Source organism: Salvelinus namaycush, chromosome 2 (assembly GCF_016432855.1).
Source record: "Salvelinus namaycush isolate Seneca chromosome 2, SaNama_1.0, whole genome shotgun sequence".
Classification (NCBI taxonomy): Eukaryota; Metazoa; Chordata; class Actinopteri; order Salmoniformes; family Salmonidae; genus Salvelinus; species Salvelinus namaycush.
In genome coordinates, this window is record NC_052308.1 from 60,775,021 (window position 1) to 60,847,109 (window position 72,089).

General features: G+C 43.0%; 1 protein-coding gene across 1 annotated transcript; it reads left to right on the forward strand.

Moving 5' to 3' along the window:
- Positions 1-12,407: 12,407 nt before the first annotated feature.
- LOC120065294 (interferon regulatory factor 2-binding protein 2-B-like) lies at positions 12,408-15,322 on the forward strand. Its single transcript, XM_039016180.1, has 2 exons — positions 12,408-13,783; positions 14,135-15,322. The coding sequence occupies exons 1-2, from the start codon at positions 12,997-12,999 to the stop codon at positions 14,872-14,874; spliced, it is 1,527 nt and encodes a 508-aa protein (XP_038872108.1). The 5' UTR covers positions 12,408-12,996; the 3' UTR covers positions 14,875-15,322.
- Positions 15,323-72,089: the final 56,767 nt, after the last annotated feature.

Consider the following 72,089-nt stretch of genomic DNA (forward strand, 5'->3'; position numbering starts at 1 on the left):
TAAGAAGGCAGAGCAGCACTTTATTATGGACAGACTTCTCCCCATCTTAGCTACTGTTGAATCAATATGTTTTGACCATGACAGTTTACACTCCAGGGTTACTTCAAGCAGTTTAGCCACCTCAACGTGCTCAATTTCCACATTATTCATTATGAGATGTAGTTGAGGTTTAGGGTTGAGTGAATGAATGAATGATTTGTCCCAAATAAAAATATTTTAGTTTTGGAAATATTTAGGACTAACTTATTCCTTGCTACCCATTCTGAAACCAACTGCAGCTCTTTGTTAAGTGTTGCAGTCATTTCAGTTGCTGTAGTAGCTGGCGTGTATAGTGTTGAGTCATCCGCATACATAGACACACTGGCCTTACTCAAAGCCAGCGGCATGTCGTTAGTAAAGATTGAAAAAAGCAAGGGGCCTAAACAACTACCCTGGGGAATTCCTGCTTTTACCTGAATTATGTTTGCGAGGCTTCCATTAAAGAACACCCTCTGTGTTCTGTTAGACAAGAAACTCTTTATCCCCATTATAGCAGGGTTTAAAAATATATATTTGAACCTTCATTCAATTAGGCAAGTCAGTCAAGAACAAATTCTTATTTACAATGACAGCCTACACCAGCCAAACCCGGACGACACTGGGCAAATTGTGCACCACCCTATGGGACTCCCAATCACGGCCGTATGTGATACAGCCTGGATTCAAACCCTTGACTGTAGTGACACCTCTTGCACTGAGATGCAGTGCCTTAGACTGCTGTGCCACTCAAATAGCCGACCAATCAGCCTGTTACCAACCCTTAGTAAACTTCTGGAAAAAACTGTGTTTGACCAGATACAATGCTATTTCCCAGTAAACAAATTGACAACAGACTTTCAGCACGCATGTAGGGAAGGACACTCAACAAGCACGGCACTTACACAAATGACTGATGATTGGCTGAGAGAAATTTATGAAAAAATTATTGTGGGGGCTGTCTTGTTAGACTTCAGTGCAGCTTTTGACATGATCTATCATAATCTACTGCTGGAAAACGTACGTGTTATGGCTTTACACCCAAGTGGTGCAGTGGTCTGAGACACTGCATCTCAGTGCAAGAGGCATTACTGTAGTACCTGGTTCCATTCCAAGCTGCATCACATCCGGCTGTGATTGGGAGTCCCATAGGGCGGCGCACAATTGGCCCAGCATCGTCCGGGTTTGGCCGGGGTAGGCTGTCATTGTAATTAAGAATTTGTTCTTAACTGACTTGCCTCGTTAAAAAAAGGGAGCTTAACTATTCTCGGGTAGTGGAATTACTTTAGCTTCCCTCCAGGCCTGAGGGCACACACTTTCTAGTAGGCTTAAATTGATGTGACAATATCGTCTGCTATTATCCTCAGTAATTTTCTATCCAGATTGTCAGCCCCCAGTGGCTTGTCATTGTTGATAGACAACAATAATTTTGTCACCTCTTCCACACTGACTTTACGGAATTCAAAAGTCTTTCATAATCTGGTCAGATATGCTTGGATGTGTAGTGTCAGCGTTTGTTGCTGGCATGTCATCCCTAAGTTTTTTTTTATCTTGCCAATGAAAAAGTAATTAATAAATCCTCTTAAGGATCGGACCCTTTTTTTTCAATTTTCACCTTAAATGACATACCCAAATCTAACTGCCTGTATCTCAGGACCTGAAGCAAGCATGTATGCATATTCTTAATACCATTTGAAAGGAAACACTTTGAAGTTTGTGGAAATTTGAAATTAATGTAGGAGAATATAACACATTAGATCTGGTTAAAGATCATTTAAAAAAAAATGTGTTTAAAAAATATATATTTGAATCATGTTTGAAATGCAAGAGAAAGGCCACAATGTATTATTCCAGTTTAGGGACAATTTAGATTTTGTCCACTAGATGGCAGCAGTGTATGTGCAAAGTTTTATACTGATCCAATGAACCATCGCATTTCTGTTCAAAATGTTGTATCAAGTCTGCCCAAATGTGCCGAATTGGTTTATTAATAAATGTTCAAGTTAATAACTGTGCATTCTCCTCAAACAATAGCATGGTATTATTTCACTGTAATAGCTACAGTAAATTGGACAGTGCAGTTAGATTAACAAGAATGTAAGCTTTCTGCCCATATCAGATATGTCTATATTGAAGATCCTGATTAGTTGATTATTGGAGTCAGGTGTGTTAGCTGGGGCTGGGGCAAAAGTGTGACACCAATCAGGCCCCTTAGGACTGGAGTTGCCCAGGCCTGGTGTAGAGGTTAAAGTAGTTGGCAATATCAGTGGGTTTTGTGATAAATGAGCCATCTGATTCAATGAATGATGGAGCTGAGTTGGCTTGTTCCCCCAAAATGTAATTTAAGGTGCTCCAAAGCTTTTTACGATAATTCTTTATATCATTTATCTTTGTTTCATAGTATAGTTTCTTTTTATTTAGCTTATTCACATGATTTCTTAATTTGCAGCACGTTTGCTAATCAGTTGGGCTGCCAGACTTATTTGCCATACTCATCCTCTCAACCATACAATTTTTCAATTCCTCATCAATCCAAGGAGATTTAACAGTTTTTACAGTAATTTTCTTAATGGGTGCGTGCTTATTAGTAACTGGAATAAGCAATTTCATAGCTCAGATAAATAGCTTCTCCGCTGCCGTTGGCGGTTTGAAGGGGATTGATAGTTTTAGTGCGGCAGTGACCGCATGGCGAGGCCTCTCGAGGAATATAGCGGCTGAGGCCGGATGACAAAAACAGAGGGGAAGTTGGAAAATGTCTGAAAATGTTGCGCAGATGACGGTTTGATTCATGTGCTAGATGTCGTAAAACCGTTTCCTTGACACAAGGACTAGCGAGACGGGCTTTTTTTTTTTTTTTTTTACGAGTCTCTCATCCAGACCAGGCAGAAATAGATTGACGTGCACATATGGGCTCTGCTAGCAATGAATCTATTACCGGTTAGGATATATAAGTAGCGGAGGTTGTGTGTTAGCTCCCAGAGTAAGCTTAGTGACCTAACACAGTCTAGCAGAGAATCTATTACCATTTAGGATAAATATGTAGCAGATATGGTTCTCTGAAGTACACTTGCATGATGGGTAAAGACTTAAGTGTTACCTCCCCGAGCAAGGATTTAGCTTAGTGGGCTAACACTGTCTTCTGTTGGGTAGACAACCTGTTTTTTAAACCTGCTAGTATACTCTAGGATACTGGACCCTCTTGCTGCTCAACTCTCAACTTGCTAGGTGGTTAAAAAGGTAACCGGGACACAGTTGGTCACATGATCAACATGTTGCATCACATGGTCCGACCATTCCTTAATCATCATGTTGTGTCATTTCTGAGTGGGTGGGCAAAATGTACCTTTGGAAGGGGCAATGGCCAGCCCAGCACCATCCCCTAGAATCTGCCTTGTTCCTCTGTGAGACACTGAAAAAAGCTTGAGTGTCAGGAAAAAATACATCTTCATCTCCTGTCATCCACTTCAACCTGACACTTCAGACTCTTAAAGTTTTGCCCTATTATCTTTTAAAGTCAGAAACTCCCCTTTAATGGGCTTGCTGCCTTGTAGTGGCCTGAAAACACTGTCTGTCTGGACATTACGTAAGCTGTCATTATTTGTAGTTTCTTGCTTCAGGGCTTAGTTACATCATGGTGAACTTTGCTGTGCGACGCTGATGTTATTTCTGGCAGCCCTGTGTTACGTACCTGAATGGAGAATAGCTGGCTTAGCACCCTGGCGAACTAACTGGCGAAGAGGAAAAACAGGGAAAACAGGAACAAAAATGTTTTCTCCCGTAACGGCCCAGACCGTAAAATAATCCATGAAATTTAAGCAGCACTTTGTTGATGAGTTTCCCATTCTCTCCCCGAAGATGCATGTGGATATCGGAAAGAGTGAATCGAGGGGAAACTTGCAGAGCGTGGCAGAAAATACCCCAAGACACAGAGTTGCATCAGAGTAGGGATAGCCTACGTGCAATAAGTATGTTGCAGATGCTGCTACTCAAAGATAAGCAAAACTCTATGGTATTTTGCACCAATGCACAACATGGTCTGTTTTGGGTTTTGCTCGCCTTTCTTCATCAGGAGAAATGTGTAATGGCCTAATATTGATTTGTTTTGGTTGAGGTACTGTCGAGTTGAGGAACGTTGGCTAGCATGATCTTTGGATCTTCTTTTTCACATAAATGAAAGCCTTATTTTGCTGGTGTCCACTAGTGTAGCTTCTCAGTTTGCATATCATATGATTTCACTCTTCTATCCTCTTAGGAATGTGTGTCCTCAACTGCTTTGCGATTTTGCTCTTCATATTTTCCCACACTAGAGAAATTGCGGGGGAGATTCCAGCAATTTCCCCACATGCTTGTGAAGAGCATGCGATCATATGCTCGGTTGTTTGCTATTTTTCAAAATGTTCCCTTACAGTATATTAGTGAATGCAGACTATTATTTGATTAAATGCCCCACGTGCCCCGTTCCTTCTCTCACCCATCCTGCTTAACTGCTAGTCCTCTCCGCCCATCCTCCCCAAACTCCCTCCCCCTTAGTGTGGTGGCTTTGCAGATGTGGCACATCTGGCTCCAGGAGTGACTCATTATTATTCGTTCTGATGTTCCACTCCTCTCCCTCTCTCTCTCCTGCTGCCATGGCAACTGATGAATGTTTGGCAGGAAGCCCTAGTCGAGGGATCCAGGGATGAATAAGAGCCTAGCGATGGGTGTTTGTGTGTGTGTGTATGTGTGTGATAGAGAGAGTGGGAGGAATGGAAAAAGAGAGAGAGAGTGATGGTATAGAGAAAAAAGGGAGGGAGGGAGAAGGGAGTAAGCTCTCAGTAGTTTGGCTTCGATCCAGGGCAACCATAATGCCTGGCTGAAATGAGGCCCTTGGCAGAACACCAGGGCTCAGAGAACAAAGATGTGTGCTTCTAACGCCGGCGACAGGACCCCGCTTGGCAGCCTCTGCGTTTTCCCAGCAGCCTTTGCCTTGGCAGCCCGCCACCTTTTCCCTCCAGGCCTGCAAAGAGGATTAGGGTGGAGTGAGGGAGGGAGCGAGGGAGAGAGAGCGAGCGAGCAAGAGATGGGAAAAAGAAAGCCTTGTTTTTCTCTTGTCTCCTCACTTTGCCCCTGTGACATCACCGCCTCTCCTCCGTTTCCAGATGCACACCGTCCAAAAGTGTTTTTCCCCTCTCTCTCCAAACGCGCCATTTTATTTGAGTTGGCCTTCCATTTTATAAACAGTGTCGTCAGTCGCTATATTGAGGGTAAGCCTGAGCGCCCAAAATGGCATCTTTCTCTGTAGTCTGACTAACTGCACTTGTAAGGACTAGAGGACTAGATCTGCACCAAATGCCTATGCAGTTTCCAAGCGTTGACTTGAATGCAAACCCTGCTTTGTGAAAGTGATGCTTAAACATCACACCCCTTCCTAAACAATAAAGTGCTCGTGCTGTGACATTGTCAGGATATTGCATCACTCCATACTGCAACACTGCATCAAAGATCAAAGCACTGAAGTCAATGCCGCTTCTCGAGACTGTCGCCGCTTTAAGAACGCTGCAAAGTCAATGCTGCAGCGCCCAATGTATTGTTCTTTTTTCAATCAGCATTTGTTACCTCTGCTTATTGATCTGCCAGAGAAGCATTGTGGACAATCAATAGGGTAGTACATTTTCCTTCTGCCCCGTCCAAGAAGCTATCTCTTTAAGTGGCATATGCCTCAGCCGTTCGAACCATAACAGGCTGTCAGGGTCAGAGAGTGGATTCATTGCAGCAAAGCAGGAAGTGATTTGGCGATTTAGTGCATGCACACTCAGCGAGCTGTGGGCAGTTGTCTGAAGCGTAGACCACACTATTTATTCACGTCCGTGTGCACACTGTAACCTAGCTTTAAGTGCTATTTCGGGGAGCAGTGAAGAGGGCTTTAAATGTGGGATATGTTTTCTATGTAAGGCAAGGGCTTAGATTGTGTCAAGCTCGGATGATTAAGACGAGAGAGAAAAAAACACGTCTGTAAACAGGAAATGGTTCATTACTTAGAATATCCTGATAGGAGTGATCTCCATAGTAACCCTTTCCTTCCTGCACTGACAATAAAAACATGGAAGTATTATGATGAGGATTTGTTTTTTCTTCCATTGCCCCACATTTAAAGTCAAATGTTGATGACGATAAACTAAAGTGTGATTTCAGGGAATCGGGAATAAGTCATCTTTTGTACATCTTTTTTTTAATAATGTTTTTCGGATGAGTTTACACAGCATGTTGCTTTTGTGTCTGTCAGAACCAACTGTGACTAAGCAAAATAGCCAATAGTGCTAGGTCAGTGCTCCAAGCTTAGTAACAACACAATGTCATCGACCCCACTCTAAAATAAGTCCATTAGGTCTATAACTAGCTAATGGTTTTCAGTTAATAACGTAGGAATAGGGCCATGTTGCAACAACCTCAGCCCACAAGATGAATTCCCCTAAATGGGAGGTTAGGCGCCACTGTAAGCCTACACTTTCTTGGCAACTACCAAAGACGTCCTCTGACAAAAATACTACGAATTTAATTTAGAATGCATGTCAATTAAATGCACACATTAAATCAAATACCTCGGAAAGGAAATTCCCTTTGGTACTATAAAGCTGATCATTTATAAGCATTGGGAGCCAAACAGCTATTTATCTGGAACTCTGTCAGTTGCTTCCCAACAGAGGCAAAAGTAAAAGGCCATTTGTTTTCTTTTTGCTCTCGAAAGCTACATGCAGCAGCATGCGCTCATAACTTCAAAGTACGTGTGCTGTGTACAGTAATGCTTAATTCACGAAAAGTACTGTTTAAAAATTGAAAGGCTTAAACACATCAAAGAGAAGCCACTACAAAGGCATTTGTTCAATTATTAAACGACTTCCATGCTGTTAATTTGCCTCAGTCACATACTGGAAGGCTTGCGCATACAACCACCTAGTTACTGAGTCTGTCTACTGACAGATTACAGAGGAACAAAAGTCCATTGACTGAGTCATAAGGGGGGTTTGCCGAACCGTAAACATTCCTGGTCAAGGGCAAATTGATAAGATTCATTATTTTTTTAATCAAACATATCCTCCCTCCCTAACTTTGGCAAGCAAATGCATGGAGTCATGTGGTTCAGTTATCGTCTTTATTTGTTTTTGCCATCATTGGATACTTTTGCGAATGGCCAGGAGTCCATCTGAAAAAAGCTGGACACAGTGCTACAGTGTGACCTCAATGTCACCTTCTCCAGTCTGCTTTTCCTGGGTTTCTTTCCCATCGAGCAGACTTCCTCCCATGTGAAACGGCTAAGCTGAATAAACTGACTCCTTGACCCTCTTCCTCGCCATGAGGCCATGTCTGCAAATATCACATCTGACTAACTCCAACCAACTGGGAAACTTTTCAAGGGCCCGAGAGTTATGCAGGCAAGGAATGGCTGACTTGAAAGAACTGACACTTGACTTTAAGCCAACAGGTATAATGCATTTATAACGTGGTTATAATGCACGGTAGGACTTGTCATATGACACTCTTATTCATGTGTTGCACGTTTCATCACAATATTGATTTGAACGTTAGTTTTAGGATTGATGCCCAGCTGAGTATTCTACTCAATGCAGTCTCATTGAATGCTGATGAAGATTTCATCTAAAGTACAACACTGTGGCTTGGAAACCCCATGACATTTCAAAAGGAGGCAAAGACTTCGTAGGACAAGCTTTTGTCGTCATTGTGACGTTGGCAGATTTACTTTAGATACCGTATAACTTTGGCTTACTGAGACAGAGGAGAGCACCGACATTTTAGCCAGCTAATGTTAGCATTGCTATCTATTTCTAACGAACAAGTCAACTTGACGACATCATAATGATGGCAAAGTTGTTTTCTACTAATTATTTGTCTACTTTGGCAATGTCATCGTATTTCCAAGCCACTATAGTGTAACATTGACGAAACAGTCATTAGCCCCCATTCAGAAAGACATCACTAACCATTAGTCAGACATTAATATGCTGCGGCATCTGTAAAACGTTGATAAGAATGGCAACGATGCAAGTGACGGATGTGCAACCGATGAATAATGTCTTAGTATCATACGTCATAATGATCCTGAGATGTTGCCAAAAACAACACATAAAAAATACATAAGGTAAGATATTAGTTAATAATCAAATATTATAAGGGTAGCTTTAAGTTACCCTAATTTCTCTTTAACCACTCTTGCCACTCTCTTCCTCGAACCATTAAGAAGAAAGATTAAAAGTAACAATAGCAGGCTCATGTCAAGACACTGTGGCAACCTCTGATTGCGTGACATGTAGTCATCTGTGTTTGTGTGTGAGCCGCTGTTCAAGCTGCCACCAAGTCGGAGCACCTGGGGACGCTGAGCGATACCAGCGTGCCACATAAGCCACCAGAGTGCCCTGACCCCCCTCCTTCATCCCTCCCTCCCTCCCCATCCCATCAGCAGATCAGCAGGTCTTAAGGTCTTCCAACCTTCGTGACAAGCCACAATTGATGCTCAAGTGGATTGTTATGCATGTGTGTGTGTGTGTGCATGCGTCTGTTACGTTGTGTTTGTGTCTGTGATTGACTTTGTGTATGTGTGTGTAAACTGTAATCGCACCGCATAAGGGGGATTGTTTTTTCTTCACGCCGGCCCAGCTCAAGACAAGGACACCAGCGTAAGAGATGTTCCAACTCTAATTAACCAGCTTACTAAAGAGTCTTAATTGAAACGTGGGTTACCTTGCTGCTCTGTAGATGTCTTGGCATGGTAGTGGGGAAATGTCTAAGCTGAATGGCAGCCATGATGACGAAACACAATATTGTGTTAGCTTGAGTATGTATTTTGTTAGAGTCTAGATACACACACACACACACACACGTGCGCATGTGCACACTCGCATTGTGTGTGTGTGTGCTCCATTATTAAATACATACTCAAACGTACAAATCACAATGCAAACTTCACCACATCCAACCTATCTGACCTCCAAGTACATTCTTATTTTGGGTCAAAACTTTTCCTTTCTATTTTAATAACTACAGTATCTCTCCCAGCCATCGCTTGGGATTTGCTTATACACCGTTCACATGGGCACATTGTCCTGGATGCAAATAGCCCACACTGCTATTACTGCTCAGTGCTCATTTGCCTCTTCTGCCTCAGGCTGCAGAGAAATAGGACACATTGTTCACTGGTGCACCTACAGTAGCCTACGTGTCCCCCTCGTGTCTCTCTCTCTCTTTCTCTCTCTCTCCACACAGCTGACTGGGCGAGCGAGACAGGGCATGTCACAGTGTTGCAGCCAAGAGAGAAGGACGAGACAAGATGGGCCACGGCTACATCAAGTCAGCTGTCTGGTCGATGCAGATCCACACTGACGTGATACAGTCATACAAACCATTGAGTAAGAGATGACTGTGTTGCTACTGTTAATGCTGAGTCATTGTCAGTGGTTCACTGCTCTCCTGTTGGCCGGTCATCATTCCACAACTAGTTTGTTTACATTCAGGGGCATCATGCACCCCAAAAATCTGAGATGGCATAAAGTACATGAGGATGGCTAGGGTATGGTCCGGAGAAGGGCTATCCGTAAATTTGATAATTTAGCATTTTTCAAACACCTGAAACAGCTTTCCCCTGCAATCTATAGCCATAATCATTATGCTTAATTTGATGTCCAAATGTGTCTATTTTTCTGCATATCGAAGCATACCTCTTGAGCTGTTAGTATCCTTCTTTTTTAAAGAAACTAAATATTCGTCTCTGCATCTCTGCTAAAATCTGGGTAAAACATTTTAAGGAATGTGAGTATTATTCAACATTTAGTTATTGCTTGCTTAACAAACATGCAAGCAGTTATGCCAGCTAAGACAGTTAGACAAGATAGCTACTGTTAAATTGATTGATAGCCTGGGGATTGGGAACCTAGTTGGGATAGCTCAGTGGTGTAAAGTACTTAAGTAAAAATACTTTAAAGTAATACTTAAGTCGTTTTTGGCGGTATCTGTACTTTACTATTTATATTTTTGACAACTTTTACTTCTACTTCACTACATTCCTGAATAAAATAATGTACTTTTTACTCTTTTACTCCATTCATATTCCCTGACATTCAAAAGAACACATTACATTTTGAATGCTTAAAATGGTCCAATTCACACACTTATCAAGAGAACATCCCTGGTCATCTCTACTGCCTCTGATCTACTTCATTTGTAAATTATGTCTGAGTGTTGGAGTGTGCCCCTGGCTTTCCATACATTTTAAAAACAAGAAATTGGTGCCGTCTCATTTGCTTTATATAAGGAATTTGAAATGATTTATACTTTTACTTTTGATACTTAAGTATATTTTAGCAATAACATTTACTTTTGATACTTAAGTATATTTAAAAACAAATACTTTTAAACTTTTACCCAAGTAATATTTTACTGGATGACTTCCACTTTTACTTGAGTCATTTTCTATTAAAGTATCTTTACTTTTACTCAAGTATGACAATTGGGTACTTTTTCCACCACTGGGATAGCTAAAGCCAACTTCATAAAATTGCTAAGTGGCTAGTAGTATTACAGAGTAGAGGTGGCAGCACAGGTCCCGGAGTCCCCAAAATTCTGGGGTCTGTAGTTTTTCCTGATCTGGTAACCCACCTAACCAGCTAAAATTCTGGACCTTATATGGTATGATTAATCTGTTGTAAAATTATTTAATATGGGCTATGATGGGACCAGAGTTTTTCTAATCAGGTGACATGTTTTAGTTTTTTATCCTGGGAAAAATGTCTGGCCTTGTTCATATTAATTATATTTTCAAGGGAAGGGAAAGGGTATATTTAGTCAGTTGCACAGTGGGGTTTCCTATACACAGAGAAAGTAACATGATTGGACAATAAAACTCACAGGGCTGAGCTTACTTTATGCAGGTATGCATCATGTAGTTCTGTCATATGCAACTGTAGGCCTAATTAAAATGTACTCACAGTCTCTGTCAGCTTTTGTGTTTATTGATTAATTCCAGTTAATCATTTTGGATTGAAAAAGTCGAGGTAGCTTAGACCGCTGCACCACTCAGGAGCCCACTATACAATGAATAGCTGCCATTTTCCATGTCTAGCCTATTAGAAACAAATAGGTGTAGGCAAAAATGAAACTATTCATCACATTTAGTCGACTGTCTATTTAACAAAGGGCATGCTTTCTTTCAGAAACCATTTCCTTTGGTATTTGGCTTTAGCTTGCTGTGACTCGCTCGTCCTACCCCGCATGTCTGTGATCTTTGGCAGCGAGCCAGGATGGGTAGTTTGTTTTTCCACGGATGGGCGAGTTAAGAAGCGAGTACGTGACTAAAAACCACTTCCTGTTTGGAACGTCATCATAAAGTAGGCTACATGCTTGAAAACAAAAAACTGCTTTGTATCCGCAGGTCTCATATGCGGTATTGCCTCACACTCTACAATTTTGTGGCTAACCCTAACAAAGAGAGAAAGTACATTACGGAAAACTCCTCGGTCGGTTGGCAATAAAGACATCGTTTTTTGCCAAATCTTACAGTGAGCTATATAGGCTACAAACACAGTTCATGCAATAGCAACACGTTTTTGAGTAGGCCTAAGGCTATTTTGTTGACCTTCCTCGCAGTCTAACAAGACCAGACCGGAGTGACATTTAGGCTATGTGGAATTATTATCAAAGTAAATGAACTATCCACACGAATAGCCTCTAGACTTAAGAATTGAAGGAGCTGTAATTGAAAAAAGTGCAAACGATGTCTCGGTTTGTGACTTTGATCTGGGGGTTTCCGTGTTCGCCAGTCAGACAGGCTGTGAGTTGTCGAGTTTACTGAATCACGAGGCGTTGATTGGTGTGAGTTAGTCATGCTGAACTTCATCAAATATTTGGACGATGAGGAAATGAAGAACATCGCTATCACACGGTGGTTAGGCGCTATATTCTCAAATGTCGAATCGCCACGTCATAGTATGACTGCAACAAGGTATCAATTACCTCGTTATGTGATACATTGTTGCTTAGAATAAGGGGCGTGTGTAGCAAGCGATTGACAAAGTAGCCCAAACACAGTTAATCACGGATATTTCTAAAATGATAAACATTTCGACGTTAGTTTTCATCATGCAACTATTATAATCTATTTGTATGTCTAAACAAGTCGAGAGTGCAAAGCTGAACTCGTAAACTATGGATTGGAAAGAGGCTATCCCATTTTAAAAGGACGAAGGAAGGGGGGTAAAATCTGCCATAGTAACACAGCGTCGAATTGTATGGTTGGGTGAAAGCTATCTGTCTCGTGACGTTGTGCTGGCAGTGTGACTGGAATGAGGATTTACTAAATAGGGCTCTAGTGCCAGCCCCGGAGAGCATGCATAGGCTAACTAAAGGCGCAAGATAGGTGACGCCACTTGTTGAGTTGCATGCAAAGGCATTATATATTCGTGAGACAATTTAGGAGCCGCAATAATTGTTGCTTTGAAATCTTTGGATGTTGATTCTCAGTAATCAGAAGCCTATCATCAACATCTGATACAATTTACGTTGACGTTAAATAACTACTTTTAGCAGCAGGGCTCAACTGCATCTAACCAGTTTCTCTTTAGGGCTTGCTGGCAGTTTAACTCCTTGCACAAGTGGTAGGGCCTACGGATAGAGAAAAAAAAAAGGGTGAGCATGCGCTGGAGGGGCTGTCGAAGAATCAAGTAAATAGAATTGGAGCTGCTGGAGGCACTAGTGTTGTGTCGTCGGTGACGTCACCGCCCTACATTGAGTTCGAGCTGTGAGTTGTAGTGCGAGATAGATAGAGGCGCGCCGTAGTAAAGTACACAACTGCAATGAACTTCTCAGTGTAACTTGGCTGTTTTAAGGCTGCTTGGCTAGAGGGAAAATACAAAATTATTCGCGATTCCTTTTTTTCTACAGAATAAAACGAATCCCAGGGAGATTTGGAGAATTTGGTATCCACTTTTCACGAAAACTATGTCGTCCGCGGCTGTAGCTGCTTCGAGGAGGCAGTCATGTTATTTGTGTGACTTGCCCCGCATGCCATGGGCGATGATCTGGGATTTTACCGAACCCGTTTGCAGGGGATGTGTCAACTACGAGGGAGCCGACCGGATTGAGTTTGTAATTGAGACTGCCCGACAGCTGAAGAGGGCTCATGGATTCCAGGACGGGAGATCTCCGGGGCCAGGCAAACCTCAGCACTCAGGGAAGGAAATTCAGTCCCACAACCATTCGGCTGGAGACCCCGGCTCGCGTCCGCCTCAGCCTCTGGATCGCTATCCCCTCTCTGACCGACCGCCAAGGTTGGGACCGGAGTACCAACCGGGGAGGCAAGTTAACGGCATCCCTGTGCCAAATGGATTTCCAAAACCTGACGACCCACCGGAGCTGAACCGCCAGAGCCCCAACCCTCGCAGGACTAGCACGGTTCCTCCCAATCTGGTGCCTTTAGTAAACGGAAACATGGGTCCAGTACACACACTCAATGGTCGGCCCGCTCAAATGGGTATGCCGGGCGCGTTGAATGTTCCTGGTCAAGGCGACCACGGCAAGCGCGGGGAGGATATGAAAGACAAGCATAGACCGGATAGCATGTCGGACATGTCTGAGAGCCACAAGCGGGCAGAGGAGTGGATGGGCAAGGGCAAAACAGTGAGGGATTTGATGGCTCTCCACACATTCGACAGCAGGTTCAAGAAAGACCATGCGGCGATGCAGCGCGTCATGGGATATGAGACAAGTGCAACTTCTTCAAAACCAGGTAGGATTGTATTTTTTTTTCACACAGGAATGCGTTCATTTGGAAGACTAAAACAGGAACTGGCAGTGTTCTTAGTCAGCTACTTTGCCACTGTGTTGACGTGGGTTTTCTGTTGAATGGTTGTTTATGCATGTTTACATTTCCTCTAGTAAGATCCCCAGCAGGCTACCGACTAGACAACTTGTTTTTCCTCTGCACGTTTTGTTTTACATATGAAATAACATAAAACTTTGAGAGAAATGTTTCATTTAATTTACAGTGCATGCACATTTGCTGCTGCTGTGGTGGTTGGAATGTTTGTTAACCCTTAACTCCTCTCTCTACCCCCCACCCCTCCTTCTTCTCCAACAGACCGAGGGAAGCACCCGCGGAGCATGAAGAGGAAAGCCTCCCCCGAGCCCGACGGCGAGGGCTCCGCCCCCAAGATGAATGGCGGCGAGGGCCAGCCTTGGTTGCCGTCGCCCTCAGAGGTCCTCAAGATGCCGCCGGCATCCCTGCCAGGCTTCTCTGCCGCTCCACCCTCCACCATCTCCCCCCACAGTCGCACCACCCCACCGGAGGCGGCCACGGCACAGAACGGCCAGTCGCCCATGGCAGCACTCATCCTCGCCGCTGACAATGCCGGCAACACTGGCTCGCCCAAGGACGCCAACCAGGTGCACTCCACCACGGCAGCGGGCCGGCGCAACAGCGGGAGCCCACTGTCCCCGTCCTCTGCAGGCCAGCGGCGGCTGACCCAGAGGGAGGTGGTGGCCACGGCCCACTCGCAGGGCATGGACCCTCACGGGGCACCGCCGCAGAGCATTCCAGACTCGTCGGTGCCGGGCAGCGTGCCACTGTGCTGCACCCTGTGCCACGAGAGACTGGAGGACACACACTTTGTCCAGTGCCCGTCAGTGCCCTCGCACAAGTTCTGCTTCCCCTGCTCCCGGGAGAGTATCAAACAGCAGGGGGCCACGGGAGAGGTGTACTGCCCCAGCGGGGAGAAATGCCCACTGGTGGGCTCCAACGTACCATGGGCCTTCATGCAGGGCGAAATAGCCACCATCTTGGCAGGGGACGTGAAAGTAAAAAAGGAGAGAGACCCTTGATTTTACCAGCGTTTTTTTTTTAAACTACCACAACAACAAACAAAAACCAACATGTACACCATTACAACTGAATATAAATCCTCGTACCATGCATACCATCCAAAAGAAACTGATGGACGTGTACATATTGGACACAAGGGAAGTTGTATGCTTCGTAAACATGGCTGTATAATTTTTTTTTGATTATTTTGTTTTTGTTTTTCAATACATTGTGTTTCTATATATTTTTTGAAGATAAAGGTATGTACTCATCATAACAGACTACTTTCCTCCTCCCCCTTTTTTTCGATGTACTTTTAGTTCTGGTGGCAGTCCCTGTTAAACATAGAATGTGACTAACTAATATGACTCTACGAGCACTTGGCAAACTGAATTGCTTCTAGCTGTACTTGTATGCACTTGTTTAAAAAAAACTTGCCAAATACAATTTCTGACCTTGTAATAATAACTAGTGTCTGGTTTGCTTATTTCCCTGCAATTAGTAATGAGTGAAGCCATAGGGAGAGAGAGTCATGTCCCGATTATGAATCACTCATGGGCAGTGATGCAATACCTTTGACAAGAACAAAATGGGACCCAGGGAGGATTGGGGGGGGGGGGGGGGGGAGAGCAAAGCGAGGGAGTAGGGAGGGAGGAAAAGAAGTGAGGAGATTTTCTATACAGCAGTAAACATACAGTTGAATATATGCCAGCATAAAAAATTCCTCATAGTTTTAATACTTGTGATTTACTTTGCTTACAGCAGTTATGAGGCTATTGTACATTTTAATGACCACTAAGTTAGTTAAATCTACCGCGTGTCTCCTATGCTGGTAAAAACAAAAGTATTCTTAGTATGTCATACTAGAAGTACAGGTACAGTTAACCCAAAAGGACTTAAATGTTAATTTAATCAGTTCACTAAGCTAATTCCACACCACTGTTTATTGGGGATGTTAATTTTCGAGTGATTCTGCACAATTGAAACAGCCGTGCATTATCTCTGGTTAAGTCAGCCTAAATGGAGGGAGTTGTTTCGTTTCATGTTCATAGGTAGTTAGGCTAGCGATGGAGCTAGAATGTACGGAAGTCATGTTGATCAATAAGATCTACACAATATTCAGTTAAATCTCTTTCAGATCTATTCTCTTGTCACTTCGCCCCCAGGGCCATTGCCTTTGACACATTGCATCCACGCCCTAATACAAAACAAAACATAGTAAGGATGTGAAGTCACAAATGATTACGTCATGTGACTACTTGTGAGCTCAGTACATGTGAGCTTTGATTGGAGGTATTGGCTTTTTCCCACAACTCAACGCTGCATGCTTGTCAAGAAGTATGCATGTGATCCAGAGTAATAGTTTGACTACATTCGTTGAGGCTACTGTAGAAGCAAACATGTAGTGTGCACTGTGTGTGAGAGGGATTCTTCCATTCGAAACGGGTTAACCAGCTTTGGAGATAATCTCTTATTCATCTGCAAGCCACAGCCAATGTTGACTGCATACATATTTCATTCGGTGATAACCTAGATATCTCCCTAGTAACCCAACAGCATAAACAACAAACAATGCATTATTTTGTAGATGATGATTTTTGTTCATTTCCCCTCTGGATCAATTGTTTATTGGCAACTATCTGAAAATGAATATATAATCATCCCCTCTATAGGCTACAGTGCACACATGAACAAAACACACATGGGCGTTTTACATGGTTCGCCATCAGAACCCCATTGAGTCAATGGCTGCATTGTAGTCCTCAAGAATATCATCCTCCACAAAAGAGGGCATAAAAGAGGTGCTTGGTCATGTGCACGCCTCAGTGGAATTCCTGAGTCACCGTCCCGTCCCCCCCTGTCCCCCTCTCGTCTCTGCTGCTGCCTGCTCGGGACCTCCGGTGCAATAACACGCCTTCCACTGTTCAAGGTTGATCACACGGTGACGAGATGAATGGAAGGCTTGTGTTTTTCTGCGGCCTCGCCTCGCATTCACCCACCATTCAGGGGAGCGGCCAAATCCAGATTTAACCCTTTACTGACCCAGTTTGACGACAACACGGTCCAAGGTTGGTATAGAGAGCAATGGTAATGCCGTCCTTTTATAGGCACTAGCTCCGCCATGGTTTGTTGGACACATTCAATAGGAAAATGAATGGAGTTTTTGTAGGGTTTTTGGATAAACTCCAAAAATAAGGTCTGTTGTAAACACAGGTTTAGGAGATTTTTATACTTTTTGTTCTATGAGATAATCTTCATCAGTTAATGTCCCTTTTTGTGAATTTTGAAGCATTTATGTTATACATTCTTTTCATAAAGGTCAAGTTAAATCACTGATATTATCTCATAGAACAAAACGTATAAGATATTTGAAGCCTGCGATAACCTCAGACCTTTATTTTCTGCGTTTATCCCAAAACCATATTCTTTCCCCATAGGGATGGCTGAATTAACCACAGGTAAACTCATTTCTAGGTTTTATAGACTACAAGCTAGCAAGCTCTATTTTGGAAGGAAATAGGCCTAGATATAGCCCTACATGGCACACGTTGTATAAGAGACTTAGCAAATTCAACATAAATCAAACATTAGCCCACTGTTGTTTTTGTAGAATTACATTTTATTGGTCAGTAAATGGAAACCACTCACTGATAATGAGTAGGCTAGGCCTACATTGCAAAAAAATATTTGCACTTATTTTGTATGTTCTCTCTTTCCCCCCAATGTTGTGGCGAGCACTTTAGGCTCATGTAATAAAATGACTGATGCAGTGATTCACCCAATGTGCACTGTAGCTATTTCACAGTAGACCTACACAGACTTGGCCGCAGCCGATTTGTCAGGTTCCATTTTGTGCGGATCGATGTTGATTCGTTTGATGTCTAGGGAGGGAGGGAGGGGAGCAGACGGTTCGTACCTGACCCGGGCTTTCTGTTACGTTGGTGCCAGCTCATCTGCAACGCTGGCTGGCGCTCAGCTCTCTGCTTCGAATTCCAGCCGTGCCAGCTCATTCCTTTTCATCTGTCACCGAAACTCAACACCCTGAGGGCGAAAAAGGAGCCAGTCGTCCGTAATAGGTTTGCTCAAATTACGGGGCACACTCAGAAAGAATTTAAGGCTTTTCCCCCCTCTCTCGCTCCCTTTGTTTGCTCAGCTGCCCCCCCCCCAATCAGCCTTCTCTACTCTTCCTGACTCCAAAATACATGATGGTTCCTGTGAAGGAAACAGTAGATGAAGTTGGAAGGCCGTATGACAATAAACACACAAGGAGTGTGCGCACAAGGTCGGCCATGTGGAATTTGCAACAGTGAACTTTCCAATACAGGTTTGTTGAACGAATGTTACCTACCTCCGTCTTAAAATAGCCTCAGAAGCCTAAACGTTTTGATTTATACCACACAGCTTTCAACATAGATCCTGAGGGAGTTATCAAATAACAACATCAATAAAAAGCACATGGCCTACATTCAATTGAATGAAACCTAGGGAATGGTGGTTGTTTTGGAGAAATATAACGACATGTATTTTACATCCGCGATTTGGTTTTGAATGACACAAATGTAATATCAAACTAAAAGCCATAGCTATTCCACAAAACAATTTCTAAATAACTTTGAGGGTGTTCGCCAGTCCATGTAGCCTACAGTATTAGGCCTAGTTAATCTGGAGCAATCCAAATAGAGCAGCATACTGTATCCTCCCTTTGAACACTTTTATAGTAACTCATTTTTAACCATTGCCATGTCAATGTTTGTCTCTGGAGGTTATATGAGCCTCTACTGCTTATAACTCTCCCACAAATTCCCTTAAAACATTCCCCCCTGTATTTTTAGACCTGAAATGTCAGGGCTTGTCTGAAAGGACGGACGCGTCGGATGGCCAACGTTCTTTCAGTTCAACCTTAGCGGCCTTACTGTGCTGCTTCTACCATCTCCTCGTGGCTACGCAACGAATCGCTAGCAACAAGTGCCACTAACATTTCCATGTTTGTTTGTAAGGCCCCGAGGTTGTTTAAGGTTGTGTTTGCCGTGTGCATTTTAAAAGTGATAGCTGTGTCCCAACGACCTGCCTAGGCTAACTAGGATAGCATAGTCTCATCTGGAGGTTGTCCAAATCCAAACTCTGTTCAAAAGGTCACCCAACAGCCCCGCATGACAAATGGCCGCCGGTCGTGGCTACACATGCACAATGGTCTGGGCCCTGGCCTGCCGCAACAGCGATTTAAAAGATCTCGCCTTGGGGATTTTGGAAATCATGTGGGGGCCACTGTGCTTTGCCGGGTGTGTTATACGGCTGGCTTGAAGCAAGCTAGTGATGTGGGTGGGGTGGTGGGGGGGGGGATACCCATGCTAACATTCCAGGGTCCTTTGCTGTCCCAGGAAAAAAAAAAAGGGGGATTGTGATAGGTGTGTGGGGGAACGCTGGGGAGTGAGGGAGGTGAGAGGGAAAGAAGGAAGGGTCAAATCCAGCAGCTGCTCTCACTATAATTAGACAGAAAACAGGCAAGCTTCTGCTGCCATTAATCACCCAGCAGCCAACACCAAGGAAGGAACGCGTGTTCTGTTGACTCTCCCAAAGCCTTTATCTGGAAAATAGGTTTTATGGACGGCCCAAATATAGTGATCGACACACAGAGAGTGAACCTTGTGTGTATCGTGAAAGTGGGCCCCGCTGCCTAGTTACCGCTCTCTGGCGAAAAGTAAACACCAGGCAATGTGGATGTGCCACGTCAATCTGCATGCGGAGGAAATAGCTACCTGCTAAGTGGGGCCCATATTGGGCGTTTATGACCTAACTGCTGCAGGAAAATGTTGAATTGCTTACTGGGCGAGTGTTCACAATGGTTAGGAGGAAAGGTAAATTGAAGCAAGTACACAAAATTGGCCTTCTACAGTTCTAGACCTTGTTTTATTGAAGGCAAAGTTGTTGTTTTTTGTCCAAGTACCAGATTGATTCTGCTATAGCTCATATGTCATTGACTTGTTGTCAAGACAATGATATCGGAGAAGCAGACTGGTCTGGAACAGCCTTTTATTGTCCATTGGAAATGTTTTATTGAAGTGACTATCAACAGTTGGATGCCTCGTATCTGATGTTACCAATTTAAGTGAGATTTGGCCTCGCAAAATAAATTAAACAAAAACCTAAATAAGCATTTGAAACCACTTTTTACAGTTTCGATTGAAATATATTTTATGCAGGACAATTTAATCAGATTGCGAGACGATTTTCCCATCAGACAATTTTCTGTATTATGTTTTAAATATAACTTTTCTCTATCCCATATTTCAGAGCCAAGTTTTTTTCCTCAACTTCTATCAATTCCTAATTTGTGGATGCTTGAATGTTGGCCTTGAAGTTCTGCTTTTCAAATAACCACTTTGATGAGGCGTCTTCTAAAAGGGACGACGAGGGCCGTCTTGTCTTGTACTGCTTCAAGAAAGAGGGTGCTCGGATTTGGAGTGGGAAGTCTCGTCCAAGAGCATTGTTTTCATCTTCTGCTCTCTGGCAACGTTGAAATGGAGATCCCAGCCCCCCAGCCCCCCAGCCCCAAGGGGTGTAATCTCTGAGATTCTCACTCTTTAATGTAGATATTTCACATCCTTCCTGTTCCTCTGTGTTGTGTTCGGCTTTGAAAAAGCGTTAAATACAGAGCGGCTTTGACGCCACATGGGTTTTGCTCCTGATAGGGGGGCATGTGTTATCTCCCTCAGATCTGTGAAATGGACTGCTTTGTAATTAAATATCCCTACACAGCAAGGCACACGGATGGTTCGTCCCCTTTAAGAAAGGAGAGCCCACTTCCACCCCCGAACCTCCTTTGGTAAATGTGTTACAGCCTTGTTGGCGTTTGACGAGCGTTGCACAACCTTTTGTTGTGAAACCAAAGTAGGCCCTTGAAATCCACCCCGCCTCTTTTCAGTTTGAGCCAATGATCCAGTGATTTTGGTTGTGTGTGAGTTTGTGAGTATTACATTTCTTTTGGGGGGGGGGGGGGGGGGGCCTATTTCGGTTTTTCTGTTGTCTAAATCTTCCACATTATTGTAGGGGCAGAGAAAGCTCTCTGGCCATTGGACTTATTTCTCTTCTGGATCATTTTTATTGCAAACTATTAACCTTTGTCCATGCAAGTCGGCAAAGTAAAAGAATACAAATCTTATCTATGAAATGCCGACATTCAACGTCGGGCAATGTACACTGGGGATGATGAGTGTGAGTGGAATGGATCGTTGCAGAGACAAAGTCTGTTCTCATTTGTTTATGTCAGTACATTGTAGAACACACACACACACACACACACACACACACACACACACACACACACACACACACACACACACACACACACACACACACACACACACACACACACACACACACACACACACACACACACACACACACACACACACACACACACATTCAGTTAATCTCCTCAGTACTTAGAGAGTAGAGACAGTTCCATTCTGTGTGTGGTTCAGTATTCAGTGAAGCGCATTTTGTCAATCGTCCAACTGTTTATGCCACGTGATTCATCCGTTCTTACATGATGTACTCAGACAAAGGAATGTGACTGCAAATGAGTAGGTGGCATATGGTCGGAGCAGCATTATGCACCGGCTACAATCCAGCATTGTTGTGTAAGACCTATAGTAACAAGTGGTTTAGCCAGAAAGAGGGGCGGACAACACAACAAATCCAAATGACCTATGACCTATGTATCCCATCCATGGCGGGATGGCGTGGAAGAGATTCCCTCATCCCTGTCCATCTGATCCAGAGTCAGCTGATAAGAGCGCTGGGATAATGGTCACCACTGCCAGACTAGCTGGGCGAAATCAGGTCACCACTGTTTGGAAAACAAGAACACAGTTTCTCTTGTTTTTTTCTCTCCACTTTAAAACATAATGGAAAACAGGGATTTATAGATTGGGCTATTTTCATTGGAGTCATGCAGTTCCTGTCAGTGGTGTGGTTATTCTTACTCTGATTCCAGCAGTGTGTCACCTATTAGGTTCCAGGGGACAAAGACGGACATCACAGAAGTGCTTTGAGGACCTTGAATTGTAACAACCAGAATGAGAAGTCCTCTGTTTTCAATCTTGTAATAGTATAAGCAATGTGACATTGTAGGGTTCAGTAAACACATTTTTAGTGATTGGTTGAGAAACAGAGTCGGGCAAAGTGCACGGCCACCTATCTCTTCATGACCTCGTCTCGAGGGTCATCAAGATAGTTTCGTATCAGCCCCAGACGGTATCACAGCTTTCCTGTTTCTCTTATCAAATGGGATAACGTGATACTCTAAACACATAGCTCTCGCCAACACGAGAAGTGAGAGGAAGCCATTTTGCGCCACCATCAGTGCCAAGAAGCGTCCATCTCTTGACGATTGGATCGTTTAATACGTGGCTTCCAACTTAGTCAATTGCTTTTTAAATCCCCCTGTCATCCAACCCCTCTGTTATTTTCTCCTCTCTTCTTCTCTGGTGCTGGAGGTACCTAATTAAGATGGAAGCGGGAGCTGGGAGGGCTCATTCCTCCACTACCTCTGTTTCTTCTTCTACTGCATGATTAATGTCCTGCAGCGCTGCCACGGCGACGTCTATTTTTAGACAGTGATGTCAAGGGGTGCCAGGATCCTTTGTTGGCCACGATTCACATGATGGATGAAATAATTTCAAAATCCTCTCCCTCTCTCCCCCTCTCTCTCTCTTTCTCAGACTCTATTTTGCTCCCTCTCTCGCTCGCTGATATTGCAGTGAATCGAGGCTGTGAAATTCTCATTTTTTTCTCCCCCACGTGAAAAACGACACTGCCTCCACGCCTCAGAATGTTTTTCTCTCAGATGTTGGAGCGCCATCCAATCACAAAACTGGAGCAAGTTGTGAGAGCAGAGATGAAGGGAGCGAGAGAGAGAGAGAGATAAAAGAGAGCAAGAGACGAGGGAGGAAAAATGAAGGTGACAGCTAAAACAGATTTAAACAAGAGAAAGGGAGAAGAAAGCGGAGAAAAAGCAAACCCCGGCTGACAGGAGGGCCTTTTGTTGTGCAATAGACATTACTCAGGATTTGCAGCCAGATTGGAATCAGCTGATAAAGTGTGTCAACAAGGTAAAAGCTAGAAGCTTCAGTGTCCCCTGTAAGCCAGACAAAAGCAAAGCAAAGGGGCATGGGGCTTTTTCGCCTGGAGCAGTTTCCACGTACATGCTGATCTTGGGTCAGTGTTGTATTTCCCCCTCTAATGGTTAAGGATAGGGTTGGGGAGTGGAAGCTGATCCTCGACCTGCATCTAGGGGAAACTTCAACCAGGAGAGCACATGACAGGAAGTTGAGCAGAAGCAGCTGCTGACTGCAGTGTGATCCTGGCGTCATTCCAGGACATCGATGTGTCATTGATTGTGTCACCACTCTCTCTCTCAACAGCCATGCATCAGGGCGTCTGCAGCTCACTGTGCAGTCTTTGGTGCAGCAGCTAGCTATAGCCCCGGAATGCCTGACTCTACAGTTTACTCACACCTCCAAATTAGCCCTGATTTACCACTCCTTACTTAGACACACAGACAGACATACACACACATATAGACACATAGACACAAAGAGGACACACACACGCATGCAGAGTAGTAGGACATGCACGCACACAAACACAGTCTACAGGAACACACATACTCCAGATATCAAATTTTATTTGTCACATACACATGGTTAGCAGATGTTAATGCGAGTGTAGCGAAATGCTTGTGCTTCTAGTTCCGACCATGCAGTAATATCTAACAAGTAATCTAACCTAGCAATTTCACAACAACTACCTTACACACATGCGTAAAGGAATGAATAAGAATATGTACATAACAATATATGAATGAGTGATGGCCGAATGGCATACACAAGATGCAGTAGATGGTATAGAGTACAGTATATACATATGAGATGAGTAATGTAGGGTATGTAAACATTATATAAAGTGCCATTGTTTAAAGTGGCACACATTCAGAGAAGGATACAGGCAATCACACGCAACCACAAGCACACAAACACACACACAGACACCAGACAGATCAGCTTTGCCTGCCGGGCCGCCATAATAGTTGTCTAAGCTGCAGCTCCCTGCCTCGGGTGTCCATTATAACACATGCCATGTGGCACCAAGACCCTGTATCAAATCCACGTTAATTTTCAACACACACTTTTTACTTGTCACGCAGGACGGCTCGCAAATGAAAGTGAAACGGACATGTGTTTCAAGAGGGAGACTCGTTTGAAAAATAAAATGAAAACAGACATGTTCCTAAATCCAACAGCAGGTTAAGAGGTGCAATCGTTTGGCTTCACTTTGCTCATTTCAAAAGGATCGACAGCAGTAAACACACATCGCAAAATGAAGCAAATGTTGAAATGTTTGCCCTCCAGCTCTCTTTTCTTCTTGCTGTTTTGGCCTCTCCTTGTTTTGTCTGGGTTGTGTCAAAGGAAGTTAAAAAAGGGTCCAAGGACTGTGTCCCAAATGGCACCCTGCTCCCTATATAGTGGACTACTTTTTTATCAGGGCCCATAGGGCTCTGGTCCAAAGTAGTGCACTACATAGGGAATAGGGTGCCATTTGGGAAGCAGACCGGATTCAAACGAATCCAGGCATTAAGGCAACATGCTGTTGCAACAACTGCTGTCTTCAGGAAAAACCTTCTTACCTCCTCCTATATTGTTCTCAAGCCAACTGACTGGGTTTTTCCACCGGTGACCTTTGACCTTGCATTTCCCGCCCGGCGACAGCTATGACCTATTACAGCCAGCCTAGACTCTTCGATCTCCTTTTATGGAAACACACTTATTTTAGACCGTCCAGGCCAAGATATTTGAATATTCGGGTTTTTTCTAAGCTTTTTTATTCACCAATGGCTGAAACTAAGTTAAAGTATTGCCTTGAACAGTTAATAGCATAGACAGATCTGAATATAAATATTTTATTTCCTGCGAAAACAGTGGATTGCTTTGCTGAGAGAGAGAGAGACAGAGAGAGAGAGAGAGAGAGAGAGGGATAACAGAGAGAGAGAGACAGGCATGCACTCATTGTTCACTCACCGCTCCTTGCAGTTACGTAACCCTGACTGTGAATAATGCTGCTGATTTCTAACATCCCAGCAGATCAAAGAGCCTTCCCTTTCTTTCAAGGCGTCTGCTGCTCTGCCTGTTAGAAATCCGACTTAATTTTTCTGTGTTCCTGGCAGCTAGTGTGTATACAATTGCCAGCACTTACTGTAATTGATTTATACCCCCACAAAAATTAAGTTCATATGTTGCAATACAGGCCCACACAAAATGCCCACCAGAAGAACAAAGAAAAAATTCCCCCCGGGTATGGATGTGACACCAGGAAATGAAGGAAGAGAGTAGAGACACATAACCACAGTACATTTGTATTGCTTGCCCTCAAATAGAACACTTACAAGCACACATATGCAGACATATACATAACACACACTCAACCACACGCACCCACTGATGCACTGATGCACTCACGCACACAAACACTCACTCCCTACACCGGATCTCTTTGATCCCTGGCTATTCATTCCAGGGGTGGGGCAGGCAGGCTGGATCTCAACCCCAAATCACAGCACCCTCTCTCCCTTCATTCCCAAGCCAGGGATTTTTTTTAATGATAGCTTTTGCATGGTAGCTAAAAACACAGGGAACATGGGAGCGTTCTCTTTCTCCTCTCTATTATTGTTAATGGAGCATATCTGGTACACTCTTTCAAAAAAGGTGCTATCTAGAATCTGAAAGGGTTCTTCAGCTGTCCCCGCAGGATAACCCTTTGAAGAACTCCGTTCGGTTCCAGGTAGAACCCTTTTGAGTTCTATGTAGAACCCTTTACACAGAGGGTTCTACATGGAGCACGAAATACTTCTACCTGAAACCAAAAACGGTTCTACCTGGAACCGAAAAAAGGTCAACCTATGGGGACAGCCGAAGAACTCTTTTGGAAAACCTTCTTTCTACGAGTGTACACAGTCATGATTCAAGTAGGAAAGAGAAGGTCTCCTCTCTTTGTCTCTCCCCTCTTCCTCCCTCCATCTTGTCTGTACCATTCCACTGGCAGCCAGGCAGGGCTGGGGTTTGTGGGAAGAGAAAAGTATCCAAAGTCACCCGAAGCCACATGGAAAGTTGTCCACTGGGCCAAGCAGGATATGTTTAGATGGGAGAGTGGAGGGAGGAGGGAGGACGAGGGGGAGAGGGGATGTTTGAGTCTGCCGGGCTAGCTGCCAAGTGGGAGGATGAGGGAGGATGAGATTGAGCGCGTTGGTTATTGTTCTGAATGTGGACTGGCAGTATTTCAGCTCAGCCAGCATGCAGGCAGCAGCCAGCAGGAACCAGCAGCACCTGTTTCTGGAAACTTCTGCTCTTTGGCCCACTTATAGACATCAGGCATGGCTTGAATGTCAAGTATTACCGAACTGTCAATGTCTGAGTGCTTTTCAAGAGAGGTGTCCAAAAAGGTGTGTGTGTGTGTGTGTGTGTGTGTGTGTGTGTGTGTGTGTGTGTGTGTGTGTGTGTGTGTGTGTGTGTGTGTGTGTGTGTGTGTGTGTGTGTGTGTGTGTGTGTAATTGACAGGATATATCTATAGAGACACAAGCTTTGATGTCAATGTGGTATAAAGGGAAGCTACATGACAAGAAACACCAAGCATCATCAAAAGTTCAATAGAGCATTTCCGAGGTTAATTTCCCCCAGACATGCGGTTAATTTACCCCAGACATGCGGTTAATTTCCCCCAGACATGCGGTAAAACCTCACCAAGAAAGAAGTAACACAACCAAAACAGTTAAGTCGTTTCCAAACTGAACTCTGATCCTGATGACATGCAGGCTATTTACGGGTTGAAAGACGTGTACACAGAGAAGTGGCGAGTTAATGACAGAGATTGAGAGACTGAGAGAGAGAGAGACAGACGGAGAGAGTGAACGGCTTCCTTCATTGATCTCCATCAATGTTCTCTCGTCCACTTAAGTCACTAGAGCATCAAAATCAATCTCTGATAGGTGTATTGCTGACCTGGACACTCATGGAAATGACAGGGATACGGAAATCTTTTTAATATGGAATTTTTGGAAAAGAAAATTGACGAAATTCATATGTATTAGAGAGTTTGTGGGAACACTACATTAAAGTACCTTTAATAATAAGGTACCTTAATATAAAGTGTTAACAAATTAGAAATATTTGTAGTATTAGTAGTATTTGTGGTTCAAATACAGTAAAGACTTGAACATTTTAGAATACTTAGATAATCAAGTAAGAAAAAGTTTGTGACCCTTTGGAATTACCTGGATTTTTGCATAAATTGATCATCAAATTTGATCTGATCTTCATCTAAGTCACAGCAATAGACAAACATAGTGTGCTTAAACGAATAACACACAAATGACAAATTATTGTATTTTTCTTGTCTATATTGAATACATCATGCATTCACAGTGGAGGTTGGAAAATGTATGTGAACCCCTAGGCTAATGACTTCTCCAAAAGCTAATTGGAGTCAGGGGTCAACTAACCTGGAGTCCAATCAATGAGATGAGATTAGAGATGTTGGTTAGAGCTGCCTTGCCCTATAAAAAAACACTAACAAAATTTGAGTTTGCTATTCACAAGAAGCATTGCCTGATGTGAATCATGCCTCGAACAAAAGAGATCTCAGAAGCACTAAGATTAAGAATTGTTGACTTGCATAAAGCTGGGAAGGGTTACAAAAGTATCTCTAAAAACCATGATGTTCATTAGTCCACGGTAAGACAAATTGCCTATAAATGGAGAAAGTTCAGCACTGTTGCTACTCTCCCTAGGAGTGGCCGTCCTGCCAAGATGACTGCAAGAGCACATTGCAGAATGCTCAATGAGGTTAAGAAGAATCCTAGAGTGTCAGCTAAAGACTTACCGAAATCTCTGGAACATGCTAACATCTCTGTTGACGAGTCTACGATACGTAAAACACTAAACAATGATGGTGTTTATTGGAGGACAGATTGCTGCACATCTGAAGTTCGCAAAAGTGCACTTGGATGTTCCACAGCGCTACTGGCAAAATATTCTGTGGACAGATGAAACTATAGTTGAGTTGTTTGGAAGGAACACACAACACTATGTGTGGAGAAAAAAAGGCACAGCACACCAACATCAAAACCTCATCCCAACTGTAAAGTATGGTGGAGGGAGCGTCATGGTTTGGGGCTGCTTTGGTGCCTCAGGGCCTGAACAGCTTGCTATCATCGACGGAAAAATGAATTCCCAAGTTTATCAAGACATTTTGCAGGAGAATGTAAGGCTATCTGTCCGCCAATTGAAGCTCAACAGAAGTTGGGTGATGCAACAGAACAACGACCCAAAACACAGGAGTAAATCAACAACAGAAGAAAATACGCCTTCTGGAGTGGCCCAGTCTGAGTCCTGACTTCAACCCGATTGAGATGCTGTGGCATGACCTCGAGAGCAGTTCACAGCAGACATCCCGAGAGTATTGCTGAACTGAAACAGTTTTGTAAAGAGGAATGGTCCAGAATTCCTCCTGACCATTGTGCAGGTCTGATACGCAACTACAGAAAATGTTTGGTTGAGGTGATTACTGCCAAAGGAGGGTCAACCAGTTTATGAATCCAAGTGTTCACATACTTTTTCCACCCTGTACTGGGAATGTTTACACGGTGTGTTCAATAAAGACATGAAAACGTATCATTGTTTGTGTGTTATTAGTTTAAGCAGACTGTGTTTGTCTATTGTTGTGACTTAGATGAAGATCAGATCAAATTTTATGACCAATTTATGCAGAAATTGTATTTCCAAAGGGTTCACATACTTTTTCTTGCCACTGTATGTATTTAAAGGGTGCTTCTTGGCACTAGGGCCATCTAAATTCCAGATAAATCACAGACTATTCCAGAACTGTCTTTGACCCTCTCAGCCTTAACCCGATCTTCATTAACGTGATATTCATCGACATAAAAAGTCCCCCTTATCTGGACTGTGGGACAGGTGCTCCGGGTTGCTATGGTAAGCGAGGGAGAAGGACGGACAGCCTGTTTATTGGGCCGGACGCCAGTTTGACAATGTGCTGACTGGCCCCTCCAGAATTCAAAGCTGGACCGATGTGTGGCCTGTTAGTTGTGTATGACCCCCTCAAATTCGCTCACTATTTGCTCCCTTGCCCACCTGGGAGGGCAGGTGGGTGTTGGGAGGTGGGCAGGGGGCAGAGGGTGTTATGTTCTTACAAAAGGCATGGCAGGTTGTATAAATAGACCTGGAGACCATTCGGACTCCAACACGCACCGCCACTGGCCCGCGACACCTAACATTTTCAAAGTCGACCCCTTCTGAGAGACAGAAGAGGGGGGATTGGGGGGGGGGGGGGCATTTTTGGCAAGTGGGGTGAGGTCCTTTTTTTGGAATGCGTGGCACTTTATATTTAAACTAGGCTCTGAGAACCCCCCTACAGCCCCCCCCCACCCCCAATAACACTCTGTAACTCCGACCACCCCTCTGCTAATTCAATACCAACAAACCCCCACATTGTTTATTTGTATTATTAAACAGGACACCCTGGTTTGTAAATGCTATTTTCGGGGGGGGGGGGGGGCTGTCCACATGAATATTGCATGGCATGGCATCCTTCATGTATTTTTCAGTTTTTTGGGGATAAACACAAGGCCACATTTTTCACCCAAACACTGGAGTTAAGCCTGATAGTGAAAATACACTATATAAAAAATAAATAAAGTATCTCGATAAAGTACTCTCATTAATATCACGTTTGAAAAGTGAATTCAAGAGATTTTCCCCATTTTGATTCATGCTGTCTGTGCCAGAGTGCGGGATATTTGTGCTGGGAAAGTTTCAGATGATGTATGTATCTATCACTCTTCGCCAAGTAAACGACATGTTTATACTTGTTTTTCTCCCTGGGAACACGTGTGTAAAATTGCAATGAGTAAGAAGATAGATTTGGCAAACCATGCAGAAAGATGGGGAAATATTGAGAGGATCAACGATGCTATTGCATGCAAAGGTTGAAGGAGGGGGTCTATCAGTTCAAACATTTATCCATACAAAAGTATCTGAAAAGACACGTTTATTTAATCAGCAACATAAAGTATCAAGATACACATTTCAGTAGTTATTCATTGTTATAATGCACTTATAAACGATTAAATAAACATGAATTACCTTTATAAACGTTACCTAAATGTAAAGTGTTACGCACATTTCTTCTATAGCATGCCACACGCACTGTTTACTGCATGCAGTAACAAAAAAAATGGAGAAGGTTGCACCAGTTCACATGGAAATGTACAGTGAAACTGGATGTGACTGATCGTATGTAATGAAGTGAAGAAATAGGACGAGAATGGAGGGTGTCAGTTGCATGCCCTGACATGGAGTAAACCACCCTTGGCCTTTAGGCCAGCTGCCTCTGCCAAGTGTGTGTGTGTGTGTGTGTGTGTGTGTGTGTGTGTGTGTGTGTGTGTGTGTGTGTGTGTGTGTGTGTGTGTGTGTGTGTGTGTGTGTGTGTGTGTGTGTGTGTGTGTGTGTGTGTGTGTGTGTGTGTGTTACGTGACTGAGACCCAAATAGAGGACCCAGCTGTTATTTTAAGGCCTTTTAGAGGTGAGTCACCTTGGAGTGGGGGGGGCATTCTATTGGCAAACTATTGTGCAAACACCGCACTGCACTTGACTTTAAAGGCAGTTTCCCTGACGTTCAGAGGTAAACTCTGCAGATGTCGGCTCAAAGATAAACTACCTTTAAAAGTCAAGTACTGCGATGTCTACAAATTGTGTGTTGTTGTTTCCAGAAATATTTGTTTGCAACAAGGCATGAAAGTAAAACTGGCAAAGAAATTCACTTTTTGTCCTGAAATGTTTGGGGAAAATCCCACACAACACATCACTGAGTACCACTCTTCATATTTTCAAGCATGGTGTTGGCTGCATTGTGTTATGGGTATGCTTGTCATTGGCAAGGACAAGTGAGTTTTTTATGGTTGAAAAGAAACAGAATAAAGCTGAACACAAGCAAAATCGTAAAGGAAAACCTGGTTCAGTCAGCTTTCCAACAGACACTGGGAGACACATTCACCTTTCAGCAGGACAATAACCTAAAACACAAGGCCAGATATACACTGGAGTTGCTTACCAAGACGACATTGAATATTCCTGAGTGGCCTAGTTACAGTTTTGACTTAAATCCGCTTGAAAATCTATGGCAAGACTTGAAAATGACTGTTTAGCAATGATCAACAACCACCTTGACAGACCTTGAAGAATTGTAAAAATAGTGTGCAAATATTGTACAATCCAGGTGTGCAAAGTTCTTAGAGACTTTCACAGCTGTAATTGCTGCCAAAGGTGAATCTAACATGTTTTGACTCAGGGGGGGTTGAATACTTATCTAATCAAAAATATGTATATACATATATATTCATTTTTTGGGAGGGGAGGTGAATACTTTCTGAAGTCACTGTATGTGTATTCGTCCATAGCCGTAACCTTATCTACACGTGGTTTCCAGCATGTCCATGGGTTCGGTCTCTGTGTATTTGCGTAAAGCGAGAAGGCCCCAGTGCTCATGTAAGACAGTGAAAGCCAACCCCAGCTACCGTGAATCAGTTATATTTAGACACGCCGCAACAGTAACCCCAGCTGAGCACAACGTTCGTACAGCATTGTATTGTCTTACACGGGGTAGGGGTTTAGCATTCGCGCTTCACACCCCTCAAGTACACTCTTCGACTGTCCCCATAAGAGAACCCTTTGAAGAGTCCCTTTTGGTTCCAGGAAGAACCCTTTTGGTTCCAGGTAGAACCATTTTGGGTATCATGTAGAACCCGTTAGCGGTTAGAGCATTGGGACAGTATCCAAAAGGTTGCTTGTTCGAATCCCCGAGCCAGCAAGGTGGAGCAACGCAGTTAACCCCCACAACAACTTCCCCCCCGGGTGCCGATGAGGCAGCCTCCTGCAGTTCTCTAATTAAGAGAGGTTGGGTTAAATGCGGAAGACTGAATGCATTCAGTTGTGCAACTGACTAAATATACCCTTTCCCTTCCCAAAAAGGGTTCTCCTATGGGGACAGCCGCAGAACCCTTTTGGAACCCATTTTCCTAAGAATGTAGATGATGATTTGTGGCGAGTGCTCAGAGTAGCGATCGGATGTCACACTGTGTCTGTTGAACCAATCAAGGACAACCTCCTCTCCCGTCTGACACTCTCTCTCCCCTAGACCTAAAAAGAGGGGAGGAGGAAAACCAATCGGCATGGATGGAGGCATTGGAACAAAGCCAACACCTTGACTAAGCAGAGAGAGGGAAAGCTGCCCTAGGTGATGGATATCGTTGGCCTGACACCCTATCCTACCTCTGTAGTGTACATGCGGTGTGCACACACACACACACACACACACACACACACACACACACACACACACACACACACACACACACACACACACACACACACACACACACACACACACACACACACACACACACACACACACACACACACACACACACACACACACACACACACACACACACACACACACACACACACACACACACATGGCACATGAACACATGATCAAAGCCACTTGACCAACACAGCTGTTACCAACACAGCCTATACACACACACACTGGCACACGCAGCCACACTTCGACAGATAAGACACCCATCATCAATCAGTTCCAAACAGACACACTATGATACATGCTGTCACTTGTAATTTCAAACACCCACCTCTCTCTCTCTCTCTCTCTCTCTCTCTCTCTCTCCCTCTCTCTCTCTCTCTCTCTCTCTCTCGATACAGGAGGTTGTTCTATAGTAGCTACTCTCAATCTGTCCATCTCTTTTCTTCCCATTGCTACTAGCCTGGTTGCCAGATCCATTACGGCTCCAGCCAACAGTCAAACCTGACTACAACAACAACCACCTGTGTTTGCTAGAGCAGAAACAGAACTGGCAACTCAGCTACCCTGCTCCCATCTCAAAGGGAACATCGTATCTTACCACTCAGAGATATGGCAGCACATTTCACCTTCCTCAACTGTGTCTACACTGGCTCTCACAGTGACACTGTTCAGGGGCCAATGGAAAGGGTGGATAGAAGTGTGCGTGTACGTGTGTGTGTGTGTGTGTGTGTGTGTGTGTGTGTGTGTGTGTGTGTGTGTGTGTGTGTGTGTGTGTGTGTGTGTGTGTGTGTGTGTGTGTGTGTGTGTGTGTGTGTGTGTGTGTGTGTGTGCGTGCGTGCGTGCGTGCGTGTGTGTGTGTGTGTGTGTGTGTGTGTGTGTGTGTGTGTGTGTGTGTGTGTGTGTGTGTGTGTGTGTGTGTGTGTGTGTGTGTGTGTGTGTGAGTGAGTTTCCTGGAAAACTCCCGCCATGTGCTCTAACAGGAACTCTGTCTGACTGTCAGCTCAGCAGATCTCTGTGCCATGAGCAGGGAGCAGGGGGGCTATAGAGTCTAAACCAGCTACTGTACGTAGTCTGTCCAGCACCCTCTTAGCACTAGAGGCCAGACTGACTGACGGACAAACAGGAGGGCAAGGAAACAAGTTAACAATAGAACATGTTCCAATTAGTTTGCACTAAAGGTTAAAAAAGACCGCATACTGCCATGTGCTTTAATGACAAGGTATCAACCCGTAGGTCTTCATCAGGTTTCTCCAATTGGTTTGCAAACATTCGCCAAGTTGAACGCACCTCTGATGTAATGTAACATAGCGATAATGTCTTTGAGACATGGCGTAAAAACAGGGTGGGACGTTGAAAGAACCTGAGAGTTGACAGCTTTAAGAGTAAACAGTCCATTCTTGATTAATAAAAGGGAAATCCGTGGCATTGGATGCGACTCAGGTTGTGTGTGTGTTTTCTACCCAGAAGGTCCCTGATTCTGATAACAAGTTGAAAATCCACAGACACAACTTCCTACCATACATTCCCTTTCATCTCCCTGGTGACAATGTGCTGCAATCAGTCCTGGTGATCTACAGAACCAATCAATGGTTTGGCTCAAGGGTTATCCAACAGAGTTTGTTTACGTCCCAAATAGCACCCTATTCCCTATATAGTGCAACACTTTTTTCCCCAGAGACTTACGGGAGAGCCCTATGGGCCCTGATCAAAAGTAGTGCACTATAAAAGGAGAAAGGTGCCATTTGGGAAGCAGTCTTTTCCTTTGCTTCTCGCTAATGAAAAACAGGAGTGAACTGGACCGCCATTGATCTCTGTGTCGGCTAAAGTGCAAGTCATCAGTGTTTGATTAGTGTGGCTGTACACTCTCTTACCCTCGCACTGTGTCTTCTTCTCCGATCTGTTCTTGCAAAGGCTAGTGATGCGGTGCCTAGCAAAGGCTACCTCTTAGCTTGGTGTGATATGCAGGCAGAGTGTACTAAATCGCACACTAGCATGTCGGGGACACACACAGCTCTAAACCTTTAGCTGAGTGTGACTTTCCTTTAATCTCCTAAATGAGAAAGCGGCATCATGGCGATGACATTGATGTCATCCCGAAAGAAACAAAAGAGTCTTACACCTCTCTGGATTGCCTCTGCCATTACTTTAATTAAAATGGTGCGGAGACAAAGAAATAGAGAGAAAGAGAAAGAAAGAGAGGGAGGGAGAAAGAGAGAGAGAAAGGGCCCGTTCCCTCTATGTAGGGAGAACAAAACAAAGAGGATTAATGTTGAAATGCTGAACCTTTTCCTGATTAAACCCACAAGGGGAGATCACAGCGAGGTCCAGAGCGAAGCAGCAGGATTGCTGCCTTCTCTGTGTTGTTGTCAGTGGCGGCTATTGTTGCAGGCTGCAGTGAAAAATGTGTAAATGGTGGTCGAATCCTGAAAAGACAACACAACTGCAGCCACAGTTGTATATGAGATAAACTTAACGTGAATGAAATTGAAGAGAAAAGGAGAGAGATGAACCAGAAACGTCACAAAATAGAGGGATATTGTAGCCTACTTGTTAGCATTGTCACTGTTTTGTAATGGTATTTTTAGCACTGTTAGCATTGTCTTCATCCAATGTTTATATGACGTCAGCCATAATGGTTTTTGGGAGGAGGTTAGCAAGTCCTGTCCCAAGCTTTCAAACAATACAAAGTGAGAATACCGTATGTCATGCATTCTACCAGGTACTTTTTGTTGGGTAGCCTCGGTGAGCTAGTGACGTGTGCCGTTGCTAGCAACATGGCCCATCACCATGACTGCTCCCTTTGTTTTCTCCATAGTGTTTCCCTGGGACTCTGGCGTTAACAGGTTTTCCTTGAACGGCCATGAATCGCTCACTTTGTTTAAGCTTCATGTCAGGAACAGTGCATTCGTGCCAGAGTTGAAATGTCGAGGAGGGACACTTTGTAGCATTTGTTGGGGGACAATGATAGATGACCAAGGCCAAATACCTGGACCACTGCCCCCATCTGGATGAGATGGTTGCCTGGGAGAGATCAGCTGGAGGGAGCCTGGATACAAGCTGCCGTGGCTGGGATGCTTTAAGGGGGTTAAGGGGGAAAGGGGGTTGCTGGGGGGGGGGTGATGACTGGTTAGGCGTCTTTCCCCTAAAATAGCCTGCGTCGTCGCTACGGGAGGGGGCGGATACACAACCTTGGTAACGGGGACTTGTTTACGCACAAACACCTCCCTGTGCCTGACGATGACCTTTAAGTCCCCTCTTGATGAGTGCACCGAAATAGTTTTGGACGCGCTCCCATTCGCACGCATTCTCACGTACACACACGCGCACACACACGCGCACACACACGCGCACACACACACACACACACACACACACACACACACACACACACACACACACACACACACACACACACACACACACACACACACACACACACACACACACACACACACACACACACACAGCAGCAGCAGCACAGACATACATGTATTCAAAAGAAAGCTACCCATTCACATGTCCGCTTCCAAATATGTAAACATAAACACTTTCCCACGTGTAACTTGAAGCTGTCTTATACACAGACCCATTCAAGTAAACAAAAAAATCTCACACTCGCCAACGCAGTCGGAAAAGATGACTACACACACTGAAGACCAAACACGACACTCAATATTCACAAACAAACCGCTCTCTTATCCCCTTGTAGGACCGCTCCGTATCTGACACCTCCTCAGAATAAGATCTTCAGCAGAAGCTCCTCTAGGGGAGAGTGTGTCGGTTGGCCCTCTGCGACACAGCAATCACCCACCACCACCATAGCAGGAGTGTGACAATTGCCCAAGAGGTGTCATAACAGCTGCTTCGGTTGCGGCGACATAAATAACCATGGCCACCCGATGAACTGTCTCCCCAACAATGCACGCTTCCCCCAGCTGCCTCATGGCCCAATGGAAGTCTGCCTGGCTGCCCCTGCTGTGTGGAAGCCCCTCAACACGAAGAAGGAAGAGATCGTACTGTCAGACAGTCGACCCAAGACAGGCGATAACACTGTACTTGAACCAACCGCGCAACAAAGCATACTTTACACGGACATTAGCAAGGTATTACAGAGCTCGTAGGTTGTCACCATAGCTGGCGTCGGTAGGCTATATGTAAAATAATGGGACTACCATCTTTTTGCATGTACTTAACCATGGCTAGCTCATCTGCTAGCATCCTAAATTGCAGCAAATGTCAACTTTAGCTTAGGACAATTGATGTCATGCTATATTTTGGACGAGGTAAACTGAGCTTCATGGTGAGATTTTGGAAATGAGGTGACAGGTCAGAGGTCAGCTCAAGCCATATAACTCCCATACCGGTCAGCACCCCTCTTTTGATGATCCTGGGATGGGCTCTGGCCTCTGACCTCTGGTGAGACCACTGAAGGAACCGGTCAATCAATCAAACCTCTGTTATAAAATGAGCGGAGAAGTGTGCTTGAACTGATAAGCTGAGGCCAGAGAAAGACAACAAAATATACTTTATTTTTCCATAATTAAATTACAGAACATGTTCAAAACTTATTTTTCCCACATCTCTGCTATCTGGCTTATATTGGACAAAAAACGGAGCAAGATTTTTGCTCGTCATGTCATTCAATTGAATAAGACTCGAAGGTTTCATTATAAAAGCACTTTTTCTCAAGTCATTTTTATAACTAGGCCAGATCCTAAGCCTGTCCTGAAGCAAGCATAGGCTGGCACAGCAAGGCCATAAGAAAATCCCTCGGGTAACTAGAGACGAAGATGGGAACCTTGAGTCGTTCCAAACCCCTGAGTTTGAGATGGAAACCTGGATTTGGCTTATGAAGAGGTCTTAATGTCCCCCAGGGGACTGCTAGCTTGAGCATTAAGCCAGCCCTCTCCTCCACTAACCCTCCCTCGTCCCCCCTCCTCTCCCTTGCTCCTGTCATCCTGGGCTCTCCATCCGACTACTCCTTATCTCCTCCCCGCATCGTAGACGTTCAGACAGTGCTGCTTGTCTTCCTGGTGGTTCAGATAAGATAATTTGTGATCCTTAATGGCACCAATGTTCCCTATATAGTGCAATACTTTTGACCAGAGCTCTATGGGCCCTTGTCAAAAATAGTGCATCATATAGGGAATAGGGTGCCGTTTGGGACGCAGTGAGAATCTATTCTCGGTTAGAGCTGCCAAGAGCCGCAGCCAGCTCCTCTCAAAACAACAGCCCTCGTGTAATCGTCCCGTCTTACCCATGCTCTTTATCGCCACCATCCAATCTCCCCACGTCAGATACTAGTCAGACGGCTTCATGTGCGACTGACATTTGTTTAGACATAAGTGGACCGCGACGGTGCTTCCAAAAACAATGACAGTTGTCGCAGCCAATCGACGTGTATTGAAGTGGCGGCTGGTGGTGTTATCTCGGACGAAAATAACGTCTTGAGCTATTCAGCTCCAGTCATTTATGCTCGCGCCAGCCCAAAAAAGTTGGGTTTAGGGTGGAGGGGGTGTTTGATGCGTTGAGATGGACAGCCAAATCAGTTGACAGTCTCAGATGAAACAGTTCCCCAATCTGGTTAAGCATGAAGATAGAAAGAGCGATATCATTTAGAACTTGCAAACTCCCTCCTCAATCTTTTCTCCATCTATCCGTTCGCTGAAACACGTGCTGGAGAAGTGGACTTGTGCAGTGTTTTCAGTAAATGTTTTCTCTCTCTCTCTCGCTCTCTCTTAAAACTTTGTGGCCTACTTTCGGGGGGCCTTTGAAAAATTGTGTTTGGCGCATGGTGGATGAATGTTAGCGGGGAGGAGGGGAGCGAAGCAGCAAGGGAGAGCTGGGCAGAGGAAGCTTGTGAAGGCTTGCCCCTTTATCTTCCAGCCCAGACCCGCCATGTCTGACTTTAGTCTCCTCTCTTCTCTCTCTCTCTCTCTTTGTTCTCTTTAAATACGGCTTCTCAGTGCTAGCTTGTCGTCTGAAGCACTAAAACAAGCTGTTATTTTATGAACAGCTCTCAAAAATGTAAACACTTGACAGGACAGGGTGCAGTGTTGTTGTCGCAGTATTGCCGTCTGATGCAGTTAAGTTGAAGCTGCTCTCTGAAATGTAGAAATAGGCTAATTGTCGGTGTTGTCGACCAGCTGTCACCAAAGGGTTAAATCACAGTGAATTTCTTGAAATTAATCTCATTGGTGGAAATTTCTCAAAACAGTTTGGAGCATTGTCTGATTTAAAGGTACATAACAAGTCCAGCCTTCTATAGACCAAGCTGTTTAACACTTTAGGCCACAGATTAACTGTTGTTGAGGCTAAGAAGCTAATGCTAAACCCTGAAATAGGCTAATCTAAACATAGATGGTCACAAACACAAGACAAGATACCGGAAAACACAGAAAGTTTATTAAAAACAACAGAATAGGGAATCCATATGAAAGGGCAGAAATGTCAGTCCTTCTACCCGGGGGAATAACCGAAAGGTCGCTGGTTTGAATCCCTGAGCCAACAAGGTGACAAATCTGTTGATGTGCCCTTGAGCAAGTTGCTTCTGTAAGCTGCTCTGGATAAGAGTATCTGTGCCCCATCGCCCCAAAACTTTAACTGAGGGATTGCACCTCAGCCTGTTCCCATAACAGAGTGACCCGAAGCTACTAAGGTGATAAATGTGGCTCGTATCTGTTTTTAGCAGCGGCGGAGTACAAATCTCTCCGCATCACTTTTCTATGTGACAGGCCCGGGTCTCTGTGAATCCACGTGCTGCCTCGTTTATTTTCAGGCTCAGCCTTGTTGAGCGGCGCTCAGTGACAGGAAGGGGGAGGGAGTAGGGGAGAGGGGGGGGGGGGGGGGGGAGATCTGCCCCTATGTCTTGTGAGACGCTGTCTCATCAAGCGGGTGAGAGAGGGAGAAGGGAGGGGGGAGGTTGATGTTAGGGCGGATTACCCAATCACTACAGCCATGTGTTGGACTGTGTGTGTGTGCTCATGCCTGTATCCTCTACAGGCCATTTGAAGGGATGAAGGGTTGCTGCGACAGAAGGGTGTCAAAGGTGATGAGGGGTTTAAAGGCTAGAGAAGAGAGGAGGGTTGGCCATGGCACTCACTCACTGTTATATCCCAAATGACACCCTATTCCCTATATAGTACACTACTAAATACTGGATATCCCTATATAGCACACTAGTAGTGCACTATGTAGGGAATAGGGTGCCATTTGGGATGCAGAACTCACTCACTCACTCACTCACTCACTCACTCTGGCCTGGGTCTGGACGGGTGAGGTTGAGGGGGAGGGAGGATCTGACTGGTGGGCAGATAAGCCGCCAGTGATTAGGCCGTGACCGCGTCCTAAATAGCTCGGCCCATCACTTTCTGTCGAGCTGTGCATTTCAGCGGGAGTGGGTGAACCCGTGTCTCATGCGATCAGCCGCTGGCTTTACTCACTAAGTCCTCTCTCATAGAATGGGGGGAGAGGGAGGAAAGGAAAGAGGAAAAACAGGCGCAGCAGTTTAACCCGTTGACCGGAGTGTCACCAGAATGTTTGTAATGGGTTTATGAGTCACGCACTAAGTCCCCTAAGACAGGGGCATGTAAACATTACCTCACCACACCGTCCACCTCCCAGGGACTAGCTTGGGTTGAGTGTGTGTCTGTGTGTGAGTATTTACTCTCTGTGTGTGTGTGTGTGTGTGTGTGTGTGTGTGTGTGTGTGTGTGTGTGTGTGTGTGTGTGTGTGTGTGTGTGTGTGTGTGTGTGTGTGTGTGTGTGTGTGTGTGTGTTTGTGTGTGTGTATCTCTGTGTCTGTTTCTGTGTGAGTGTGTGTGCATCCGCTTAACCAGTCAGTACATGCAAAGGGCCAAAGTGAGCGATCAGCTCCTTTGGCCTCCCGTGACACTCCACTCTTGCCCCTCTGTTCTTAAAGAAGGTCACTTCTCACTTTGGCTAAACATTGTTTTTAAGTAAATCTTTTGTCCCAACCAATCACCTGGTTGGGTTTTTAACTTTAACTTAAGTCGTACAGGAAGATACTACGTGAAAGTCTAAGTGAGATTATGGAATCTTTGAAGGAACTGAGAAGCCTTGATGGTAAATCAAGGTACAGATATTCCTCTGTAGCCAGTCAGATCAGCATTCAAAACTGGGGTGTCACGTGTGCTCCCTCTCCGGCCTCTAGGTCACCAGGCTGCTCGTTATGGTGCACACCTGTCACAATCGTTACGCGCACCTGCGTGTCGTCAGACTCACCTGGACTCCATCACCTCCCTGATTACCTTCCCTACATTATGTCACTCCCTTTGGTTCCTTCCCCAGGCGTCATTGTTTCTGTTTCTGTGTCATGTCTGTGCGTTGTTCGTGTTTGCTTGTTTTATGTTATATTACGTTTTATTTATTAAAACACTCACTCCCTGAACTTGCTTCCCGACTCTCAGTGCACATCGTTACATGGGGCTACATATACTGCCACTATTATGCTTTACTATTGTCACGCCCTGACCATAGAGAGCTTTTTATTCTCTATGTTGGTTAGGTCGGGGTGTGACTAGGGTGGGTTATCTAGGTGATTAATATCTATGTTGGCCTGGTATGGTTCCCAATCAGAGGCAGCTGTTTATCATTGTCTCTGATTGGGGATCATATTTAGGCAGCCATTTCCCCTTTGTGCTTTGTGGGATCTTGTCTATGTTTAGTTGCCTGTGAGCACTACATGAGCTTCACGTTTCGTTTTTTGCGCTTTATTGTTTTCTTTGTGTTTCACTACCTAATAAAGAGGATGGAACCATACCACGCTGCATCTTGGTCCACTCATTATAACGAGCGTGACAACTGTAGCCAACTGTTTGGTACAAGCATAAGAGGGTTTCTGACATTGAATATAACAATCAAATAAATAATATCCATGCTTTTCATTAAATACATTTTTCTATTCAGAAAATGCTTATGTTGGATGTCTTAACATTCTGTAAGTACAGCAGTACTCGGATCTGCTTGTACTTGCCATCACGACTGTCAGTGTCTCACCCATAGGATACTAGTGTGTCCTCCTACTCTTTCCACTGTCCCTCTGTGTGTGGGCTCTTATCACACAGACAAAACCCAAGAGACACCTGTCCCCAATTCCAACCCTCTCTCTCTCTCTTTCTTTTCTATTTTCTCTCTCTATCCTGGTATTTTTGGACGGAGGCCTATCTCAAACCCACTGCAGGTGGGCAAAGGCATCATGGAGAGAGGAGAGGGAAAAAAAGAGGAGAGGAAGTTTGTTTTGGGTCGAGGAGTGCTTGAGCATGTAGAGAGAGAGTGGGATGAGGCAGATGGGTAAGGGGTGCGCTAGTAGGAAGTTGGTTACAGACACTGATCTAAGGTAAGTTTTGTGTTTTCCCCTCTTAGTCCTAAATGTTAGGCTTCAGGGAGAAGAAGCTGCTCGTAGATCTGTGCCTAAGGGCAACCTCTACCCGGAGATAAGAGGTTGAGGTTGAGGCACAAAGGGAAAAGGATGACATCACTGTCTAGGGTTGCCAGCTGTGGGTTAAACTGGAAAAACACTGAGGGAAAAAAAGGCTAGACCCAAGGACATCCAGACAGTAAATTGTGTCCAAATGGCACCCTATTCCCTATATAGTGCAATGCTTGGACCCTGGTCAAAAAAAGTACACTATATAGGGAATAGGGTGCCATTTGGGATGCAGACAGTGTCATAGACAGTGTGGGAGATGGCAAGATGAATACAGACTTTCCTCAACCACCACCTTTCAATATACTGTAAATAGGAAAGAATAGTCAGCCATTACAATTTTAAGACCATGTGTGTCACCTTCAAAATCTTGGCCTGATAGTGTATTTCTTTGACTAACCTTCAAGTACATTCCTAACTACCGGTACTAACATTCTCTTTTCACAATGGCTATTTTCCATACAGGGCCTATTGTCAGGGAAACTGTGTGTCTTCTCGTGCTCTTACAAACAGAAACCAAATGCCGGCTGCAGTGTTGTGCTCTTGTGCTCTATACCCCCGTGACCTCCAGCCAGAGTCAATTTCAAATGAACGTCAGAAGAAATGTTGAAAAAAATGCGGGAGGCTGTGCAACATCACACATTGCAAAAAACAAACAACCGCCACTTCCTCCTCAGACAAAATGTGTGTGTGTGTGTGTGTGTGTGTGTGTGTGTGTGTGTGAGGGTGGGAGGGAGGGAGGGGGGAGGGTGTATGTTTGTTTGAGGTGAGCTCAGCTTTTGTCATGCTGGCGGTTTGAAAAACCGACTCTTTTCTCACTTCCTGCAGTAAGAGCACATGTATAACCGTCATGTGGCCCGAAGAAAGATTTGAAAAACAGTATGCAAAGAGGCAGCTTTATATGTGCAGTATAGTATGACACAGCATGTTGATGGTGCTGCTTGTCACCTTGCATGTTACTGATATACTGTAGCTAGCAGTTTACATGAAGTTCCTTCCAAACCCGTGTGGTTATTCTGAAATGACTTTAGTCAAAAAACAATATGATGTAAATTGTGACTGAAATATCACATCGAACAAAACCACGGTGACAACAATATGTTGCTATCAATCTCTTCCCTTTTAAGTAATCTTACAGTTTTCATCCACACCATAAATTTAGTTTATAGGTAATTGGCTGATTGGTTGATTTATTGGTCAGTGCGTCATTTGGTTGGTTGGTTGATTGATTGGTTGATTTGAGGTCCTAGCGTTAGCATGCATGCATGTGTACTCTAGGGCTCTGTCCCAAATGGCACCCTATTTCTTATATAGTGTACTACCTTTGACCAAGACCCATAAAGCTCTAGTCAAAAGTAGTGCACTATGTAGGAATAGGGTGCCATTTGGGATTCAATCTATCACAATGTGGTTGTGATGAAGGGCATGGATGTGGTCCACATCACTAGTGTCCATCCAGGGAGCACGGGATTAACGAAACGAAGTGACTGTGACGACCCTCCCACTCTGTCTACCGTTTTCTCTCTCTTTGCTCTTGTTTCCTTATTAGGATGCCGGTGGGCGGAGTTGGGAGGGTCGTCAGCTACATGGGAAACACCTGGGCCCACTCTCCCAGGATAAATACACCACTTCCCCATTCATGGAGGAGACTCTCTCCAGGCAGACACCTTGACAGATTTGTTTGTGTTTCGGTTATGTTTCATGGTGCTTTTTGGTTGTTTGTGTTAGCATCTTTCAACACCCTGCATTATCACATTCATGCATGCAAAACACTCACTTACACTACTGATTACTGATTACACACCCCATTGTATATTATACCTAGTTTCGTTATTTAAATAAATATATTTTGTTACTCCTTATCTCCACGTGGTCTCCCTTTTGTTACGGGCTCTGAGCCGGTTCGTGACAAGTGGGGGCTCATCCGGGATCTATTGAACGTATTTGTTTGGGAGAACGTGGAGGTACGGGGTTGGTTTAAATATTTTTGTTTGAGTTGTTAGGCCCAGTATTGGTTGCCTTAGTTCGTTGGTTGGTGTGCTGCGTTGGAGAGAGTACATTGGTTAGTTTCCAGGCCCTGCCCAGCCTGGAAACTCTTGTTCTACTTTCTGTTGGGAGATCGGTCTGAGGTGAGTAATCGGCTGTGTACCTCAGTGGGAGATTTGGATAGGGTAGTACTATTTACTACCCGGAGCTATAGCCTTTTACCCCTGATAGGTTTAGCGACGTGTTTCATTTTTGGAATATGTTGGGCATGGTTAATGTTTGTTATTTTTGTGTGGTGTCTGTGGACTGAGCAGTTGTCTCGGGGGCACATCCGTGGCTTGGTGGAATCTGCCAGCGTGCTGGGGGGTTTATTTCCTTGCCAGCGGGCTACAGTGCGTAAATACCCACCGCAAATCCGCATGAAGACTAGGGTTGAGTTAATGTAGGTTTGGGGAAGCTCCGTATCTCATCTCTCTTCTGTGGTGCTCAGGGTGATTGTCATTTCTTGAGTTGTGGTCTGGTGTGCTCAGCAGAGGGGACGAGTGAGATTTTTTTTTGTAACTATGGCGTCTTTTGTAGATGAGTTCATTCGCTTTCCATCAGAGGAATTGTTAGAATTAGGTACTAAAGAACAGCTGTTGAAAATCGCCGAATACTACAATGTTGAAATGAGTGATAAACGTCTAAAGAATTCTATTAGGTTGATATTGAAGGCCAATCTGATGGAGAGTGGTATTCTTGAAGTTACCACTGGGCCAGTCTCTGCTGAGGGGTCATCTCCCCGTAACGTTACAATGGCCATTCCATCGGTTAGTCCTAGTAGTCTTCTTTTTGAACAGCAGAAAGAACTGCTTTTGTTACAGCTGCAGCATGATCGTGTAAAGTATGAAAAGGAATTAGATATGGAGCATGATCGTGAGAAGCTAGAGCATGATCGTGTAAAGTATGAAAAGGAATTAGCATTTAAACAAGATATGGAGATGGCTAAAATCAAGTTGCAACAAGAACGGATAGAGTTGATTAGGGAAGGAAAGATTTCAGGGGAGAGTTTGTTCTGGGAAGGTGACCCAGATTTACCTAGGGGTCGTTCCACTTTTGGTCGTGCCCCGGACACATTTGATATTGTTGGGAACTTACGGTTATTGCCTCAGTTTAATGAAAAGGACCCTGAGACATTCTTTTCGTTGTTTGAGCGTGTTGCTGACGCTAGGAGTTGGCCTGATTCTGACCGCACCTTAATGTTGCAGTGTGTGCTGACTGGTAAAGCGCAGGAAGCATATTCAGCTCTTAGTGTACACGACAGTGTCAGTTATGATAAGGTTAAAACGGCTGTGTTACAGATTTATGAATTGGTCCCTGAGGCTTACCGCCAACGATTTAGAACTTTAAAAAGGGATGATAAACAGACCCATGTTGAGTTTGCGCGACAATTATCTATACAGTTTAATCGCTGGTGTTCTGCCTCTGCAGTTGTGACTTTCCAAGGGCTGTGTGACCTGATTATGTTAGAGCAATTTAAGGACACAATCCCTGATCGTATTGCCACGTATATTAACGAACAAAAAGTAAAGAATATCGCTGAAGCTGCGGTTGTGGCGGATGAGTATGTGTTGACTCACAAAAGAGTCTTTGCAGAGCCTCGTATTCGGAATGAGTGGGGGCGTTCGGATAGATTTGGGCTTCGCTCACCGAGAGATTTTGGTTCACGGGCAGAGTTCAATTCAACTCGGGTTGAGCCTGACTCCCGTGGTAAAGCTGACTTTGGGCAAGAGTGTCACTACTGTCAAGGTTCAGGTCATTGGAAAAACGAATGTCCACTTCTCAGATCAAAGGGTGCTTACGTTAAACCTAAGCCTACCGCGTTAGCTGCGCCGGTTCTACATCCGTTCATTCATGACTCATTGCCTCAGGTCCAGGAGCATGTGAAAGTACATATTGATCCAGACTATTTACCTTGCATTACGGAAGGTTTTGTGTCTATGATAGGAAGTAAGGAATTAGTGCCAGTGAAGATCTTGAGAGACACAGGTGCCTCTGAATCGTTTGTGTTGGAGTCTGTGTTACCCTTTTCAGCTGAGACTGATTTGGGGAATAGTGTTCTAATTAGGGGAATAGGTTTGAACACTCTTTCAGTTCCATTGCATAAACTGATGTTAGATTGTGGACTGGTGAAAGGTGAGGTTATTGTGGGGGTGCGTCCTTCGTTGCCTATTGAGGGTATCGACGTTATTCTTGGGAATAACTTGGCAGGTGAGCGGGTGTGGCCTGTCGCGTTTCCATCTCTAGTGGTTTCCACAAAGCCGTCAGTTGTTGAGATTCCTGATGAGAGTGTACAGAGCTTCCCAGAGGTGTTCAGTGCGTGTGCAGTGACGCGTTCTATGAGCCGTGGCGAACTGGTCACTGTGCCGACTAATGAGAAGTATGCCACTGCTTTCCCTGTTATTCCATTATCTGTTAACCGCTCAGATCTAATCAATGCGCAACGGACTGACTCCACATTAGAAGAGTTGCGTGACAAAATTGTGCCTGTGGAACAGTTGGGAGATGTCGCCCATGGTTATTTTCTCCTGGATGAGGTCCTGATGCGAAAGTGGGTGTCTCATGGTAGTTGTTTTCTAGGGGAGGCGATTAGTCAGGTTGTGGTACCAGTAAAACTTCGTGAGTTGGTGTTGACAACTTCTCACAATGATGTTGCTGGACATATGGGTGTAGGGAAAACATACCATCGCATATTAAGACATTTCTTTTGGCCTAGATTAAAGAGGGATGTTTCTGATTTCATCAACTTGCCACACCTGTCAATTAACTGGGAAACCTAATCAAGCTATTAAGCCGGTACCACTGTTTCCTATTCCTGTACTCAGCCAACCTTTTGAGTATCTGATTATTGACTGTGTGGGTCCTTTGCCTCGTTCTAAAAAAGGTAGTAGTTACCTGTTCACTGTGATGTGTCAGACCACAAGGTTTCCAGCAGCCTATCCTCTCCGGTCTATCACGACTAAGTCTGTGTTAAAAGCTTTGACTCAGTTTCTGTCACTGTTTGGAATACCTAAGGTCATTCAGAGTGATCAAGGGTCTAATTTCACCTCTAATCTGTTTGGTCAGGTTCTCCAACAGCTCCATATTAAGCACCATCTGGCTAGCGCCTATCACGCGCAAAGTCAAGGAGCACTAGAACGTTTCCATCAAACACTTAAGTCTTTGTTGAGAAGTTATTGTACTGAGATGGATAAGGATTGGGAGGAGGGGTTGCCTTGGTTATTGTTAGCCGCTAGGGAGGTTTCACAGGAGAGCACCGGTTTTAGTCCAAATGACCTTGTGTTTGGACATAGGGTGCGTGGACTTCTATCTGTTCTTCAGGATGACTGGAAGTCTCCCGAGCCTCCTCAGTCTTTGTTATCGTATGTGTGTGATTTCCGGCGCCGCTTGTATGTCGCTGGCGAAATGGCTAAAGAAAAGCTATCATCTTCACAGGAGAGGATGAAAGGCATATTTGATCGCCGAGCTGAGCCACGTCACTTTAGTCCAGGTGACCAGGTTCTTGCTCTGCTGCCAATTGTTGGTTCTCCTTTTGAAGCCAAGTTTCAAGGTCCATATACAGTGGTGCACAAGTACACTGAGCAAAATTATCTAGTTGCCACTCCAGAACGGAGGAAAGCACACCAGCTGTGCCATGTAAATTTGTTAAAACCCTATTATGCACGTTCCTCAGAGACTGAACAGTGGGAATCTATAGAGGACGGTAAACCTATTCTTTTGGCTGAAACCGTTATTCCCTTGGATTCTTCTCAGGATAGGTCTACGAATGAGGAGGAAGATGTTCCTGGTCCCGACGATTGCATACTGCAGGGTAGATTGAAAAATTCAGAGACACTGGATATGTTGGGCAGCATTCTCACTCATCTACCCGTTGATAGGCGGGAAGAGATGGTTGGTCTGATTCGGAGATTTCCAGGGTTGTTTTCTGATACACCTACACGTACAAACTTGATAGAACATGATATTGACGTTGGAGATGCTGACCCCATTCGTCAGCGGTTCTATAGAGTTTCTTTAGAGAAACTGCATTGTCTGGAGGCTGAGGTCAGATACATGCTGGAGAGTAAGATAGCAGAGCCTTCTTTCTCCAGTTGGGCTTCTCCCTGTATCTTGGTCAGAAAACCAGATGGATCAAACAGATTTTGTACAGACTACCGTAAGGTCAACAGTGTCACTAAGCCAGATTCATTTCCTCTTCCTCGGATGGAGGACTGCGTTGATCAAGTCGGGGCAGCTAGATTTGTGAGTAAATTTGACCTGTTAAAGGGCTATTGGCAGGTGCCACTGACGAGTAGGGCACGTGAAATCTCTGCCTTTATTACACCCTCTGGTCTGTACTCATATTTGGTTATGAGTTTCGGACTGCGTAATGCACCTGCCACTTTTCAGCGACTTATGAACAGGGTTATCGCCGGTTTGACAGGGTGTGCTGTTTATCTGGACGATGTAGTGATATATGCAGATACATGGGAGGAACATCTGTTCCGTATTCAAGCCTTATTCGAACGCCTGGCTGAGGGTCACCTCACGATCAATCTGGCTAAATGTGAGTTTGCTCAGGCGACTGTTACATACCTTGGAAAGGTGGTTGGGCAGGGGGAAGTGCGTCCTGTTCGAGCTAAAGTGGTAGCTATTGATGCGTTTCCTCCACCAACTACTAAAAAGGAACTGATGCGTTTCTTGGGCATGATTGGTTATTACCGGGGTTTTTGTAATAACTTCTCTACTGTGGTCGCTCCATTGACAGATATGCTGAAAGCAAAGGCTGTTTACATTTGGTCTTCTCGTTGTCAACACGCTTTTGAAGAGGCAAAGAGGTTGCTTACCTCAACTCCGGTGCTGGCTGCTCCTCGCTTGGAATTGTCATTTACCTTGCAGGTGGATGCTAGTCATGTGGGGGCAGGGGCAGTTTTGCTGCAGGCAGATGTGTCTGGGGTTGAGAGACCTGTCAGTTTCTTTTCGAAAAAGTTTAACCATTATCAGTTAAACTACTCGGTCATTGAAAAAGAAGCGTTAGCACTCATCTGGGCGCTGCAACACTTTGAGGTCTATGTCGGGTCGGGGGTAGTACCTATTACGGTCTACACTGACCATAACCCTCTCACCTTTTTGAGGTCCATGATGTGTCCTAATCAGAGGATAATGAGATGGTGTTTATTTTTACAATCATTCCATCTCGATGTGCAGCACATTCGTGGAACGGATAACGTGATTGCTGATGCGCTCTCTCGTGCGCCCTCTTCCTGAATGTTTGTATGGTCAGGTTCTGTCTTTCCTGTCTATTCCGTCCTGGTCTGGGGAGTCTTCTTTCCTCTTAAAAGTTGCTTCCTATGCACTAATGTTGCTGAGGTCTGGGGAGTCTTCTTCCCTCTTAAATGTTGCTTCCCGTGCACCAAGGTTGCTGAGGTCTGGAGAAGAGGTTGGCTGGGGAAAATTTGGAAGTGGGAACACGTACCCCTCATCAATTTGGGACGCAAGTGCTGTGTCAGTTTAGGACATACCAGAGGGTGGTATGTTCCGGGGTCCTTGTTGGTCCCCGGTTTTATGGGGGGGTATGTGACGACCCTCCCACTCTGTCTACCGTTTTCTCTCTCTTTGCTCTTGTTTCCTTATTAGGATGCCGGTGGGCGGAGTTGGGAGGGTCGTCAGCTACATGGGAAACACCTGGGCCCACTCTCCCAGGATAAATACACCACTTCCCCATTCATGGAGGAGACTCTCTCCAGGCAGACACCTTGACAGATTTGTTTGTGTTTCGGTTATGTTTCATGGTGCTTTTTGGTTGTTTGTGTTAGCATCTTTCAACACCCTGCATTATCACATTCATGCATGCAAAACACTCACTTACACTACTGATTACTGATTACACACCCCATTGTATATTATACCTAGTTTCGTTATTTAAATAAATATATTTTGTTACTCCTTATCTCCACGTGGTCTCCCTTTTGTTACGGGCTCTGAGCCGGTTCGTGACATGACTGTTTAGTGTTAACGTGCAGATAGTTGTGCAACAGTGACGCATGCTGTTGACCATTGATTGATCACTTTGTTGACCCCTCTTTCTCGCTCTCTGTCTCTCACCCATGCATATGCACACACACACACACACACATACGCACACACATGCGCGCACACACATACACACACACACACTGGGCGTCTATTTCTCCAGACATGGCTGCAGAGCATCTGTTGGAGTGGCTAATGATGCGTGTTAGTACTTCAGTGCAGACAGGGTGTTTTGTCTCCCCTGATGAAGGTGAACACAAACAGAAAGAAGGCCATAGCACGCACACACCTCTGAAAAACAGCCCCAGCCACAGCGGTGTGGGCGGCACATGTTCCAGGTGGATCATGGGAAAAAAACAAGACTAAATGAGTTCAGCCGTTACCATGGCGACGCAGGTGGACAGCTGCTCATGCACCTAGGACACAGGGTTTAAAGTTGTTAAACGTTGCCGAGGTAGGAAAAAGGTTAAACATGTTGTTACCTAAATAGGGAACAGACCGTAACGTTCAAAGAGCGGTCCCAAAATGTACAGCGGTGGGTTTGAGATCAAATGATCCCAAACAACATGTACAGTTGAAGTCAGAAGTTTACATACACCTTAGCCAAATACACTTAAACTCAGTTTTTCACAATTCCTGTATGTAATCCTTGTAAAAATTCCCTGTCTTAGGTCAGTTAGGATCACCACTTTGTTTTAAGAATGTGAAATGTGGGGACAAATGGGGACATGGAAGAAGGAGGCCTCTGGGTGACTCACCAAAAGACATGGAGTTATAAGCTTTGAATGGAGTTTATCAGAGTTCTCCACAGATCGTCGGGTTTTCAAAGGGATCGCTCCTCTTCCCTTTTTTGTTCCATCAACATGAAAAGGATTCTCTCTCGCCTGGAGCTTGTCTCGGATATTCATGAGAGGTCGACATTTTAAATCACAGGAAAAATGTCACGAGAGATTGTTTGTGGTAGTTGGCCAACTAGGCAAATAAAGTGGCCATCTTAACTATGAGTTTGCTGTGTGGTGGTTTTGGAGGTAAACTGGACATTTATGATTCATGTTTTGAGCTGATATTGACCATGTTGGTGTACCATGAAGATGATGTAATAATGTTACTTGTTTGGTGTAACAAGCAAAACAAGACGAGGTTACATGAACTGAAATGTGGCAGAACTGAATTTATTTCCATTATTTAGTCTAATATTGCAGAAAACATTGTCCAGCCTCACTGTTTCTATATTCGATTCCATCTCCGTGTTAATATCAGATTTTTTGTTCAGCTGTAACTGATAAACATCATAGCACAAGTAATGAACGGTTATTTTTAAATTCAAAGACAAATAGCAGTAAATCTTATTATTTCCAAACATTTGACAATGACAATTTCTAATGAGCCATGAAATTATTTTCTCCAAATGAATTGAGCGGAACTGGCTTGCATGAATGCAATACTCATCTACATGTGTTTTGAACACATTTTTCAGTGACATAATACTGTTCCATATTGTTTTCGTTGTAGCCTTTCAAATAGAGTTCAGACAAAAAAAAATGATTGGTTTCTTTGTGTTTCTTGGTTGTCATTTGGATTTTTGTTTTGTATTCACATGGTTTTGACTCAAGAGAAATCACATAGCTAGACCCACGTCTTCAGATTTTGATGTGTTGTTGTATTGTACCTATTTGTAGCTTAAGTTTGGATGTCACATTTTATTGTTTAATTTTTCATGTTTAAATTCTCACATATAGTAAGTGTGAGAAACAGTAGTATTTCGGTAATGTATTATCATTCTCACTGACAGTGCAGCACGTTTTTAGGGTTGTATTCATTAGTGCACACCGTGAAACGAAAACGAGAGTTTCTAATTGGACAAGTTCAGGTCGTCCCTCTCCGTTTGCTTCCTAGTAAATACACCCCAGATTTCACTCAGTTGTAGGTCACACACAATCCCCCTTCCAGACCTGAGACTCATACCCATACAACTATCAATCAATCAACCAATCAAATGTATTTGTAAAGCCCTTCTTACATCAGCTGATGTCACAAAGTGCTGTACAGAAACCCAGCCTAAAACCCCAAACAGCAAGCAATGGAGGTGTAGAAGCACGGTGGCTAGGAACATCTCTGTAGAAAGCCCAGAACCTAGGAAGAAACCTAGAGAGGATCCAGGCTCTGAGGGGTGGCCAGTCCTCTTCTGGCTGTGCCGGGTGGAGATTATAACAGAACATGGCCAAGATGTTCAAATGTTCATAGATGACCAGCAGGGTCAAATAATAATAATCACAGTGGTTGTAGAGGGTGCAACAGGTCAGCACCTCAGGAGTAAATGTCAGTTGGCTTTTCATAGCCGATCATTCAGAGTATCTCTACCGCTCTTGCTGTCTCTAGAGAGTTGAAAACAGCAGGTCTGGGACAAGGTAAGACGTCCGGTGAACAGGTCAGGGTTCCATAGCCGCAGGCAGAACAGTTGAAACTGGAGCAGCAGCACGACCAGGTGGACTGGGGACAGCAAGGAGTCATCAGGCCAGGTCCTCCGAGAGAAAGATATAAACAGAGAGAGAAAAAGAGAAAAAGAGAGAGAGAATTAGAGAGAGCATACTTAAATTCACACAGGACACCGGATAAGACAGGAGAAATACTCCAGATATAACAGACTGACCCTAGCCCCCGACACATAAACTATTGCAGCATAAATACTGGAGGCTGGGACAGGAGGGGTCGGGAGACACTGTGGCCCCGTCCGACGATACCCCTGAACAGGGCCAAACAGGCAGGATATAACCCCACCCACTTTGCCAAAGCACAGCCCCCACACCACTAGAGCGATATCTTCAACCACCAACTTACTATCCTGAGACAAGGCAGATTATAGCTCACAAAGATCTCCCCCACGGCACGAACCCAAGGGGAGACTACCCACACAGTACATCCTTTTTCACTGTGTGCCATTGTCATTACAAGCAGGTGTTTAAATTCTCTCCTCTCACCGTTACTGTACAAAGACAGTGGAGGAAGGGGAAGTGAGAGTCATGTTTAAGAAGTGAAAGTGTTCTTAGGGGGGAATTTTGATGCCGTTAGGCAGTTTGAGATGTTTTTCCCTGCCACTTATAAAGTCACATGGCGACCATTGCTACAGTACACTCTGAGGGTTTGTGGGTGTCAGAAATGTGGCTTCTTCCAAAAGAAGGAAAGAGCAACATTGCCTGACAAAAACCATGTGGTTGAAATGTGTTACTCATGTTGTTATGGTGTTTAACAAGCCATTTATTCTAGAACAGCAGTAAAGTAGTAGTACTACTACTTTTAAAGTTCACTTTCACTACTTGTTTACTTATCTGCTCTAGTTCCACGCCAGTGGAGGTCAGTGACGTAAAAAAAAAAATCATGAGCATGACCTTATTTCTATTACAGCATATTGAATGACTCTCATTCATATTCCATTCACCCAGTTCAATGTAACATCGATAGATTTAGGCTACTACATGATACTTAAATTTTCCCTAGGCTACAACCTAGCCTATTAATGAAAGTTTACAATGTAGGTGCGTGCACACAGGTCAAGAGACAAATTTGAGGTGACAGACAGTGACACATGGACAGACAGTGACATTCAATACCGCCTTGAACACTCTTGCCTGCATCTAGCTGATATAGGGTGTAATCATTAGTCCAACAGTTGCAAACTGTAACGGTTTTCTTCCAGGGGTGAAGGAGAGGACCAAAGTGCAGCGCGGCTAGTGTTAAACATGTTTAATAAAGAACAAGTAAAACACTACAAACAACAATACAAAATAACAAATGTGCAAAAACCGACACAGACCTATCTGGTGCAGACAATCACAGAGACAGGAAACAAACACCCACAAAATCCCAACACAAAACAAGCCTCCTATATATGATTCTCAATCAGGGACAACGATTACCATCTGCCTCTGATTGAGAACCATATTAGGCTGGACATAGAAACAGACAAACTAGACACACAACATAGAATTCCCACCCAGCTCACGTCCTGACCAACTAAACACATACAAAACAACAGAAAACAGGTCAGGAACGTGACACAAACGAGAGTTTCTATTGGACAAATTCAGGTATGTTTCTCCCCATTTTGTTCCAGTTGCGTCCGTTTAATAAATGTTTTTCAACAGAATCGGCAAAATGAATACACCCCATATCACGAGTTCTTCACAGTTCACTTTCATAGCAGCCACGTTGTATTCCTTCTATGCGCTCTACTCCTCTTATCTTTTCCTTTCGCCTGTGGACTTCAATGCACAACACATCAGCTGTATGTGACCAGGCGAAAAAACCTTTCAAAGCCAAACCGCTACACACAACCTACATCGTTGTCACCATATTAGCTAAAGCAACATCATAGTCAGCATAGCTTTCAGAACTAACGCTTTAGTAAACACGCTACAGTCATGCAGTAACGTTACTGTACAGTCATTAAGCATTTACACCGGCGGGCCCTGGTGGCAATAAATTAGCAGTACCAAAAGCTTACCTTGACTTGAAAGAGTTCCAGTGTTTTGTTGGATAGTCATAACCAGCTAGCTAACATAGCATCCCTCTGTTTGAGCAAGGTGTTTCAGTAGGCTGAACTAGCTAGCTGCATTTGCTAGCTAAGTAAGTGAAACTAAAAGTGAAAAAAAATGACAATCTCTATTTCTCTTTTGCTTCTCCTTCATTTTGGAAGAAATTGATTTGTTCAAAACTGTTCAACTATTGTCTTTCTCTCTCTTTGATTCAACTATTCACCACATTTTATACACTGCAGTGCTAGCTAGCTTTAGCTTAGGCTTTCAATACTAGATTAATTATCTGATCCTTTGATTGGGTGGACAACATGTCAGTTCATGCTGCAAGAGCACTGATAGGCTGGAAGACATACTGTGTAAGTTTATGGAAGACGGTGAGAACCATGAGCCTCCTGGGTTTTGTATTGAAGTCAATGTACCCAGAGGAGGACGGAAGCTAGCTGTCCTCCGGCTACACCATGGCGCTACCCTGCAGAGTGTTGTTGAGGCTGCTGTAGACGTTCTTTGCAAAATAGTTTGTTTTAATCAATTGTTTGGTGACGTGTTTATATTTAGTATAGTTATATCTAAAAATGATATATTTTTTAATGATTTACAATTTACATTTTTTTAATCACCCCCAAAAACATGTAAAAAAAAATACAAACATTATTTCCTCTTTTGATAGGCTTTCTTTCCTCAATCTTTTTTTAATCAAGGTAAAAAAAAAAAAAAATGTCAGTATAGCCTACAAAATAGCCTAGAGAGGGATGGGTGGATGAGACAACATTAGCATTCACCCACACGAGTGGTGTCTTCAAAGTTATGCTAATAAACGCTCTGCTGGACAAAATGATCCGTAATCAGCGACTTATCAACCACTCCATCAACCATGGAAATTCAGATTTTTGTGTGTGTGTTTTTAACTGGGTGGTGATTAGTATGTTCCACCATATCAAATTTAACTTTTGAGGCACAACTCAAATTAGATACATTTTTACATTTGACAACTTGAGTAGGCCAAATGGGATTGAGAAATCATTTGTGTGCATATTGAATCATCATCATCATATTTGTATGTTTTTGCTTCAGCACAAATAGCAACATTTAGCAACTGACATAAGCTGTCATAGCAACCTATGCATGCCACATGACAGATGGTATGACTCCAAATGACAGTCTTATGACAACCTTATGTATGGAGGGTTCAAGTAAATTGTTACCGATTTGCCTTGCAGAACTCTACGATATTGACAGGACATTTTGCCCTGTTTGCCCTTGGTCTTTCTGTGTCAAGGGGCTCGGATGCCAAAGTGATCGTTGTCGCCAAAATAGGCTATAACCCAAGGTGGATACAAGAGAAGCCTTGGCCTTTGGGGAAATGGACAGAGTCCCTGGCAACTCTATCTGCCTCATGTGGCTTTCAAAAGCGTTTCTGGCTTGGGCGTTAGTGCTCCTGGGGGGCTGGGAAACTAGAGGGGGGGATTCGGTGCCAGCAAACTGGGGTAATCCTAGCCTAGTTACTGGGAGTGGATTTCACTGGCCCAGCAGAAAACCCAACCCCAGGCTCCCTCAGTTCCAGTCGTCCCCAACAATGGGAAGAGGAGAAGGGAAGATGGAGGACGGTGCTTTGTCTGGGATGATGTATAGAGAAATACCTGAGTGAGCTGATAAAAAAATCTGGTCACAACACAGGAAGTATCGAAACTGCTGCCATGAGAAGAACAAAAACAATACTGTAACTGAATGGTTGCTGGTTTGAATACCCGAGCTGTGAAAAACCTGTCGATGTGCCCTTGAGCAAGTCACTTAACCCTAATTTGCTACAGGGGCGCCGTACTACTATAGTTGAACCTGTAAATCAACACATTTCAATGCACATATGTGAGAATATAACATTTATTTATTTTTGGATACTCTTGGGCTGCAGCCCCAAAACTCATCATCTGTGAATTTTCCTATTCTGATCATGCCAGATTTAGTACTTTTCTATTCACAAAATAGGAAGAATGCTTGCAGCAAAGGGTTTGTTGACAAACGCAGACTGAAATGAAAGTGCATACTGTATCATTTTGAGATGTAATTTATTTGTGATGTTTTTGTCAGAAAGCAAACTGGGACACGGCATCCATTTGATTTGAACAAAATAGTTGACCCAGATTTGACACACAAGTATGCTTGTGATGTTTGTTTTGTGACTCACGTCAGTTGAGTAATGTTTAGTAATTAATATGAATTCATGATTAATGTTCTACTGCAAGGATCACTGCTTTCAAACAATAGAGTACGTCTATATGCACAGTCACACTATATCCCCTTATCAGGTAGGGTTTCAGCGACCATTCTTATTAATAATGTTGATGTTACCCAACAGCAAAAAGTCTGTTCTTGCCTATACATTGTAAAAAAAAATCATAATAATATATATATATATATTCAACGTGCAATTGAAGGCAACCAGCTGCAATAGGATTGTGAGTTTGCTCAACAACATAGCGTTTGTGTAGCGCTCGTCGTTGGAATGAGAAGAGGATGACCAATGCGCAGCAAGTATCCATTTTAATAGGAATACTTGAACACTAAACAAAAACAATAAACCGACCAACGAACAGTCCTGTACGGTGAAGCAAAAACACAGCAAACACAGAACAGAAAATAATCACCCACAAAACACAATGAAAAACAGGCTAGCTAAATATGGCTCCCAATCAGAGACAACGACTGACACCTGCCTCTGATTGAGAACCATACCAGGCCAAACACATAGAAACAGACAACCTAGACATACAACATAGAATGCCCACCCACATCACACTCTGACCAAACAAAACATAGAAACATACAAGCAATCTATGGTCAGGGCGTGACAGTTCGTGCTGATTCAACACACAATTGTGACACAAACAGCTGCAATAAGATTGTGGTTTTTCTCAACATTTGGACATATAGCTGAACAAACATACATTCTGAAGTTGAACTTTCTGTAAACTCAACTTAAAATTTTAGGTTGAGTGAACATACAATTCAACTTGTGTGTATTCAATGTATTCTACCTTATCTGCATATTTCCCAGAGTGCCTTGCCTTTTGAGTGAATTGTAGTTACCACCCATGATTGTATTTGTTAGTGACAGAGCCATGGTTGTTGTATTCAATTGTTTTCAGTATTGTAGCCTTCTCTAAGTGAATGTTATCTTTCAAATGAAACTCTTTATGACAATACATTACATATAGCATAAGGCGGGTCCTAGTTACACCCTCACTCAGTGGTCTGAAACTCCTGGTACATTAATCCTGCAAATATAGCATAAGGCCTTTCTTTGGGGGCCTGGTTACACCCTAATACAGTGGTCTGAAACTCTGTGTACATCAAGCCTCCAATTCACATTATGCAGAATTGCAAATTCCTATTGGAATCCAGCGAGAGGGAGGATATCCAGAAATTGGAACTTTTAATCAGTTTAGAAAAATATATGTTATTTATGTTTGTGTAGCAATAGATTAATCAACCAATCACATACAAGTACATACAAAAACACGGGTATTTGTGTTGAGCAAACATGAGTGTAATTTCACTCAACAAGCTTGTTGAAATTCAGCTGACTTCGAGCAGAGTTTGTTGAGTTCAACACACTTTAACCTGTTTTGGCTGCAGGGGCAGTATTGAGTAGCCAGATAAAAGGTGCCCATTTCAAACGGCCTCGTACTCAATTCTTGCTCGTACAATATGCATATTATTATTACTATTGGATAGAAAACACTCTCTAGTTTCTAAAACCGTTTGAATTATATATGTGAGTGAAACAGAACTCATTCTGCAGCAAACTTCCTGACAGGAAGTGGAAAGTCTGAAATTGAGGCTCTGTTCCAGGGGCTGCCTATTAAAGTCCATGTTATTTATTAGTTTAGATGCACTTCATACGTCTTCCACTAGATGTCGACAAGGAGTGAGAGAAGAAATGGACTGTGTAACTTGATCTGGACTCGAATTACAGCTCATGGAATGACGTGTCCTCCATTTCCTGTTTTCAGGAAGGCGCGAAGAGGGACATGGATTTGCCTTTTGAAAAGCTGTCGTTATAGGCGACTACTATCTCCGGCTTTGATTTTATTTGATACATGTGACCATATCATCGTAAAGTATGTTTTTTCAATATAGTTTAATCAGATTATTGAAATTTTTTCGGGAGTTTTGCCGTGTTCCGTTCTCTGACTTTGTTGACGATGGAGAGCTTCGTGCCACTTGGCTAGTGTGCTTGCTAATTCAAGAGGGAAAGTGGCCGTTCTAAATCCAAACAACGATTGTTCCCGACAAAGGACCCCTTGTCCAACATTCTGATGAAAGATCAGCAAAAGTAAGAAACATTTTATGATACTATTTCATATATCTGTCGTACATGTGAAGTAGTCGTCGGCACCCAACTTTTGGGTACTCTAGCTATACCGAAGCTGGATGTCGTAATGAAGTTATTTTTTAGAATTCTAACACTGCGATTTCATTAAGAACTAATGGATCTATCATTTCCTATACAACATGTATTTTTTAGTTATGTTTATGAATAGCTATTTGGTCAGAATATGTGTGTCAGAAAAAGTGTCAGAAAAATATCTGGACGTTGTGGAAAAAGTAGCTAAGTTAGCACAATGTATAACCATTGATTTCAGCTCTAAATATGCACATTTTCGAACAAAACATAAGTGTATGTATAACCTGATGTTATAGGACTGTCATCTGATGAAGAATATCAAGGTTAGTCAAAAATTATATATATTTTACTGGTTTGTTACGATCGCTAACTTTTACTGCTGGGAAATGGCTTGTGTTTCTGGCTATTGTGGTAAGCTAATATAACGCTATATTGTGTTTTCGCTGTAAAACACTTAATAAATCGGAAATATTGGCTGGAATCACAAGATGCCTGTCTTTCATTTGCTGTACACTATGTATTTTTCAGAAATGTTTTATGATGAGTAATTAGGTATTTGACGTTGGTGTCTGTAATTATTCTGGCTGCTTTCGGTGCAATTTCTGATTGTAGCTGCAATGTAAACTATGATTTATACCTGAAATATGCACATTTTTCGAACAAAACATAGATTTATTGTATAACATGTTATAAGACTGTCATCTGATGAAGTTGTTTCTTGGTTAGTTTGGTTGGTTCTTGGTTAGTTAGGTTGGCTTTGTGCATGCTACCTGTGCTGTGAAAAATGTCTGTCCTTTTTTGTATTTGGTGGTGAGCTAACATAAATATACGTGCTGTTTTCGCTGTAAAACATTTTAAAAATCGGACATGTTGGCTGGATTCACAAGATGTGTACCTTTCATTTGCTGTATTGAACTTGTTAATGTGTGAAAGTTAAATATTTCTAAAAAATATATTTTGAATTTCGCGCCCTGCACTTGAAGTGGCTGTTGTCATATTGTGGGCGGCCTCGGGCTTGCAGCCAGAAGAAGTTTTAACATATTCAAATTGTTGTCCTAAAGTCCACTCAAATCGCATAATGACACTGATTAATCAGTGTAGGTATATAGGAGGGAGGGGTGTGGGGGGAAAAAACGGTGAAAGTTGTCCACCCTTCTTCCCTCTTGGGTTCAAAGACAGCTGTTCCATTCTGTGCTGTCATGCTGCGGCGTATCCCATGCTAAATGAGCACCCTAAGCAGTATAACAGCTCCCTGCCTGCCCCCTGTCTAACCTCCCTCTCTCTCCACACACACACACACACACACACACACACACACACACACACACACACACACACACACACACACACACACACACACACACACACACACACACACACACACACACACACACACACACACACACACACACACACACAGTCCCCATCTCCAAACAAAGCCTGAGGGACTCACAAGTCTGCAATTCCACCACTCTGACTTCCCACGCCAGAATCACAACAACAAGGTTCCGGGAACAAAATGGCCGCCCCCTCTTGACGCCGTCACTTGAGGCCAATTCCTTTCCCCTGATTGCCTCATTTTCAAAGTCTCTTTTTCCCGAACCATCTAATCAGCCCCAGCTACATTCTGCTTTCGATTTTGCTCCAAGAGCTCAGAGCGCAATAGTAGTAAGACAGAATGTGGAGGGAGCATTAGCATACGTTTGAAGCGCTATCATTTGAAGTAGAACATTATGCGTGGCTACAATTGGTTTACCTGGCACACCGCAAGGGTCTGTTTTAGTCACTCATATTTTGGGTTTGAATCAACTAGGATTTTACAGAAGGTTATGCCAAGGACATCAGGATTGCTGTAGGGATATTGCATGTCGCGCAATATTGTGCACATCCATACAACAATATGCTTTTGACATTGCAAAGCCTTTCTCACAGTTAGATATAAAATGACTCCTGTGCGCCAGAGGCACAGATAAATACAGTATTCATCACTCTGCAGGGTTATCTTAGGAGACTAATGGCAAAAACAATGAGAAACACTTCAGGAAGCTAACACTAAAAACTATGAGAAACACTTTAGGAGGCTAACGCTAAAAACAATGAGTAACACTAAAAACTATGAGAGACACTTTAGGGGGATCACAATGACAATTATTAGAAACACTTCAGGATGCTAATGCTAAAAACAACAAGTAAGCTAACACTTGTTATCGGTTGATTTCTCTCTGTCCGATCAGTAACAGAGCAGAGCTGGAGAAACCACATGGATGCTGTATCATATCCTAATCTTGCCCCTTGTCACAAGATAAATGGCCTCTTCCCCCATTTCCCCAGTTAAGTGTGCATGACAGCGCTAAAAGAAATGTAGAGTAGGCTATAGGGAGGGATGAAGCCTAAATAGAGTTGGGATGAGGTCATCATCGTGCTGTCAGCCTGCTAATTAGCCATGCTTAATATAGTCCGTCAGAGAGAGGAAGCCATCTGGTCCGTCCTGCCACATCATTTTCAAACCTTTCTGCTCTCACTTTAAAAGGCTTTGCTTGTTTCCTGTTTTGGAATGGGATCACATGTACTATAGAGGCTTCCTAGTGGATATGGGATAACATCATTGTTGTGAGCGGGGGCAAATGGGAAGACTGCATTAAAAACATATCAGACTTGTTTAGAGCTGAGTTTGCCAGCACCATCTGTGGTGGCGGCCCACAAATTGAGTTAGGGCAGGAAGCTAATGCACAGGGCGATCATGACCTCACTCGGTTACCCACAAGGCCTCTGTCCACCACTACCATGTTGAAAATGATAACTGCAAGAGTGTGGCAGAGGTATGCAATAGCTATGCAATATTCTGCAACCCATGCAATATTGATAACACTATGTATGCCTTATGCATGTTCTATTTTATGCATGCTCTATTCATGTCTCTATTCACATCCCATAGGGCGGCGCACAATTGGCCCAGTGTCGTAGGTAGGGGTAGGCCTTCATTGTAACATAAGAATTTGTTCTTAACTGAGTTGCCTAGTTAAATAAAGGTTCAAGTCGGATGCATGCTCTATTCATCCTATGCATTCTTCTTTCAAGCCTTATGCACATTCTATTCACTCCTTATGCATGCTCTATTCATGCCTTATGCATGCCTCATTCATTCTATATCGTTGATTTATAATGGGTCAAACTGCACAGAGGTGCCATGTGCTCCTCAGAAACCTGCTTGTCTAAACAGTCAGTGTATGGGGAAAACATAAAGCGAAATTGAGAGCAGAGGGTTCACACCCCTTGCACAACCACTCTGTCGACGACCCTGACACAGCTTGTTGTTGTTAAAACAGTTTTTCCTGGAAGAGCTCTTCAAGGGAAATTGTGATTGTCCTTGACACGGTACACAATGTTTGCTTTTTTCTCTGGGAGGAACAACAAGCAATTCATGTCTCAGAGAAAGGAGATGGCTGCAGGGGTGGAGGCGCTGGGGGTGGAGTCTTAAGAATCAGGTGATGGGTTACGTGTCCAAATACGGGCATGCTTCACTTTCAAATTAAAGGATGACTCTGGGATTTATTATATGCTCTGTTTGGCTGTGTTCCAGATGAAGATTTGGGGTGAGCCAGCACATTCAGTGAAGGGCAATACCTTCAGGAATGTTCATGTCATTTTTTGTATATATATTTTTTTGAATCACGATGCCCCCGGATATAGTGGATTAATGAATGTGCCACTTTTGTTAGTTTATTGCTTTGATTCTCACTAACATTTTAGATGCTCATTCTGGTAGGGATGTAGGGTACAGGCACCCACTGGCACTTACCCCACCCCAGCCATAACTCACCAAACCAGAGAAATCAAAGGATTACACTGAGTAAGACATAAAAGAAACAGAGAGAGCAGAAATGAAGAGAGAGAGAGAGTGCCAGCAGGCCAGGCTAAGCATTGAGTCACTGATGAAGACACATGTCCACAAAACCTAAATGAGTTCCATGTATACCCACATCGCCTCAGCAGGCGCCCCGCTTCCCAGAAATGTTTGTTGTTGTGTGTGGCTGCTAGCGTTTTTTCTATAAGGTTTGCATTTGGTAACCTGTCGAGCGTCCGTGCTGGTCTGGTCATCAACCCATACTGTTTCTGCTGAGTCACAAAGCAACATCTCTCTCTCTTTCCCTCTCTTTCGCTCTCTGGCTTTGTCCCAAATGACACTCTATTCCCTACATAGTGCACTACTTTTGACCAGAGCCTGAAAGGCCCTTGTCAAAAGTAGTGCACTATGTAGGAAATAGGGTACCATTTGTAACATAATCACTCTCTTTTCTTCCACCAGGTTGTTTTCTTCTTTTGCCTCCTCTCCCCACTCCTCCGTTTCACCCCGAGCCCAGGAGTGGGGTCAGAGTCTGTTTGTTCAGATGGTCAGTGTGAAGGGGACTTGAAAAGCCGGACATCACGTTGAACCCTTGACAGGGACTTGTGATTCTCGCCCCTCCACTTCACAGCATCTGACTGGTCCAAAAAGCCGATGTGTGCATCCCAAATGACAACCTCTTCCCTATATAGTGCGCAACCTTTAATGTCAAAAGTAGTGCACTATATAGGGAATATGGTGCCATTTGAGACACAGACTTTGTAACAGGGAGATATGTGGGACATGTTTCACTTAAAAAGTGTCCCATTTATGACAGGTCACGACAACTTAAAGTGCACCATATGACGTCCAACGTATCACTCTTAGGAAGCCATTGAGATTAAATCTCATTTTACAATTCTTAGTGTAATAATGACGTTATTACTAAGTAATAGTTGTCAAGCGGGCATAACACAGTTATTACAGTTATACTACTGTCCATTTAGCTGAAGTTTTAATTTGTATTACTTATTACAGAGTGTCATGTCAGCTGAAGTGTTTTTATCGTAATCTATCATGGCTAATCTGATGATAATGGTGGCGACACCTGTGTTGGAAACTATTCTAGGAGATAAGGAGTGGTCACGGGCTACTTGTCTGATGCGGTTGCAGTCTTAAAGAGCATGGTTGTTCTTCAGTGTCCTCTGCCCGTCTGGCTGTTCATCAAATGAAATGAGCTCATAAATCTCAATGACACGCCGCTCGGCAGGAAGTGGCAAGAAGCGAGGGGCCAAAACGTCTGGCTTTCAATACTGAGTTAGCCCAGGTAAAGGAATCCATCTAGGGGTTTTGGAGCACTCAACTTGCCTCAACATATTAATGGGTTGTGTAGCTGCAACCTTCTGTTAGAAGTCTTGTGTCTCCATATGGGATTGGAAATCTCCACACAAATCAATATGATTAATTTGTCTTCTTTTTACATTGGTCGGGCATGTATGTTGTTTTTTTAATATTATTTATTTATTTTTATTATTTTTTTGGGGGGGTGGATCAGCTTAATATTGCGGAAAGAATGTTGCTTCCAATGTAATTGTCTGCATCATTTCCAATCCCCCATATTTTTTTGGGTAAATATATATATCCATTCACGTATGCATACATATACACATATATACATACACATACCTACATAGACATACATACTTTTTTAAAGAGTATACCTTTATTATTATTCCCCGCAAACCCTACCACCGATCCCCCAATTGGAGTAAACTGATAAACATTTCTGTTTTTACCTTCAATTTATACATCTTATACACATTTTACAGACACAGTCTACTTTATAATAGTTCTCTCTTGTTTGTTCTTAGTCCTTCCTCTATTTCTGTTGTCCATCCAGTTTGATTTCCACTTGTAACTGTGCTATTTCACAATAGCTCCGCACCTATACACATTTCACAGATCCCGTATGCCCTACATTGTTTATCTTGTTATTAGTCCCACCCTTCAGCTCCACTCAACCTTTCCCATCTATCTTCCAACATCATCCATTTCGGATTTTTATTTGCCATATATTTTTCAACTGTGCTGTGATGCTTCACAAAAGATTTGAATCTTCCTATTCTCATAGCTTCCACGGATTGTAAATTAAAAATAAACATTTTTGCTAAAATAATTATTATATTATTGATTGATTGACTATGGCTTTTCAAATCCCCCAGTATTGCTATCTGTAGCGTTAGTTCTACGCAAATGTTGCAATTCTTCAACCATTCCTGGACCTGTGACCAAAAACGAGCTACATGCGGACAATACCAAAATAAATGGTCTAATGACTCTGCCTCCTCACAGCAGAATCTACAGAGCTGGGAAGATTGTATCCCCCATATATATAACATTCTATTAGTTGCAAGAATTTTGTACAATAATTTAAATTGAAAAATTCGAAGTTTTGAATCCGGCGTTGTTTTGCGTATCAATTCATACACCATGTGCCATGGAATGGGTACATCGAAAATCTCTTCCCAACTATTTTGCAATTTATATGGCACAGCTGTAAGTTTTTTGGTCCTTAAATGAAATTGGTATATGTTTTTATTTATCACACTTTTCTTTAACCATTTATGTTCTTTAATATAAGGCCGACATACAAGTTCCTTACTTTTATCCCCTTCCACCTGCCTCTTCCATTTTTGTGGTAATGCTGCAATTAATTGGTTGTAATTTTGGGTAGAGCAGACATTTCCATATGTCTGTGTTAGCTGCATGTGTGACATTACTCCACCAGTCCTATTTATGATATCATTCACAAAAATTATACCTTTTTTAAACATTTCTTCGATAAATACAGTTTTTTTATCAATTACTATATTTGAATTTAACCACAAGATTTGTTGTACTATTTGTTCCGTCCTTTCAGGTGGATTAAACTGAAATTGCAACCAACTTTCTAAGGCTTGCTTAAAAAATAAAGATATTTTGGAGATTATTTCCTTTTCAAGCAACCGAAAGTGAGCAGGTGTAATCTGAATAAAGGGAAAAAGGCCCTTCTTGAACATAGGATGAGACATTCGTACCAATCTACTAGAGAACCAGTTTGGATTTAAGTATAACTTTTGTATGACTGATGCCTTTAGTGAGAGGTCTAATGCTTTAATATTTAATAATTTCTGCCCTCCGAATTCATATTCGTTATATAAATAGGCCCTTTTAATTTTATCTGGCTTGCCGTTCCAAATAAAATTGAATATTTTTTGTTCATATAATTTAAAAAGCAGGTCACTAGGTGTAGGCAAAACCATAAGCAAATAGGTAAACTGTGATATGATTAAAGAGTTAATCAGGGTGATTTTCCCACAAATAGACAGGTATTTTCCTTTCCATGGTAGCAAGATCTTATCTATTTTTGCTAACTTTCTATAAAAATTTATTGGAGTGAGATCATTTCTTTCTTTTGGGATTTGTATACCGAGTATGTCCACATCACCGTCAGACCATTTAATTGGTAAACTACATGGCAATGTAAAATGTGTATTTTTTAGTGATCCAATACGTAATATGGTACATTTATCATAATTTGGTTTTAATCCAGAGAGGATAGCAAATGTATCTAGATCCTCTAAGAGGCCGTGGAGAGATTCTAGTTGTGGTTTTAAAAGAAAACATGAATCATCAGCGTACAATGACACCTTAGTTTTTAGGCCCTGGATTTCTAATCCCTTAATATTAATGTTTGATCTAATTTTAACAGCTAACATTTCGATGGCAATAATAAATAGATATGCCGATAGTGGACAACCTTGTTTTACTCCTCTAGATAGTTTAAAACTTTCTGAGATGTAGCCATTATTTACTATTTTACACCTAGGGTTACTATACATAATTTTTACCCATTTTATAAGAGATTCCCCAAAATTGAAATATTCTAGGCATTTATATATAAACTCCAGTCGTACTTTATCAAAAGCCTTTTCAAAATCAGCTATGAAAACCAGGCCTGGTGTCCCCGATATTTCATAGTGTTCTATTGTTTCCAGTACTTGCCTTATATTATCTCCAATGTATCGTCCATGTAAAAAACCTGTCTGATTAGGATGAATAATATCTGACAAAACTTTTTTTATTCTATGCGCCAAGCATTTTGCTAGGATTTTTGCATCACAACACTGAAGTGTAAGAGGTCTCCAATTTTTTAAATGGACTGGATCTTTATATATACCACTTGGGTCCTGTTTCAGTAATAATGATATCACACCTTCTTGTTGCGTGTCTGATAATCTATCATTTATATAGGAGTGGTTAAAACAAGCTAATAATGGTCCTTTGAGTATATCAAAAAAATGTTTGTATACTTCCACTGGTATGCCATCCAGTCCTGGAGTTTTCCCATCCTTAAAGGCCCCAATTGCATCAAGTAGTTCCTCCTCTGTAATTAGGCCTTCACATGAGTCTTTCTGTACAGATGTTAATTTTACATTATTATTAGGGAAAAAATCCATACAATTAGTTTCAGTTAGTGGAGATGGAGGAGCCTGAAACGAAAATATATTCTTAAAGTACTTTACTTCCTCTTTCAAAATATCATTTGGTGAATCATGCGTGACTCCATCATTTGTAACAAGTTTTAATACGTTTTTTTTGGTAGCATTTCTATATTGAAGATTGAAAAAGAATTTGGTGCATTTTTCCCCATATTCCATCCAGTTCGCTTTATTTTTGTAATATGTTACACTGGATCTTTCTTGAATAAGTTCCTCCATTTCTTTTTGTTTTTCCTCTAACTTATTCTGTGCCTCTATGGTACCGTTTTTATTGTTATCTAACTGTACTGTTAGTCCTTCAATTTCCTTTGTTAATATGGACTCTTTTGATCGAAATTGCTTTTGTTTTATAGATGAGTACTGAATTGCATGGCCTCTAAAGCCACACTTAAAAGTGTCCCATACAATATGGGGATCTGCTGTACCTATGTTATGTCTAAAAAAGTCAGTTATAAATTCTTCTGTCCTAGTTCTAAACAATTTATCATCTAGTAGGCTTTGATTAAATTTCCAATATCCTCGCCCACGTGGAAATTCTGTAAGAGTAATATATATGCCAATTATGTGATGGTCCGACCGCATTCTGTCCCCTATCAAACACTTTTTAACTTTTGGTGCCAGAGAGAATGATATAAGAAAGTAGTCAAGGCGACTAGCTTGATTAAGCCTCCGCCATGTATATCTCACTAGGTCAGGGTATTTAAGTCTCCATATATCCACTAATTCCAATATATCCATGACATTCCTGATTTCCTTAAGTGCCTGAGGGTGATAGTTTGTAGTGTGATTTCCTTTCCGGTCCATAGAGGTATTTAAGACCGTATTAAAATCTCCCACTATAATAATAGAGTCTAGTGTTGCTTGTAGAGTTGATACATTCTTATATATATTGTCAAAGAAGCTTGGATCATCATTATTCGGACCGTATAGGTTAATAAGCCATATATGTTTATTGTCCAATAACATATTTAAAATAATCCATCTACCTTGAGGATCTGTTTGGACAAGTTGCACATTTGGATCAAAGTTATTATTAATTAAAACCATCACCCCTTTTGAATTTCTTTGCCCATGGGAGAAATATATTTCGCCCCCCCAGTTCTTTTTCCACAAAACTTCATCTAAAACTGTCGAATGGGTTTCCTGTAAACAGTAGATATTATAATCCTTCTCTTTTAGCCAGGTAAATACTGATCGTCTTTTCTTATTATCTGCTAAGCCATTACAATTGTAACTGGCTATACTTATTTCACCACTTACCATAATGAGACACACCTTTCAATTATTTTTATCAAAATATATGTTTGTAAACGTCCTATTAAAAAGTAACATAATGATTGAGTGTCTATATAGTTGTACCATGACATTTGCATCTCCACTAAGCAAACCTCCAATTGGTCCCCACTATTCCACCCGTCAAAAGCCCCCATCTCGAGTTGGGTTGTCATCCCAATGACCGGCAGACCACCCCCGACCCCCCGCATCGCACAGCCCCGGACCGACTGGGATCCATCCTTCGAAAAGTGCACACAGCGCCATCCACCGAACCGAAGCAGATCCATTGCCAAATGCATTTCCATCGCCCTCACCTCTATTTTTATTACATATTGCTGTGAATCATCCTCTATAGTCCCTAACATCTTTTACTTCTTCCTTCGCAACAGTTGTGGGATACACACATACACCCACACACATTCAGCCCTTACCCCCACACAACCATAAGCTCACCCTCTCAACAATTGCACCATCCCAGAGCCCAACTCAAGATGGATCATGATTTACAAATGTACTTGCAGTTGCAGCTGCATGAGAAGGCCTGCAAGACCGCGCAAAAAATGAGCATAAATGTAGAGATTTATTTACCATTGTCACATCCTAAATGATGGAGGTCAAATGTACACCTTCTTCCTGAAACACCCACAATACGGTCATCCATTTTGACCATGTTCCCAAGCATCTCCATGCAGTCCGACTTGATTTCGTGCCACCAGGGCCACAATAATATACCCCCTCTCTGAATGTCCGAGTGTGACCCCCTCCCCATGGGTTACTGCAGCTAGTGTTGCCAGCACTGCCACTGCCTGGGTGGGGGCACCCCACCGGAATCCCCACCGGCTAGGTACAAGGTCGTCAAGGTTCTCATTAGCAGCTTTGAGAATTTCCTTGTTTATTATGCTCTCCCTTTAGGGGGCTTTGGCTTTGCAGGACCAACCCTGCCAAGCAGGCTCAGAATCTTGAGGGGGCAGTGCTGCTCTTGGTCCCTGACCTCATTTTGGCTGCATACAGACCGCTTACAGCATGCACATAAAACAGTTAGGGACTTCTCCTTAGTATCTGGGCCATTCATGTGGGTGTCTAGGGTATAGGGCCATGGACCGTACCATTAAAATAGGATAATAAATAATTAGATATAATTTATTTTAAAAATGTAGTTCCCCATGATAGGACAATAAATAAATAAGACGTATAATTCATTATAAAAGTATATCCATCATCTGAACAACATTGAAAGCCCTCTCATACCCGGCCCACAGCAATACACTGGCTCTGGGATATGCAACTATTTCATTACTCACTCACTCAACTTTCCAAACATAACAAATAAAAATAAACACACACCACACCATCCACACATACTGTGCCTTCTGTTTACTTAGTTTTTATCTTCACTATGTAGAAATAGTGCTTGTGTTCAATTAGTTATATATGAAGATTTATAGAAAAGCTATATTTTGTATTGTATTGTTACAATCAATAACCGGGCTTGAATTGTGTTTATTTTCCTCATCTATGAGAACTTTGTAATTTTTAAAATAACCATGGAGTAGTCTTTGTGTCTCTGAACAACTGGTTATCAATATATAGTTTATCAACGACGAGAGCTACTCGTTTCGCTTTTAATCTATTTTCTTTGAAAATTGGATACAGAACTTTGCGCCGTTCTGCAATTTCTTTCGGAAACTGATCATTCATGCCAATTTTGGTCCCAGCAAGTCTTTTACCCAGGCTTTTAACCATTATTTTATCTTTAAATGAAGCAAATTTGGCAACGATTGGGCGTTCGTACCTCTGCCCTCTCTGTCCGAGGCGGTGTACACGTTCAAGTTGGATCTTATCGATAACTTCGCGTGGAATCTGAAGCGCTGCAAAAAGGAACTCTCTAACTACAGATTCAGGAACCTCTCCTTCTTTCTCTTGGATACCTGTAAGTACCAAATTCTCTCTCATGGATCTAGTTTGTATGTCTAGTAAGCATTCCTTCAGAACGTTGTTCTCCTTTTTAATTTCATTCATTTCGGTTTCAATTTTATTGACTGTCCCTTTTAGCGCGTGTGTTTCCTTCTCCAATGTCGCAGCTTTTTCATCACTCATCTCTAGGCTTGCCTTCAACTCTTTTATATCTTTACTAACTAATTCAAGTATACCCAGTTTGTCATTTATTGATTTTAACAGATCGGTTTCGACCTTTACCATTGCCGGTGGTGAGAATATTAAATCATCAGTGTCGGTTGAGGAGTCACGTTTTCGTTTTTGAATCGGTTCCCCTGTCTTACTCTCCGTCATGTTTGGGTGTTGCTTGTTTTCGTAATATTTGTCGATAAATGTCTCTAATCTTAGGATTTGTTTTGTGTTATTATCCAGATTGAAGGTTATCACCCACCAGATTATTTAGTGCTAATATTTTAGTCTAATTTAGCAGATATTTCGAATATTATGTTTTATCTTGAGGTGCTCTACATAACTTCGTTCAGTCCGCCATTACCTTTACGTTACCTTTACGTCCGCCGTCCTACGTCCTAGGTCTAGGAGGTCTAGGAGGTCGGGCATGTATGTTGGTTTTACCGTTATTCTTCCATTGGAAGCTGTGTAAGTTTGGCCGGATATCGAACACGTTCAGTGAACGACACAACACTGTCCAGGAAATATTATTAACCACTCAATGTGGTTACAGTCGGTAACTTTTGGCAAAAGTATAATTTGGTTATTATCCAATCTGTGTCCAGATTTTTCAAACTCAAGAAAGTCCAGTTCCCACAATCCCCATTAGCTCTATGCAAAAGTGATTTATGGTTTCAGTGATGGAAAACAGCCATTTTATTATGCATACAAAGCCAGAAATAATAGCATGTTCCCTGAAATAAACTTAAAATAACAACTCTATTTGTTATTTTTATGATGAATAAGGAGGAACCTTAGCTCCTGAAAAATGAAGCTCTATTTCCATCTGTCTCATGTTTGTGGTTTCAATAAAAATCGCTTATCTTTACTGGGGGGAACCTTTGACCCCGCTGTTTGCTGGAACCTCTTCAATTTCTACCCGCATCAAAAACAAAATAACAGCTGTGTCGTATTTCTTAAACCCCGCAAAGCCCGACATTCTTGCAGTATTTATCTGTAGGGTGTATCCAAAGGTTGGAAACATTTCAAAGAACCCTATAATGTTCTGCGTTTCTCAGAGAACTAAAAATAGTTTGAGGCATAGAGATTGGGGATATTTGTCAAAAGCCTATTATATAAACAGTCTAAAATCTTCTCTGTCACACATGTCCCTGCCCTTGTATACAGCATATGTGTCGGAGTAAATATTTCCATCATGTTTTTTTACTCAAAATGTACCTTGGAGCGATGCGATTTGCCCAACATACCGTAAGATCAACACATACTTGTTTTATCAAGGACAACCATTCAACATTGTAACTCCTCATGAACACAAATGGTTACTTGAGATAGATTCCCTAGACTTATCACTTAAAGCTGTGCTCAGAGCAGGGGAGAACGACTTCCCCCTCTCATTGAAGTCATGGAAGTTCAAGGCCGACTGCTGTACTGCATGCATTGTTAGCAGAAAACTGGATCCCCCATTATAGTGAATGGGAAAATGGCAATCTTCGTGGTCAATCTTCTTGTAAAAACAAACCAAAAAATGTTTTGAAGACAGTCATGGTACCAATAATTGCTTTTAATACACCAGATGTATGTCCTGGAACCGACGTGT

What these genes read in the sequence shown, in the direction of transcription:
- LOC120065294 (XM_039016180.1), top strand. Translation starts at nt 12,997, where the DNA reads ATGTCGTCCGCGGCTGTAGCTGCTTCGAGGAGGCAGTCATGTTATTTG. An exon ending in TGCAACTTCTTCAAAACCAG is followed by an intron (nt 13,784 to 14,134) that starts GTAGGATTGTAT and finishes CTTCTCCAACAG; the next exon opens with ACCGAGGGAAGCACCCGCGG.